This window comes from Cricetulus griseus, chromosome 4 (assembly GCF_003668045.3).
Source record: "Cricetulus griseus strain 17A/GY chromosome 4, alternate assembly CriGri-PICRH-1.0, whole genome shotgun sequence".
Classification (NCBI taxonomy): Eukaryota; Metazoa; Chordata; class Mammalia; order Rodentia; family Cricetidae; genus Cricetulus; species Cricetulus griseus.
In genome coordinates this window covers 132,278,448-132,350,536 of record NC_048597.1, presented here as the reverse complement: position 1 = coordinate 132,350,536, position 72,089 = coordinate 132,278,448, and the positions used below count along the sequence as shown (strand labels likewise).

The 72,089-nt window shown below is 36.1% G+C and overlaps 1 protein-coding gene across 1 annotated transcript; it reads left to right on the top strand.

Moving 5' to 3' along the window:
• Positions 1-11,850: 11,850 nt before the first annotated feature.
• On the top strand, positions 11,851-51,132 carry LOC100763896 (vomeronasal type-2 receptor 116). The gene is made up of 7 exons (XM_027411622.1): positions 11,851-12,059; positions 28,673-28,964; positions 29,333-30,139; positions 30,848-31,075; positions 32,110-32,233; positions 48,764-48,766; positions 50,210-51,132. The coding sequence occupies exons 1-7, from the start codon at positions 11,851-11,853 to the stop codon at positions 51,130-51,132; spliced, it is 2,586 nt and encodes an 861-aa protein (XP_027267423.1).
• The last annotated feature ends 20,957 nt before the right edge of the window (positions 51,133-72,089 follow it).

Sequence of the window (72,089 nt, the reverse complement as noted above, 5' to 3'; positions counted from 1 at the left end):
GACAAGAAGACCAAAGAGGAAACAAGCAAGGCAACAAAATAACCACTCAACAAAGCCAAACTCAGAAATCAGCATCTAGAGCTATAATTATCTCAAAACTAGATGTTTAATGGCCAGTGCAAAAATTTAATCAACAACAAACAGGGAAATATGGTACCACCCGAACCTAGCTATACTAGCAACACCTGAATATTACAACAATACAGCTATATCACACACACACACACACACACACACACACACACACGCACACGCACACGCACACGCACGCACGCACACGCACACACACGCGCACACACACACACACACACACACACACAAACACACACAGACACACACACCCTTAAAATCAACTTTATAAAGATAGTAGAGGTCCATAAGGGGAAACAAAAAATATCTTAAAGTAATTGAGGAAAAGACAAAAAAAGAGAATGAAATCAATAAATCCCATAAAGAATACCAAGAAATCCAAACAACAAACAAACAAACAAGTGAGGGAACTGTTCTGGATCTAAAAAAACAAAATAGAATCAATAAAGGAAACACAAACTGGGAATTTTAAAAATAGAAAATCTGTGTCAGCAATCAGAAACTACATTCACTAGCATGCCCAACAGAATATAAGAGATGGAAGAGAGAATCTCAGATGTTTAGGGCCTGATAGAAGAAATAGAGTCATCAGTCAAAGAACTGTTAATGCCAACATTTCTCCAAGGAGCATTTCAAATTAATTTTTATGATCTCACAATTACATTGATGCCCAAACCTCATAAAGATTCAAATTTACAGAACAATTTCCACTATGAACATAGATACAAAAACATTCAACAAAATACTTGCAAACTGAATTCAAGAAAATATTATAAAGAGCATCATCATGATCAAGTAGGGTTCATTCCTGCTATTCAGACATGGTTCAATATATGAAAATCATTAAATGTAGTCCACTATATAAAAACTTGAGGAAAAAAAGACCATGTAAGAGATGCAGAAAAAGCTTGTGAAAATTCCAACACCCATACATGATAAAGTCCCAGAGTGAGGAGGGATACATGTGACATATCTCAACATAATAATGGGAGTTTACAACAAATCCATTGACAAGGTCAAATTGGATGGAGAGAAACCCAAAGCAACTCCACTAAAATCAGGAGCAAGACAAGGTTGTCTACTCTCTCCTCACTTATTAAATAAAGTATTTGAAGTCCTAGCTAAATCAATATGAAAACTTAAGGAGATCAATGGAGCACAAATTGTGAAGAACTCAAAGTAATTTTATTTCCATATGATGTGATATTATATATAAGTCATCCTAAGAATAGCACTGGGGAGCTCTGAGGGCTCATAAACATTTTCAGCAAAGTAATAGTAACAAGATTAACTCAAACATCAATAACATTCTTACATAGAAATGACAATACACTCAAATAATAAAAATTATCTTGGGGTAACTTTTATCAGGTTGTTGTATTATTAAAAACATGAAGTCTTTGGAGCTGACCTTGGTATTGCATGCCTTTAAACCCTGTACTCAAGAGGCAGAGGCTTTTTGTTCAAGACTAGTGCTGTGTACAGAGTCAGTTCTATGATGATCAGAGCTATAAAGACAAATGCTATATGCAAAAGAACCCCACAGAATGAATTTTTTAAAAAATTTATGAAGATATTAAAAGACAAAAGGTTCCCCATGCTCAAGGAGTGATAGGATAAACATAGTGATTATACATCCCCTACCAAAAACAAACTCAAGATTCAATGCAATCCCCACCAACATGCAAAGACAATTCTTCACAGACCTTGATGGGACAATTCTCAATTTCATATGGAAAAACAAAAACATAGGATAGCCAAAATAGTACTGAACAATAAAAGAAATACTGGAAGTTTCACCATTCCTTATTGTAAGACTTAGTACACAGCTATAGTTACATAAATCTCTTTTGTATTGGCATAAAAATAGACAAGTTGATCAATGGAATGGAATTTAATGTCTGTACATAAATCCACACATGTATAGACACCTGATATTTAATGAAAAAGACAGGAAAACACACTATCAAGAAAGTCTTCAAAAATGCCACTGGTCAAACTGGATGTCTGCATGTAGAAGAATGCAAATAGATCCAAGCTTCATCACCTGCACAAACCCCAAATAGATCAAAGACCTCAACATAAAACCAACTACAGAATTTGATAGAAAGGGAAGTGAGGAATAGCCTTGAATTCACTGGCACAGAGGACAACTTTCTGAGCAGAGACACAGAGAGTCAGACATTAAATTTATCAATTAGTAAATGGGACCTCATGAAACTAAAAAAGTTTTGTAAGGCAAAGGAAACAGTCATTCAGACAAAGTAGCAGTGTACATAATTGTACAAAATTTTTACCAACTCCATATCTGATAAAGAGCTAAATTCAAAATATATAATGAACTCAAAAAAATAGATATAGGAAATCAAATGATCCAATTAAAATTGGGGTACAGATCTAAACAAAGAATTCCCAATAAAGAAATCCAAATGACTGAGAAACATGTGAAGAACTGTTCAACTATTTTAACCATCAGGAAAATGCAAATTAAAACCTACTATGGCATTTAGTCTTACACCTATCAGAATGGCTACTACAATAACAGAATTGACTGTTCATGCTGGCAAGGATATAGAGTAAATGAAAATCTTCAGGGTTCCCTAAATTCTGAGATAAGGGATTTGAGGGAGACTTTGTATTTGGACTGGGTGTTCCAAGGTATCTCACTCTCTGTGTTTGGCTCTGGGTCTGCTTATCTATTATAATCTGCTGCAGTAGGCAGCTTCTCTGATGATTGCTGAACAAGGCACTGATCTAAGAGTATAGCATATTATAGCCAGGCATTGGTTATGCACCTTCAATCCCAGAGGTGGTATGCAGAGACAGGCCAATATCTTTGTGTTTGAGGACAGTTTGCGATACATAGAGAGTACCAAGATAGGCTTCAAAGCTGCACAGAGAACACCTGTCTCGAAAAACCAAAAAAGTACAGCAGAATATCATTATGAGTCATGTTCTCACTAAGTTTTTTAAGACTAGTAGTATTTGGTTTTATCCTAGTTCTCTGCACTGTGTAGTTTCTGATTCTTGGTTACCTATGTAGTATTGGAGTAGGCCTTAAATTATCGGACATTCATTGGTTATTCCCATAAGCTTTATATCACCATTATTTTGCAGGCAGGATATTACTGTAGATCAAAAATTTGTTTGAATGTGTTGGTGTATGTTTTTTGTTTGGCAGCCTGTAAAATACCTTCCCATACCAAAGATACTAGAATGTGGGAATGAAGATTTTATATAGGCATCATCTCATTCTCTCCATGTTCAATGAACTGTGTGGATATAGTGTTCGGCAGCAGGGTCCTTCTATCAGTTGTGCAGAGCAATCTATTATCTTGGAAACAGCATGAGTTGTTTGGGGATTTTCTTTTTTTCCCACTTTTTATTTCAATTAGAAACAAGATTGTTTTACATGTCAATCCCAGTCCCCTCTCTCTCCCCTCCTTCCATGCCCCCACTAACACCTTTCCTATCCCATACCCTTTCTGCTACCCAGGGAGGGTGAGGCCTTCCATGGAGGATCTTCAGAGTCTGTCATATCTTTTGGGATAGGGCATATGCCCTCCCCTGTGTGTCTAGGCTGAGGGAATATCCCTATATGTGGAGAGGGCTCTCAAAGTCCATTCCTATGCTAGTGATAAGTACTCATCTATTATAAGAGGCCCCATAGATTCCAAGGCCTCCTCACTGACATCCACTCTCCTGGGTTCGATCTTGGCAACCAATCACCTTTTATTTTTGTAAACAACTCAGGAACTCACCCTCCTGACTTCCCCTCAGTTCCATCTTTAACTGGCTTGTGTGCCCTTCTCTTTTCTCCTTCTTCAATTCTGTCTCAAGCATTCAAAGCTTTTGCATGGCAAGATAAGAAGTGGTCATCACATAGACATTGCCTTTCTAAAGTAGCATAATGTCCTCCAAGAAGTTGATCTTGGGATATATGTATACCTCTAGCCTTAGCCCACTGTTCAATAGTCTTACCTTCTTCTCTGAACTAGGTTATCTATTGTGATCCATGCTCTAAAACAGCTTTAACCATATCTTTCCATTCTTTAGCGATAACTATAATTGTGGGACATATAGAAATGGCTCTGCTTCATCTCTACTTAATATCAGAGAGATTTTTGCCCGCAGTTGTTCCAAGGTGAAGCAACAGGATATCTGGACTAAGATGTGAATGCAACAGGATACTTGGCATAGGATGTGGTCACTGCATGTTCTGCCTGAACAATGGAATACTTAACTCAGGAGATAGTTACTTGATGTTTGGTGTGTTAACAATGTAATTATGCTTGCTTGTTCTTTGTATCTTGATAAATAAGCCATTTGTCTCCCCCCATGCTTTTGAGGAGAGTATAAAAAAAACTGCATAATACCATTGGTAGTTCAGTATTCACTGAATAACTTCCTTACTGTATTCTGTGACACAGGATACACATCTATTACAAACTGACCATGTGTTTAACAAATGGTGACTGTATGCCATATGAAACTACTATTTCCTTGAATTTCCCAAAATCTAACATTGTCAGAGGCGTGCAATTACCTTTTATAGAACCTCTATCATTTGGTACTTCCTGTAAGATTACTGAATATATTAAGGTTGGTTTACTTAAGGCCTTTGACTGCTCCTCTTTAACCTTATAACACAAGGCTGAACTTTTTTCTCCATTAAATTCCTCTATCTAGATTTGAATATCTTTATTATCTGCTTTAATAAGTTTTTCTAAGGCCTGCATCATGGCATTCAAATCAACCAACATTTTTGAGATAAACCAAGAATTATCAAAGTGACAACAAAGATTATCAAAATGATAATTAACAGTATGTCAATCCCAGTTAATTTGATTATGTTTTCATTCAATTGTTCCAATTTTAAACCATCCATTGTTTAATTATATGCAGAACTAACACTCTCCATTTTAACAGTATTTCCCATTTTGTAATGAGGGGGGAAACTGTCTCTTTTAACTAATTCCTTTCTCTATGAATTCCTAATTGCTTTACCAAATATGCAAACAGTGTCAGTGAACTGTGAGGCACAATACCTCTGATCAGAGAACTAGTGTAGCCGTGAGCTGAGAGTAGCTGCCCAAGGAGTGGGCTTATAAGCAAATCCTTAAACCCGTGTGTGTGTGTGTGTGTGTGTGTGTGTGTGTGTGTGTGTGTGTGTGTGTGTGTGTGTGAGAGAGAGAGAGAGAGAGAGAGAGAGAGAGAGAGAGAGAGAGAGAGAGAGAACCCTGTCTGAATACACCACATGGAATTGTGTGGAAAAACAAAATAAAACCTAGAGAGCTGGGCAGGCACTTTGGAGAGATCCTTACCTGGAGCTCAGGCCTGGGCCTGGGCCTGGGCCTGGGCCAGTGGCTTCAAAGCCACAGGCAAGTATTTTTTCTCTTTTATAAACTTGTATCTTTACATTGGGTGCCCAATTATAACACAAATAATAAAAAGCTAGAGCCAGACATTAGTATTCAAGCTGAAAATCAGAAAACAAAGCAGCCAATAGCTGCTTTGTAGCTCCTTCAGTAGCTCTTTCCTCTACTAAGGCTGAAATAGAGATCCTGTCTTCCCTGTGACTAGAAACTAAATGTCACATGAGACCATTTGCTTCTTCCTTGTATACCTCTCTAGTGCTGTGTTTAAATTTGTGAGTTCTGTTACTCTTTTAGGCTGTTTCACTCTCATGCAGACCTGGGTGGCTTTGAACTCAGAGAAACCCATCTGTCTCTGTCTCCTGAGTCCAGCAATTAAAGCTGTGTACCCCCACCACTGGGCTTCTATGCCTTGGCTAGCTTTATATTTTGATCTCTAGGCAAGCTTTAATAGATCATAAAAAATCAGCAAAATTCATTTGGCAGCTATCTTTGATTCTATCTTAAGTTTCTGAACCATTTATCTTCCAGATCCTGGCATCTAGGTAGAGCTGAGCATGTGTTCCCTCTCCTGGCATAGGCCTTAAATTTGACCAATCATTGGTAGACCATTTGTACAAGGTCTAAGCTACCACTGCCACAAAATATCTTGAAGGTGGAACAGGTTTTGGGTCATAGGTTTTATGACTGGGCTATTGTCTCAGTCCCAACACTGGAGTCCAGCCTAGTTATAGATGACTGGTTCAGGCTCCATACCTTCCATTACTTAGAGTCCTCTCTAGTGTTATAACAAATATATCGACGATGAATATATGGGGGAATAAATAAGAAAAAATTCTTTTTAATTTTGTAAAACATTCAATATTTTGTGACACCACAAACATAGGAAGTGTAAGTATTGTATAATAAAAACCTTTGACACACTGAGTAAAGTAATAGAAGATAGCATTGAAAGAGTGAGATACCTTCCATGTTCATAGATCTATAGGAGTATGGTTAAAATGACAATTCTACCAAAAGTAATTTTCATGCAGAGCAATTCTTGAACAAAACTTTAAAATAATCTTAAGCTTGTCAGAATAAACAGTCAGTGATTGGATTTAAAACACACTGCATGAGATGGAACCTATGCTTGACACTGCTTCAGTGGCCAAGAACCAGAGACTAAATAGGCCTAGGATAAATACAAATCATACTGATCTCATAAGGGAACATAACAATAAATGACTCATAATGGCTATACCCATACACCAGTGCAATCACTTGATTTTTGAGTAAATATGAAAATAACACAGTGGAGAATAGACAATATCTTCAACAAATAATGCTGTTCAAAGTAGATGGATTTATGTAGAGGAATGACAATATATCCAGATTTTTCACTCTGAAAAAATTAACTGCAAATGATTAAAAGACCTCAATTAAGATCAAATACTCTGAATCTCACCGAAAATAAATAGATGAATAAGCTTGAACTCATTGGCATGGTATAGGACTTTCTTAACAGGAAACAAAGAACACAAGAATTAATACCAACAATTAATAAATAGTAATGCATGAAGCCAAAATGTTTCCATACAACAATGATGCAAAGAGGCAGTCTTCAAATTAACAAGGGGGAACTTTCACCCATTATATTTTTTATGCTATACACAAAGAAATATAATAAATAAATATAAAAGCCTAACTGTAAAGGAAAAATAATCCAATTAAATTTTGGATTAAAATAAAACAAAATTTTCAAAATATTAAACAGCTGCATATGAACATGTTGGAAGTATTCAAATCCTTTAGCCAAAAGGTAAAAGAAAAGTAAAACAAATACTTTGAACTTTCCTTTTACCAAAGTCAGAATACAGACAATTAATTTAGAAAAAAGAAGTTACAGTATATACTGATGAGGATTTGGGGAAATAGATGAAAACTTTTATTTATTGCTAGTAGCGGTACTAATTGTTACAGCCACTGTGGAAATTAGTATGGACACTACATACTAATGTCTCACACATAAGAAAATTGAGCTATTACAAAATGGGAAATTCATCTTAACTAGCTGGTGTTCATGCCACTAAAGTGCAAAAGTAGTCATAAATGTCAACCAATTACTAACTCTCAGTACTTTAGAGACATAACTGCTAGAAATGCCCACTGGTGGAATTAGTGGAACAATGTTATAGAAGTTCCTTAACACTTTGTACAATTGAATTTGTGGCCCTCCTTTGAGATGGAATGCATAGTTGAAATTGTTAATGGAGCTAAGAGTCTGAAACTATATATGTAGGATGTGGACCAGTGAACCCCAACTATAACTACTATTGTTTTGCTAAAGGAGCATAATAATAAAATAACTCAATAAAAATACCTGTAGATCAATATCCTGCTCAGCCCTCATCAGAGAAGCTGTTTCTTGAAATAGATGGTAATTAACATAGAAACCAACAAATGGATAGTATTCAGAGTGAGAGACTTTGTGGCATTTAGCTCTAAATAGGATATCTCTGCCAAAGTTTCCCCTCGAGTTTTGGGTATCTATTAAGAAGATGAGGTGCAACGCTGTTGGAGCTAGATATTCTTTGTAACTTCAAGGAAATAACATATAGGGGTAATGCACATGTGAACTGTTTAGAGCCCTCTCTAGTGTCATAACTTTGAAAACACATAGAAAGCCTGCACAAGTTTAAACCAGAAAAATAACATTAGTGAGAAGGGGAAGTTATCACAAAATACCACCTCTAACCAAGAAGGTAATTGCAAGTTATACTTTCGGCAATAGGAAAACCCATTACCTCAAAAGGAATATAGCAGCATATCAACCATACTCTAGGCAAATACTATGACCTGGAGTTGTTCATCAAAAAAATAGACTCCATATTTTGTGTTATTATTCTCTTTTATTTTTATTAAGGCATATTTAAAATCAAAATGGTAGGTTTTTTTCTTATTGTTTGGGATTTTATGTTTTACTTTTTCATTTTTGTAAGAAAGAGCATAAAGTTATTTGTGTAGGAAGATTAGGATGATTTGGAAGAATTTGGAGAGTGAAAAGTATATAATCAAAACATTCCATGAAAATTGGTTATAAATAATTCAAAAAATGAATAGAATGGTGTCATTTGGAAATAATGATATAATTGAGCTCAAAAAATTATGTGAAAAATGTTAAACTAATGGAAATAAGAATTCTATAATATGTATATTTCAGAAAACAAGACTAGCAAAAAAGTTTGAGAAGTAGAATCACAGAAAGAGAGAAGGCTTAGACAATAAGCTTTAGAATGTGAAGTTGAATTGATAACACAGTAAATATTTTACTGAGCTAGCAAATAAGAAATCCTAGTCATTGGTCAGCAGCATTCTATCTAATAAGACTCTGTGTGTTATTTGGGGGCCCGAAAGTGGCAGCAGAACCCAGGCAGCTGGCGGAAAGAGTTATCATTACATTTACCAATACAATATATTACCATGTGTATTACTAACTATGTAAAATATATTAAACAGTTTCTATGATATACTTATATTCCTGTGTCATTAATAATGGGTTAATGGTTTAATACAATATTTAACTGTAATTGATGGTATGCTTTTTACAATCAGTGTAGTCAGGGTTCTCCAGAGTTTATCTTAGCTGGTTTCTGTATTTGCTAGAATCCCAAAGACATAGAATACAATGTCAATGAAGATATGGATAAGAGAGCCAGAAGCAGGCAAAGAATGAAATCTTCCTTGTCCAATTGTTCTAATATAGGCTTCCAGCAGAAGGTGTGGCCCAGATTAAAGGTGAAGATTCCCTTACCATAAGATCTGGATTAATGATGTGTGTCATCCCATAAGTTTGCCCTCCAATTCTGGATTGCAATTCATTTTCAGATATAGTCAAGTTGACAAACAAGAATTGCCATCACACTCAGGTTTAAAAGTATTCAATTGCAAAATCTACATAGCTAAAAATTTTGTGCATATATTTTCATTTTATTGACCTTTATTAGCCGGGCTTATTTTATTTTTTATTTTTAATAAATTCTATTACTGTCTGTTTAGCTCTTTATTAATTTTTTTCTAATTTTTATTTTAATTAGAAACAGTTCCCTCTCCCTCCCATCCTCCCCTGCCCCTGACTAATCCTCTATCCCATCCCATTTCTGCTTCCCAGGGAGGGTGAATCCTTCCATGGGGGATGTTAAAAGTCTGTAATATCATTTGGAGCAGGGCCTAGGACCTCCCCAATGTGTCTAGGAAGGGAGAGTATCCCTTTATCTGGAATGAGCTGCCGATGTCCATTCGTATGCTAGGGATAAATATTGATCCACTACCAGAGGCCCCATAGGTTGTTGAGGCCTCCTCATTGACACCCACTTTCAGGGGGGTCTAGATCAGTCCTATTATTCTATCCTAGAACCTTCATCCATTAGATGATGGAAGCAGAAGCAGATGCCCATAGCTAAACACTGAATTGAACTCCTGGAGTCCAGCTGCAGAGAGGGAGGAGTGATGAGCAAAGGGGTCAAGATCAGGGTGGTGAAAACCACAGAAACAGCTGACCTGAACAAAGGGGGAGCTCATGGACCCCAGACTGATAGCTGGGAAACCAGCATAGGACTGATCTTTATTAAATCTTTATTAAACCAATTATAGTGACACATCTTCTGTAACATACCTTGGTCATATTCTATTATAAATTTTTTTCAGAAACTGATTTTCACAATGACTATACTAATTTGTACCTACACCAATAGTAAATAAGGGTTCATATCCTTCCCAGTATTTTTTGTCACATTTCTTGATGATAGCTCTTCTGAGTAAGGTGAGGTAGTATCTCAAAATAGTTTTGATTTTCATTTCCATGGTGGGTGGGTAATTATAATAACCATTTTAAAATAGTTAATAATCACATTGTAAATTCTTGTTCTTTCTCTTCCAAGCCAGCACGTGACTGAGGAAAAGACCTTCAAAAAACAATTAGACTCTTTTTCTCAAAGCTAACTATACCTCTTTAAGAAAGGGAAGGATTTAGAATTTTTCTTAAATGTGTGTGGATGTGAGGGCCTTTGCGTTTTTGAGGATATTTGATATCATTAAGGTTGGCAATAACTCAAATATAATTGTTCAATTTGAGTGGGACCTATGACTTGGTACATCTAGCTAATCCTTTCACTGTTATACATCTTCAGCCAATCCAAGGTCAACATCAGTTGTCTCATAGAAAAAAAGGAAGCTTGTGGCTCCATGAGTTTTATTTGATCATTATATTTATATAGATTTAACTGAAGAGTCAAATTGAACCTCTAATTAATGTAAGCAGGACTTGAGTCAGTACTATTATGTTGGACTATCATAAATAAGATTATAGACTTGATTAATTATATAAACAAGAAGCAGAAAAGATTATGAATCACACAATGGATCTTTTTAGGCCACACCAGATCAGTTTGATATAAACACTTAAATGGCATAGGAAAATGGACTAGCCAAGGACATGATATTAGCACAACAGAGTAGAGTCTCTGTGATGACAGTTGGAAAATACTGCATTTCCATTCATAATGACTTCTGATGGCAGCATTAGATGAGCTCTTTAAGACTGATCATTTTTCACAGTCAGAATTATAAATTGAGGAGTAAAGGACCCCTTTTCCATTTTAATGGTAAATTTATTTAGATAGTGAAAACAGAAAATAACCTTATTCCTGATCTCCCTAATTATAACCCTAGGACTCAGGATTATAGTTGAGTAGAGTGTAATTCCATGCATCTGATGACTAGTTCCTTGATTAATTCAAAGAGTTATAACTAAAAAAATTCCTGGATCTCATCAGAGTATCTCAGTGACTCTCAGTCTAGGAAAGTAGGGCAATGTTAAATGAATTGTAACTAGGGAGGAGAAGTGAGAAATGGAAATGAAATGAACTGTATCTATGTAATTAAACTTGGTTTTGTCACATTATTTTGGATTACATGGATGTTTTCTTAGGGCCTCATATTCATTTCTAATATGTTTTCATCATCTCAGTACCTTCAACATGAAAAACTTCTTGGTTTGAACTTGTGGCCAAATCCACCCCAGATGTCAATCCCTGAGGTCTTGCTGTCTGTTGTCTAGTCTTACATCATATGCATGCAGCTGCCGACAGAGATGCACAAACATTTTTTTGGCTTGATTTTCAGTTAAATGCAGAGCATCAGATGCAGAGCCTAAGGCAAGAGCTCTCTAGGGCCCTATAGGAAGCTTCTCCAAAAGAATTTGATGTGTTTAGGTTAACAAATACATTGACCCACAAAGGTACAAACTCATTTGCACAAAAACACACAAACCGAGTATATAGCTGCTGGACACTATGGCTTCTATAGCTTGCAATCTTATGAATTGGAAGGCACTTATATTAACAGTATGTTCTCTTGGAGTTTTATCCCTTGGATTCTGCAGATTCCCAATCTGGTTTGTGCTTTTGGGAACTCTGAGTGCTATTTCAGAATCAAAGACTTTAGTCATGATGGAAATGTGATGATTGGTGCATTTTTCCCTCTGTATTATTATTATACAAACAAGAAAATTCCCCATAAAAATCTGCCAAACCATTATGAGGATTTGTACTTACAGTAAGTGCCTTTTAGTTTCCAGAATTCAGTACCTTGGGGCTGTATGGATTCAATTATCATTCTTCTCTCTAGTTTCTACTATGACAATCACTCTTTGCCATTATTGAGTTCTTTTTAAAATTAAAATTCTTTCTTTCTTTCTTTCTTTCTTTCTTTCTTTCTTTCTTCCTTCCTTTCTTCTTCTTCTCTTCTTCTTCTTCTTCTTCTTCTTCTTCTTCTTCTTCTTCTTCTTCTTCTTCTTCTTCTTCTTCTTCTTCCTCCTCCTCCCCCCTCCTCCTCTTCTTCCTCCTCCTCCTCCTCCTCCTCCTCCTCCTTCTTTTTCATTTCTATGATTCTCACTTGGGGTAAGTAAGACATTTGGCTTTGTTCATTTTAATATGCACTTTAAATAACTGAGCTTTCTTGCAACTTTTGTGTCAGGTCTACAGCACTCAACTTTATGGATATTTTAAATGTTAGTTCCTCAGAAGGATTATTAATCAAGAATTGTTATTGTACTTCATGGCATTGTAGAAATTGAGCTATGCTCTTATGGTGAGAGATGATACACTGAAAGCAGCAACTACTGAATTTCATATATGATGTTAGAATGACAATTCTTGCTTATATTAGATGTTGCTAATTCTGCTGCAGGAGTGTCAGAATTAGATTTTTGGGCTATTTTTATGATACATAGATTTCAGATTTTTGTACATCTATCTATCATCTATTATCTATCTATCTATGTATCTATGTATCTATCCATCTATTATCTACTTATCTATTTTTGTGTGTTTGTCTGTTAATTTTCCTGTTGCTCAGGAACACTTTTCATGATTATTGATTTTATCTATCAATTTCCAATATGCCTTTCATAGTTAAAAATGTGTTCACGAAGACACATTGTGTTGGTAGACAGTACAGTTTCTTAACTGTTTTCAACCCTGCAAATTTAAGGATAGTTTCAGACATGTCCATTTGATATACTTAGTCCAACATAAGAAAAATAATCCTATCTGTTTCATTCTAAAGGAAATAAGATGTGTTTTACCTCATGAAGATATCACCATTGCAAACAGAATATATTGAATAAGGATACATTAGGGAATAGCATAGCTTGCACATCACTTTGAATACAACACCAAAAAATTAAATTATATAATCAAGACATGTAGGAATTCAACTAATGGAAAACACAAAATAAAATAAGAGAAAAATATATGACTGAAAGTATATTGCCATCAGTATAACATTACTCCGAGTTTGCTCAAAATTTGGTGAGGTATGAAGTAACTAGATTAGAGGGGATAAGAAAAAATGTGATGTGTTAACTATTGGAGATTAAAAATATCCTGACATATATTTTGAAAATGACATAGTAAGCATGATCGAGGCAATTCAAAACAGGATACTTACAATATTTTATTGTCTAGAAGCCTCAAAAACCATATTTTATATCAATAAGATTACTATTTTGTCTCATATGTTTTAGCTGATACAGTAACTGTTATGGTAGATAGAGACCCTTCTGCTTTATAAAAGATAATGCTGTCTGAACTCCTGTTCTCTTTTGCTTTCTAATTTCTCCAGTAAAGAAATAATGTGCATTATTACATATTATGTATTTCTCTTTGTACTGATATTAGCCATTGTGATTGTATATGTTAAAGTCTTAGAGTAATTCTTTGTTTTGGGGTTATTTTTGCAGACTTAGAATAGTTTTGATTTTTCAATTCTCTAATGACTAAGGATGTTGAACATTTTTTTAAGCATTTGTCACCAATTTGTGTTCATCTTTTAAGAACTGCCTGCTTAATTTTTTGCCCTATTTTTAATTGGATTTTTTGTTTTTCTTCTGTTCCTTTTTAAACTACTTTACATATTTTAGATATTAAGTACCTATTTGATGTATAGTTGGTAAAAGTCCCATTTGTAGAATTTTACTTTGCCTGAATGATGGTGTACTTCTCCATACAGAAAAATTCTAATTTCAATAGATCTCACTAATTGATTTGTTATTATTGCTTGTGGTTTTGGCATCCTGCTTAGAAAGTCTTTTCCTGACCAAAATTATTAGAGACTATCTTCCAGTTCATCTTCTATCAGATTCAGGTTATCAGGCCTTATGTTAAGGACATTAATACTTTTGGAGTTGAATTTTCTGCATGGTGATAAACATAGGTTTATTTTCATTCTTCTACACTCATTCATCCAGTTTGACTGGCACCATTTGTTAAAGGTGGCGTTTTCTCCATTGTATACTTTGAACTTCTTTCTCAAAAGTCAGGTGTTCATAGATGTATCGACTTATATATTATAAGTCTTCAATTTGATTTCATTAATCTTCGTATCTGTATTTATGCCAATTACAGGCTGTTTTTATTACAATAGCTCTGTAATACATCATGATATAGTGATGTGATAGCTCCCATAGTTCTTTAATTACTAAGGATTCTTTTAGCTGTCCTGGATATTTTGTGGTTCAATGTGAAGCTGAAAATTGTCCTTAAAATTTCTGTAAAGATGAGTGTAAGAAGTTTGATGGGAATTGTGTTGAATCTGAAGATTCCTTTGTAGGATAGCAGTCTTTACTGTACTAATCCTACTATTCCATGAGCATTGGAAATCTTTCCATCTTCTAATGTCTTCATCAATTTCTTTCTTCAATTTCATGTTTTTTATCAAAAATTTCTTTCATTTTCTTTTCTAGAGTTATCCCATGGTATTTTATGTTTTGAATCTATTATAAAATGGAACATTTTCCTGATTTCTATGTCAATATGTTTGTCAATTGCATAATAGGAACACATCGGATAATTATGTGTACTGATTTTGTGTCCTACCTTTTGAATATATTAGACATAGAATTTTCCTGGTAGATTCTTTTGTAATTCTTTTATTAGTTCAAATTAGGAACAAGCTTGCTTCACATATCAATCCATTCTCCCTCTCCCTCCTCCTGGTAGATTTTTAAAGGTCTTTTATATATAAAATCATACTATCTAAAAATAAAGATACTTTGACTTCTTCCTTATCTGTTACTATCACTTTGATCATCATCACTCATCTTACTGCTCTACCTAAGATTTCAAGTAATATATTGAGTGAGTGTTAACATCTTTCTCTTATTCCACATTGTAACTGAAAATCATTGAAATTTCTCCTAGTTTAGGATGTAGGTTGAGTTCTTGCGGTATAATGCGCATATTATATTAAACTATGTTCTTTAGATCCTTTGTTCCACCAGAACTTCTATCCTGACGGAACGCTGAATTATATCAAAGGCATTTTCTTGGCTGAAGAGATGACTCAGCCGTTAAAGGCTAGGCTCATAACCAAAAACATCAAAAGCATTTTCTCATCTAATGAGATCAGCAGGTGGTCTTTGTCTTTCTGTCTGTTTAGGCAGTAAGTTACATTTACTAATGTGTGTGTGTGTGTGTGTGTGTGTGTGTGTGTGTGTGTGTGTGTGTGTGTGTGTTGAAATATCTTTGCATCTCCTCAATAAAGCCTATCATATCAAGGTGGATCATTGTTTTGATGTGTCCTTGGATTTGGTTTGCAAATATTTTATTGAGAATTTTTAAATGTATATTCATTAATGACAGCTTTCCGAAATTTTTCTTGTTGCTTCTTAGTGTGGTTTACGTGTCATGGCAGTTGTGTCTCCATGAAAAGAATTAGGCAATGTTCTTTCCATTTATACTTTATGGAATAATATCAGGAGTACTGCTGTTAATTTCTCTGAATCTCTAAAAGATTTTTTTTCTGAATCTTCATTGTCCTCATCTTTTTAGGTTTTTGTTGCTGGGGGAGTTTAAATTACTGCTTATATTTCAACCAGAGGATATGATTCTATTTAAGTTGCTCACCTTATTTTCATGTAACTTTTGGTGGGTCATTCTTATCTAGGTATTTAACCATTTCATTTTTGTTTTCAAGTTTGGTGTATCACAGAAGTTAAAATATGTCCTTAGGATTCTCTGGATATCCTTGGTGTTTGTTATGATGTCTCCCATTCATCTTTAATTTTATTAATTTGGAAAGTTTCTCTATATCTTCTAGTTAGTTTGGATAAGGTTTATCAATCTCACTGATTTTCTCAAATAAGCACCTCTTCATTTTATTGATTCTTGGTATTTTTCCTTAGTTTCTATTCTGTTAATTTCAGACCTCAGTTGGTATTTTTTCTTTCTTTCTTTTTCTTTCTTTTTTTGTTTGTTTGTTTGTTTGTTTTTCAAGGCCATGTTTCTCTGTGGCTTTGGAGGCTTTCCTGGAACTAGCTCTTGTAGACCAGGCTGGTCTTGAACTCACAAAGATCCACTTGCCTCTGCCTCCTGAGTGCTGAGATTAAAGGTGTGCACCACCACCACCCAGCTTTCAGTTAGTATTTCTTGCTTTGTATGCCTTTTCCATGTTAGTGCTTGTTTTTGTTCTACACCATTGAAGGATGGCATTAAGCTATTTGTAGGAAATATCTACAAGTTTTTATTTAGGAACTTAGTGCTGTGAAATTCCTTCTTAGAACACTCACTGTATCCCACATGTTTGAGTATGCTGTTGTCTTTTGTAAATTTCATTCCATTATAAAAATGTTTCTAATTTCCTTTTTGATTTCTATCATGACCAATTACTCACTGAGTAGTGAGTTTTTCAGTGTCTCTGAGTGTTCAGAATTTCTGTTGTTCCTGTTGTGGATCTAGTGTTCACTTCTCCAGCTTTAATCAATGATTATCAGATAGGCTGTACAGAATATTATTTTAATTTAATTATACTTTTTGAGACTTGCTTTTTTTCCAAGTATGTGATATGTTTTGAGAAAAGTTCTATTAAATGCCAAGAATAAACTGTGTTCTTATTTTTGGATAAGATGTTCTGGAAATACTTTCTAGGTCTTTTGAATTTTATCATATTTTAACTACATATTGTCCCTGTTTAGTTTTAATTTATTTTAACTTAATGTTTCTAAATTACTTTTGTTTTGGTCATCTACTACTAGACATCAGGCCTGCACTTAAGAATATGTTTTACCCAGTAAGACAATCTACAATAGAACTAAATTTTTATTTGCAAGTGGCTATAATCAGAGATATCCTCTGGCTCATGAATAGTATCTAGTGTTCACTTCTCCTGTCAGCATTAGGACTTCATCTGGATCAGATCTTGCAGGCCCAGTGAATGCTACCTCAGTCACTGAGTTCATATTCCATTAGTCTTACTTGTTAAAAAGGCTTTGTTTCCTTCATGTAGTTTATTCTTCCTGGCTCTTTTGCTCTTTCCATATCCTCTTCTCAAATTTCATTGTATCATGAGAGGAATAATTTGAATCAAGGATGAGTGTTGCAAGGTGTTACTGCTGGAACTTAAGAAAAGTGATGCATAAGAGAAAGATGCCATCTAACAGGGTTCAAGAGGAGGCTTATTATTTTTAATTAGGGAAAGGAATCATAAAAAGGGGAAAGGGGAGGGGGATAACAGTCTGGAGACAGGAGCAGCAGAAGAGAGGAGAGAGGAAAGAGGAGGAGAGAGATAAAAGAGCTGAGGAGAGAGAAGGAAAGTGTGAGAGAGAAACAGACAGAGGAAGAGAAAGTAAGAGATAGAGAAGGATGCGAGGTGGGGAGGGCCCTTTTAAAGGGGGCATAGTGACTATGCACAGGTGGTACACTTAGTGGCTGCAGCTGAGGGAATATCCTGTCGGAACCCCAAGTACAGGGCCACTACAGATGCCTGAATATTAACACTTACTCTCTGTCTATTGACTAGCTGTGAGTCACTGTATTTGTTCTTGTCTTCTTCAGAAAGGATCTTTTCAGATGATAGCTAAGCAAGGCATGGATTTATGAGTATGTCACAATGTCATTAGGAGTCATTTTATTGTGGTGTTCCTTTAGCAGACAGCACTATTTGATTTTCACACAGGTCTCTGGCCTATCTATTATGAGGTCCTTGGCCACCAAAGCAATGCCCAGTATCAATTGTATCTCATGGACTGGGTTACAAATCCAATCAGATATTTGTTGGTTATCCCTACTAGCTTTGTGCCACTATGACAACAGCACATATGGCAGAGAGGTTACCCTTGTAGATTGAAGGGTTGGAGACAGAGATGGTGCTTACCTTTCTCCTTTGATAACTTGTATAGTACCTTCTGGTACTAGAAACTATAATCTGTGGGTGGAGAGTGGCGCTAGGTAAAAATCAACTTTACTTTCCTGTGTTCAATGTTCAATGAGTTGCTGTGGTTTGAATAAGAATTCCTCTGTAGGCTCACATATGTGAATGCTTAGTAATCAGATAGTGGAACTCTTTGATAGGATTGGAGGGTTTAGAAGATATGGTCTTGTTAGAGGAATAATCTCACTGGAACTGAGCTTTGAGAATTCAAAAGTCCATACCAGTCCCAGTCTTTCCTCCCATGCACTCTCTTCCTGTGGATAAGGATGTAGTCTTCAACTACACTGTTATTTTCCCCACCATGATAATAGACTAAGCCTCAGAAACTGTAAGCAAGCACCCAAATAAATCTATTTTCTTATAAGAGTATCTGTGGTCATGATGCCTTTTCACAACAATAGAATATTGGCCAAGACAGTTTTGTAGCTGGTGTCTTTAGCAATAGTGCTTTTCCTTCCATTCAGAAGAAGTATCAACTGTATTAATTAATGATATCCTGGGTTGTTTGGAAGTTCTCACAAAAGCCTTTAACCAAGAACTTGATTAGATATAAGCCATTTCTAGTACTGAATGGTTAGATTCTTAGTGGGGGTTCATCCTGGTGGATTCCTGGGAATTTCCCCAGTGACAGTATTCTCCCCAAGAAAATAGATATCAAACAACCAAATAATCCAAAAAAACGGGATACAGAGCTAGAATTCTCAACAGAGGAATCTCAAACAACAGAAAGGTGCTCAAGGAATTGCTCGACATCCTTATCCTTCAGGGAAATGCAAATTAAAACAACTCTGAAATACTTTCTCACACATGTCGAATGGCTAAGATAAAAAATACTAATGAAAGCTTATGCTGCAGAAGTTGTGGAGTAAGGGGAACAATCCTAATTATTGGTAGGAGTTCAAATGTATACATCTCTTTTTGAAAGCAATATGGTGGTTACTCAGAAAAATCGGGAATCAATCTACATCAAGAGCCAGCAATACCTCTCTTTGTCATATACTCAAAGATTTCACAATCATACCACAAGGACATTTGCTCAACTATTTTCATAGTAGCATTATTATTAATAACTAGAACCTGAAAACAACCTAGATGACCATCAACCAAAAAAGGATAAAGGAAATGGGGTACCTTTACCCAATGGAGTACTACTCAGTGGAAAAAACAACATCTTGAAATTTGCAGGCAAATAATGGAATGCAATAAACCATCCAGACAGAAAGACAAACATGGTATGTACTCACTCATAAGTGGATGTTAGACATAAAACAAAGAATAACCCTCTTACAGACCACAACCCCAGAGAAACCAGTCACAAGAATGACTCTAGGAGAGACATACATGGATTCCCCAGGGTAGGGAAAATAGACAAGTTTTCCTGAGTAAATTGGCAGCGTGGACAGGGAGGTAGGCATGGTAGGGTAGTGAGGAAGAGAGTAGGAGAGTGGAGAGGAAAACATGAGGAACTGGGGAGGTCAAGTTGGGAGATGGACAAAGAGGAAGAGCAAAGAATGAGATTCCTTGATGGAGGAAGCCCTTTTAGGTTTAACAAGAAACCTTGTACTAGGGAATTCTTAAAGGAAGAAATTAGTTAAAAGAGAAAGATTTTCCCACATTAAAAAAATGGGAACCACTATTACAATAGAGAAAGTTTTGTCTCTATATGATTGTGCTCTGCTTGATTTAAAAATGGAACAATTGAATTAAGGGATAATCAAACTAAATGGGATTGCTATACTGGTAAAAATCATTTTGATAATCTTTCTTGTTGGTTTGATAATTGTTGGTTTATCTCTAAAAGGTGGGTTGATATGAATGCTAAGATACAGGCCTTAGAAAAACTTGTTAAAGGAAATCTTAGAGATATTCAAATCCACAAATAGGAATTTAATAGAGAACAAAGACAGTATTGCATTATAAGATTAAAGAGGAACAGCCTAAGGTTTTCAGACAACCAACATTAATATATCCAGTAACCTTACATGAATGGCCAATTGAAAATGGGTGTATAATAGGTAACTGGACTCCTGTGTCAATGTTAGATGTGAAGAAATTCAAGGAAGCAATGTTTTCACATGGCATGCATTCCTCATTTGTGAAACAGTTGTTAAACTCATGGTAATAGAACTATCCCTAAAGACTGCATACTCTTGGTCAATGATGTCTCAGACCTGGGTCGATAATTTTGATGTAATACCTGATTCAAAGAAGAGGCTACCACTATTGGAAAATGGTATAAAACTAGAGGGATGGAATTCTACCAAGATCAACTTCTTGGATAAAGAGATTATGCTACTATAGAAAGGCAAACTTTATATGATGGCCATACTCTGGCTTTATGCCTTGTAGTAGCTTTGAATGCTTGGGACAGAATTCGAGAAGTAGGAAAGAAAAATCAGTCATTTACAATAGTTACACAGGACCAAAAAGAAGTTTTCATAATTTTCTTACAAAGGTTGACTTCAGAAGTAAATAGAATGGTAGAGATTTAAAAGCTAGAAAAATAAAAATAGAATCTCTGGGTTATGAAAATGCTAATTCTGAATGCAAATATATAATTGGGCCTTTAAAGCCAAGGTCATTACTTTTCAAGGAATGGATCTGAGATCCAGTAAACATTGAATGTCATTAAAATGAAGATGCATGGGTATGAGAGGTGATTTTGAGAGGTTTGGAGAAAAATAGAAATATCAAATGTTTTAATTGTATCAAACAAAGTCACTTTAAAAGGGTTTATAAACAGGGTACTTGTAGAAACAATGTTTTTTTCTAAGTGTAACACAAACAGAATGACCCTCCCTTCTGAATTATTCAGAAGGTATGTCAATATCAGGCATTGTTCTAGTGAATGTAGATCTATGAGAGAAATTCAAGGCAGACAGACCCCTTGCTATAGGGAAATTCTTCAGGTTGCCTTTTGTAGTCCCCTATGCCAAATCAAGCTTAGTCCTTTCCTGACATTGTGGAAATTCATTTCCAGAGCAATTAAGGAACTTAATGTGTATTTAAGAGAACATAATCTTCTGGATAATATAAGTGCTATAGAAAAAGGGAACAAAAATTCAGGGAAAAGCACAAAGCAAGTATATTGGCAAACATCTATAAATAAGCAAAGACTTCAATTAAAAATATGAATAGAATAAATGGCTTTGTCATTGAAGGGCTGGTAGACACAGGTGTAGATGTAACAGTAATTTTGCCAGAATCTTTGCATCCAAATTGGCCTCTTCAGGGGGTAAATGTTCATCTTCCAGGAATTGGAATTTTATCTCAGGTGAAACAGAGCATGAGATAGGTTGAATGTATAGGGCCAGAAGGACAGAGAGGAAGATTAAAGGTTTATGTTGCTAGCATAGCAATGAATTTGTAGGGATGTGATTTGTTACAGAAATAGAACACAATGGTTAACACTCTCCCAATCTTTAAAAATGCAATAATTTAACGTATGTTTCCAGAACAAATACTGAAATTTATTACAAAGAACAGTCATCAACCTTTCAGATTGTGCAACAACAGGATACAATAGCTTCTGATCTCCCAAAGACACCAATATCCTTGGGTTTAATATGGTTGACAGAAAAACCTGCATGAATTGTATAATGGCCTTTAGCAAAAGAGACACTGAAGGCTTTAGAAGAACTTATACAGGAGCAAGTAAATGCTCAGCATCTTGAGGAAACCACCACCCCAAGGAATTCTCCTTTATTTCTTACTTAAAAGAAATCTGAAAGTGGAGAATGATAACAGATCTCAGAATTGTTAATTAGATAATAAGGGCTCTTTATAGTCTGGAATTCCTTTCCTTCCCTAATGCCTAAAGGATGGCCTCTCAGAGTTGCCCTGAGAATTAGCATTTTCAAAAGCCAGAGATTCAATTTTCATTTTTCTAGCTTTTGAATCTCTACCATTCTATTTACTTCTGAAGTCAATCTTGGTAAGAAAATCATGAAAACTTCCTTTGGGTCCTGTGTAACTATTGTAAATGACTGGATTTTCTTTGCTACATCTCGAATTCTGTTCCAAGCATTCAAAGATGCTGCAAGGCATAAAGCCAGGGTATGGTCATCATATAAAGATTGCCTTCTATAGTAGCATAATCTCCTTATGTAAGAAGATGATCTTGGGAGATTCCCATTCCTCTAGCTTTATATCACTTTTCAATAGTGTTAGCCTCTTCTTTGAGCCAGGTACCACATCATAATTGTTTATTTAGCATACCATTACAAGAAAAAGCCAGAGAAAAAATTGCCTTCACGGTGCCTACTTTTAATAATTCTTAGCTTTCAAACAGATAGCAGTGGAAGGTCCTCCCGCAGGGAATGTTAAATAGCCACACTCTGTGCCAATATTTTGTAAGGCAATCATTGGAAATAATGCATAAGAAATTTCCTGAATCTATAGCTTACAGTTACATGGATGTCATTTTATTAAATGAATCAAATGTAGATAATATATAATGTTTGAAGAACTAAATTTTGCCTTGTTGGGGATTGCAAATTGCTCCTGAAAAAATACAAAGAGGAGATTCTATTAACTATTTAGGCTATAAAACAAGTTTACAAAAATTAGACCCCAAAAGGTGAAATGAGGAGAGATAATTTCCAAATAATAACTTTCAAATATTGCATCAAGACAGTTCCATCTATGGGCCAACTGATTAATTTAAACTAACTAAGCCTTATATGGAGAGAAGGACTTACATAGTCACAGAAAATTGTCAGCTAAAGCTGAGAGAGAATTGGCTTTAGTGGAAGAGAAATTACAGATTGCACGTTTGGAGCATGTGGATCCAAAGCTTAACTGCATTTTGGTCACATTACCCTCTAAGCATTTCCCTAAAAGAATTTTAATGCAGAGGGAAGATGTTATCATAAAATGGATGTTTTTATGACATAAAATGAGGAAAACTCAAAAATGTATATGGAAAATCTCTGAATTGATTCTAAAAGGAAAAGTGAGACTTTTGTCAACAATAATAGATCAAGAAGAAAATATAGTATGTTTTACTAATGATAAAATTATCAAAGGATGCACAGAAAGTGAACCATGGAAAGGACCATGCAAAATTTGAGAGATATTAACAACAAATATCCATAAAGCAAGAGAATTCAACTTTTAAAGAAAACTAACTGGATCCTTCCTTGCATTGTAGAGGAAACACTACTATCTAGAGGGCTTCCAATCCATAGTGATTCAAACGAATCAGGCAAGGTAGGTTACAAATCAGAAAACTGGAGTAAAGTGGATTAGTTACTGATTCATAATATGAAGAAAGAATAGTTTTGAATATTGTAACCACTGAATTTATAACTGATGATACAGAATTGACATTATTATTTAGTTATAAAACATAATCAGGACTATGAATCATCTCATATATACATACATACATACATACATACATACATACATACATACATATCATGTCAAATACCACATGGTTCTGCCAGGCTTTATAACACAAGGTAATGATGAACCTTTTCAACTATTGATTAGAAAAATTGTCCCAAGAAGAAAGAATAAGTTGGCCTACTGGTATATCACATTTCCAAAAGGATAAAATTTCATAAATCTTCCCAAATAGTTGTGCCTACTATTCTCTACAGACATGCAATGCAAATGATCCTTTTGTAGTCCCAGTCCAATTAAAGACTAAAGCTGGCTTTGTATTTGGAATGTGGCTCTCTCCTTTAAACCCAAGCATGCTAATTAGAATACAAAATCACTATCTCATGTCAGAAGAGCCAACTGATATGAAACAGAAGAAAAACAAAATTTAGGTGACTACTGCCGGTAATCCCATACTCCTTGAGTTTTATTTTGATTAATTGAATTGAATCTTTTCTTGATGTACATTATTTAAGATTATGTAATGTGTGTGTGTGTGTGTGTGTGTGTGTGTGTGTGTGTGTGTGTGTGTGTATCTATGATGTTTTTGTCATGATATTAATGGTCATATACAGTACTAATTCCCGAAAAAGGCTTCATCTACCATTCTGTACATGATTTCTGGTTTGAATCTCTATCAGTTTTCTGTAGTGAACCATGACCTAGCAGTGACCTTTGAAATCTCCAAAATGAAGATGGGGCCCCAAAATGACAATTCTACCAGGATTATGCCAATACCATGAAGCTGAGAAACACCAACTAAAGATCTACTTTGGACTACATACTGCTCAGAACAATTTCCACTTGACTAACTGAGATGATCCAGCTTCACACACACTTCTCAGAAAAATTTTGAGGTAGCTAGCTGACATGATCCAGCCACACATACTACTTGAGACAAGATCTGCACCTTCCCATTATGCAGAGATTGTAGAAAAATAATACAGTTAGGTCTCCCAAGACTTGACAATGAGACCAAATTTTTCTTTTCAGGATCCCCTAAAAATGCCACTGCCCACAGTCAACATGATGCTCACATTTCAAAGAAGTGTGGTGTGTGGTTTCTGATTTTTCATTGTGCTGTGGATATTTGTGATTTTTAGGAGGTTGGTCACAAGTTGTGGTAGGTTACAGTCAGGAAGAAAGTTGAACAAGGGGAATAGATTCAGAGTTCTTGTTTTGAAAAAAAGAGGGGGCACAGATATTATAGAATAATAGGGTAGATTATTTAATCTATTCTGAAAAGAAAAAAGGAGTGCATAGGTATGATAAGATTAAAAAGGTAGATTATTGAATCTACTTTTAAGATGCAACTACTAGTTTTAAATATTTTACATTGGCTTTGACTTTTGTATATTGTATACAAGTTATATATATTGATACAAGTTTGAGATTAATTTACTAAAATATACTGCACATAAATATTTAGAATTATATTTATATAAATATATATATATATATATATATATATTTCTAATCTTGTTCCAGGTAAATATACTATATTTATATATAAATATACTATATATACTATATATACTATAAATATACTATATCTGTATCTATACTATACAGATCATTTAACAATGTAATGAAAAATTCTAGCCCTTGAAAGTTAGTTTTGCTAAATATATAGGATAAAAATAGATACAGGTTAGTAATTATTCAAATAATATAATCAAACTTGTCACATTAGTTATGTTTTCAAGGTTAAACAGATATATTTTATGAAGACAAGTTGTCTTCAAACACTTCAGGGATCTATAGAATATGGTATTTAAGATGTTTTAGTAACATTGTTTTTTTGTGACAATGAGACATGTCTGCTCCTGGTACCAATCTACATTGGAGAATATGATGGGCATCAAAGAAACTCCACATGGAGTTGCTTCCTTTGTGTCAAAAGTAAGCCAGTTGGCAAGACAGTGCTCCTACCTCAACTGCTGAGAGTATGCTGTCCAAATTCATCAAGCAGGACATAAAAGGAGTGACCAGAAAATATTGCCAAGACAAGGCCAAACAGTCCTTAAAAAATCCTGGTTCTCAAAAAATTCTGTCAGATATTCTAGGCCTTTAGGCCAAAGATGAATGCTCCAACATTGCAGAAGAACTTGGGTGACTGTCCGGGTAGCCATTTGTTTTTGACATTTCTCATATTTTTTTTTATTTGCTTGCTCATACTTACTGCTTACTCAGTTAATATTACTTCTTCTCTGGTGTCTGAGGGAGTTGAAGACTAGACAGTTATTGTTTTCCTTGTTTACCAGACTCAGAAAAGAAGCTCAATAAAGTGGTGTAAAGTTAAAAAGTTTGAGAGACATTAAAAGATATTTTGATAATGCAAATTTGAATAGAAAGCAAATTAGTTATGACCTTTTGGACCTACCAAGATAGGCTAGATAATGGAGTATTTTCTCTGTGTTTGTCAATAAAAATGGACTAGACTTGGTTTATGTACTTATTGCCTTATATATTGTACATTGTTATTGTACTTATTGTATCTAGTTTTTCTTATATTAGTGTTATATCCTTCTTTTTACTTTAGTCAAAAAAAGGGAGAATGTGGTGATATTTTGTTTATGAGCTAATAAAGCTTGCCTGAATATCAAAATATAAAGCTAGCCACACTTGTCCGTTACAGGCCAGGCAGTGGTGGCACAAGCACCTTTAATCCCAGCAGCCACATTCGTTAAACATAGAAGCTGTGTGGTTGGTGGTGCATGCCTTTAATCCAACTACTAGAGAAGAATATAAGGTGGGAAAGTGACAGAAGCTGCTTCTCTTTTAGATCTTAAGATTTTGTAGAGGTAGGAGCTCTCTAGAGGTTGCTGATTTGTTTTCTGATCTTCAGTTTCAACTCCAATATCTGTCTCTGGAATTTTTTTTTCATGCTACATAGTAGCTATGAATGTGGTGGAGTAAATTTCTCTTTAGTAGGATAAACATCTTTTGGGTATATATCCAAGAATACTATGGCATTGGATCTTGAGGTACATCCATTCTCCACTTCCTGAGGAAACCCACACATTCATACTGCTTGTACAACTATGCAGTAAGTAGCACCAGGAATGGCTGAGGGTTTCTATTACACTACATCCTTGCCATCTTAAGATGCTATTTGTTTTATTTGTCTTGTTTGGTTAATATGATGGGTACAGGTTGAAAATACAAAGTAGGTTTGACTTGTAATATAGAGCGAACATTCCTTAAGTGCTTCTCATCCATGAGAGTTTCCTGTTGAAAATCAACTGTTCAGATTTCTACCCAATTTAAGACAATTATTTGTTTCCTTGATGATTTCAAGTTCTTTATTTTGGATATAAGCCCTGTATCAACTACACATAGTAAAAAATTCTCCCATTCTGTACTCTCCCAATATGTTTGAATGATGTTTTCCTTTGCCATATGGAAGTTTCTCCATTTCATGGGGTCCTGTTGTTACTGTTGATTTGAGTGCCTGTGCTACCAATGTTAAGGCTGTGCCAAAAAGATTTCAATTGTATTCACCACATTCTATTCTATCAAATTCTTGATTTCTATGCTATATCTTGCTTTCTATTAAAGCCATTGATCCATTTGGAATTCAGTTTTGTGAAGATTTATATACATGAATGTATATGCATTCTTCTACAGGAAGTCATCCAATTTGACCAGAAGCATTTGTTGAAGGTACATCATTGTCAAATATCAGGAATTCACAGGAGTGTGCATGTAGGTCAGGGCCTTCAAATTGATTCCATTAATCAATGGTTCTGTTTTATGGCAATACTATTTTGTCTTTATTAGAACTCTGAAGTACAAGTACAAGAAGCACTCTGTAACTCTTCTTGATATCAGGAATGGTGATACTTTCAGAAGTTCTTATATGATTCAGACATTCAGAAATGTCTGAGAAAGTCTTTTATTGTTGTTGCTTTTATTTTGTGTATGTTTGTGAGTGTCTGTGTATGTACATGTATGTGTGTACGCGTGTTTCCAGAAGAAGCTGAAAATTTTCCTTTCAATTTCTATGAAGAACTGTGTTGGAATTTTGATGGGGATTACAGTAAATCTGTACATTGCTATTGTTTTCATTTTTTACTCTATTTATCCTATCAATCCATGAACATAGGAGATCTTTCCTTCTTCTGACATCTTACATTATTTTTCTTCAATCTCCAAAATGATTAATTATATGGGTCTTTTACTTTCTGGTTTAGGAATACCCTAAACCAGATACTTTACACTATTAAATATATTGTAGAAGATATTACCATAGTTTCTTTCCCATTCAATATGTCACTTCCACATCTGGAGGCTAGTATTTTGTGCTTTAATTTTGTATCCTGATATTCTGAAGAAGTTGTTTATCAATTGTTAAGAGTTTCATTGTGGCATTTTAGAGTCATTCATATATGTGATCATATCATCAGCAAATATTGATACATTGAATTCTATCCTCCCTATTTTTATCTCAATTATCTCCTTAAGTAGTCAGAACTAAAATGTATATACAAATATTAAATGCATTGAAATATTATATTTAATGTATATATTATATACATGTATATATACAATAACTATTGATGAAAAATGAGGCCATGAATTTGAAGGAGAATGTGGAAGGGTAATTAGAAGAATTTAGTGTTGGGAAAGGCAAGGAAGAGAGGTTATAAATAAAACAAAATTTCAAAAGTAAGCAAAAACAGAGTTACCTTAGAAAACATAATTGCTAAATTAAAAAATGTTGGCTTTTTATAGTTGTAAAGGCTGAAGAACAATGATCCAGGTATCAGATCATTTCTATATTTGAGGGTTTATTTCTTGCTTTCAGGCCAGAATCTTTAGTATATTCTCAGAAGAAAGATGGATCAAACATGCTAACTTTTGGTTTTCACTAATCAGTGTTATAATTATAGGGCCATAATTAATCCTAACTATAAAATATCCCTTCTAATTCCACAAATTCAATGGAAAATTTAAAGTATTGATTTTGTAGAAACAATAGCATTTGAATTATAAAATGTATTGCACTAAAGGAGCAGATGTATGTTGTCTAAGTCTTCGTCCTATATATTTTTATATCCTTTGTACAGGTATAAGTTTAAGAACTACCAGTTTGTATTGGCTCTGGTATTTGCCATTGAGGAGATCAACAGGAACCCTCATCTTTTACCTAACACATCTCTTGGATTTGATCTTCATAATATCCCTTTCAGTGAAAAGAATACTCTTATGAATGCTTTTATTTGGCTCACAGGGGTGAATGGTGACATAGTGAATTACAATTGTAAACTTGAGCAAAAGTCAGCAGCTGCACTTACAGGAACATCATTTGCAATATCAGCCCATATGGGGACCCTGCTTCAACTCTACAAAATACCACAGGTGAGAGGGTGCTGTTACAGAATAGGAAAGTAGCTATACTTTGGTGTTCTTTTGAATGTCTACAGAGATAAAATGGGATAATTTGAACCACTAATCTGACAAGGAATACATATATAGATATTTGGTGAGGAATCAATATTTTTCTACTTGGAATAGAATGGAAAACAGAGTAGAGGACATAAATTGTTTTTGAGCTTAGGAGACTTGACATAATTTTTTTTGAAAACCTCACAGCAAGAGAGTGTTTTCTTAAAAAATATAATGTGCAGATTAGCATCTTAACAAGTCCCAACCATTGCTTCAAAAGTAAAAGTGTATTTGATGCCAATGTTACTATCCTTTTTTTCAAAATTCTGCTTTCTCCTTAGCTTACCTTTGGGCCTTTTGACTCTATCCTGGGCGATCGAGCACAGTTTACATCTCTCTACCAGATGGCTCCCAAGGACACATATCTGCCACGTGGCATTGTCTCTTTGATGCTTCATTTCAAATGGAGCTGGGTAGGACTGCTCCTCACAGATGACCACAGAGGAATGCAGATTTTATCTGACTTGAAAGAAGAGATGAAGAAAAATAGAGTCTGTGTGGCTTTTGTGGAATTGATTTCAGGTACCTGGAATTCATTTTCCCACAAATTCTGGAAAAGTCTGGGAAAGATTGAAGACTCATCTGCAAATGTGATTATCATTTTTGGAGACACTGATTCTCTTCAAGGTTTAATGAAAAATATAGGGCAGAAATTAACAACATGGAAAGTCTGGATTATGAACTCACAATGGGATGTTACCAATCACAATGATTATTTTATGTTAGATTCTTTCCATGGGAGTCTCACTTTTTCACACCACTATGAGGAGATGGTGGATTTTTCAAATTTTATACAAACGGTTCACCCTTCCAAATACCCAGAAGATACATATCTTCCTAAATTGTGGCATTTGTTTTTCAAATGCCCATTTTCTAAAATTAATTGTAAATTGCTGGATAATTGTCAACCCAATGCTTCCTTGGATTTATTGCCCAAACAAAATTTTGACACAGCTATGAGCGAAGAGAGTTATTATATATATAATGCTGTGTATTCTGTGGCCCACAGTCTTCACAAGTTAATTCTTAAGCACATTCAACTTCAACAATCTGAAAATGGAGAGGAAAATATATTCCTCCCTTGGCAGGTAACTAACCTCTCTTTACTATGTTTTAAAATCAGTATTGCAACATTGAGATGCTTTTCGAAATTACTAAACCTGAAATCTGTATGAGGTGGTACATTTCTCCAAATGGCAGAGGAGTTTTGTTTTTGTTTCTCTGGAGCCCAATACTTATCTAAGTTCCTTTATCCTGAATAATGCCAGCTACAAGAAGAAATGTATTAAGGTAGTATCAAGTTCATTTTACAAATTGTCTCACAGTCCCCATAGTAATAGTTTCAATTAGAAAAATTTAAACTTCCTTCATACATTGTTACAGTAGAATTTTAAAAAGTAGATGCTGAAATATCACATTATTATTAAGCACTGAAGCAATGGTTATTATAGAAAAGATTATTTAATTAACATTTTTTTTGCCTTTTTACCTTAACATTAGAACTGAACTTTAGATGCTTTTAACAAATAATTAGGGATGTCCAGGTTTGAGATTTGCTTCATCTTTGACTGCTAATGTGTGCTTGATTTAAATTTTTTCTCCTGAAATGGATGTACATTTTATGATTATAGTACTAGTTCTTATCACAATTTATTAAACATTACCAAGTTAAATTGCCTATAATAAAATTGCATTTTACTTCAGGAACAAATAATACAGAGAAACTTTCTATTACTTTTGTTCTATTTTAACTTTCAGAGACCGACTGTAATAATAAGTTCATGTATCTCTTCTAGCTCCACCCATTCCTACAGAATAACTATATGAATAATCATGTGGGAAGCCATATGGTAATGGATATGAATTCTAAGTTAGATTCTAAGTATGATATTATCAACTTTTGGAATTTTCCAAAAGGGATGGGACTAAAGGTGAAAGTAGGATCATTTTCTCCATATGCTCCACATGGTCAAGAATTGTCTTTATCTAATCATTTGATACAATGGCCTGCAAGATTTACAGAGGTAGGTTGTTTTTTATCGCAATTGTTTGAAATTATTAAAGAAAAGAAAACAGGTTTATGTATTTAAAAGTTTCTCACTCAGATCCAATCAGTATACAACTACAAATTTAGAATACCATAATAACCTATACCTCCAGATTCTGATAAATAGAATTTTTGGTTTTCAATGTTTCCTAATTTTGACTCATTTCCTGTCATAAATATATGTTTAAGTAAAAATTATGTCATTGCTTTAAAACATTAGATATGATTTTTATTTTGATGCATATTTGTGAAATAGCAGGACAAAATTTCTTGGAATTTAATTCTCTAGCACAGTTATAAGATATAATAGGCATGTGTGTATATCTTAGTTACTTATCTTGATGCTGAAAATGAATTTGTTAACAAAGATAATTGAAAGAATTTCTTTGGCTATCATATTGAGAGAATAGTTTCATTAAGTTGAATAAAGCACAATTATAGGAGTAGCAACCCACTGCTCCTATTATATCTACATTCAGAAATTATAAGTGGTGAATTCTACTACTCACTTCCTTTCTCCTTTTCATTCACAATGAAATCATCAATGCAATAATGTAAACCATTTTAAGAGTGGCTCTTTATAATACATGTAGACTCAACTGGAAAGTCATCAGATGAGTGTGCAAATATTTGTTTCATAGTACTTATCAATATTTCTAAGTTGACAGGATTAGCAATACTTGTAGAAATAAAAGCTTATTACCTAGATAGTCCATATAGGTAGAGACAGATAAATCTGGAATCATACATGGAGATGCTACAATCATCTAAGTTCTTCCTAATTAACCATTTCCCTGATAGTTTACAACCTGCCATCAAATTCATGGCCTTTGGGCCAAGTTATAACCCTATGGACTTGTGTTGACCACAACCTTCCAAAACTGGTATTACCTTAACCATTATCATCATTCAGAAGTATAAAATCTAAGAATTAATAATTTAATACTTAAAAACTTTATATTTATCCTTAGAACTCTGATCATTTGCTAAAACATCTTCCATTTACTTCAGATTCCCAAGTCTGTATGCTATAAGCTCTGCGAACCTGGATTCAGAAGAACTGTCATACAGGGTAAAGCTGCCTGTTGCTTTGATTGTATTTCCTGTCCAGACAATGAGATTTCCAATGATACAGGTAAATGAAAGTCTAAGAAATATTTAAAGTCTCCATTCAATTTGAAAAATCAAAGCAAATGAAAAAAAGATCTATAAGAGAACCGCAGAGAAAAAACTTTTCCACTTATGGAAATTTTAATAGTATATGCAATTATATTTCTTTAAATAAGAAAAGAATGAAATTAAAATTTATACTTGAACAGGGCATTGGTGGCGCATGGCTTTAGTCCCAGCATTTTGGGGGCAGAGGCAGGTGGATCTCTTTGAGTTTGAGGCCAGCCTGGACTATAGAGCAAATCGCAGGACAGGCTCCAAAGCAATACAGAGAAACTGTCTCAAAAAATAAAAAAAAATTCATACTTGATTTATATTATTGATCCATTACAAAGTTTTCTGACAAAAAGAAAAGTAAACAGTTTCCACATCTAAATATTTTAATTAATTTCTTCAAACTACATTTTAATCACATCTAAGACTCATTTAAGGTTTGAGTTTATTGCGTATTTTTAAGGAAACTTCCTACCAGTTCTTTTTTATTTTTACACACAACAATGACTGGAAAATTTTGATTGAATTTCCTAGTACATAACATTTTAGTATTTGCACACCTGATAAAAAGTAGGAATTCTTTATTATTGTCCTGCTTCATTACAATAAGAAACAATATTACAAAGTAAATTCAAGAAAATGTAATGTGTTTACCAGGATATGACATTCAGAAAACTAAGAAATGCTATGGTCTATAGAATTCCATTTCGAGAGTGGGTAATAAGTATATTTAAAATTACTTCCATTGTGAAGAAAATATTTAGAAGTTGGTATTTCCATATCTAGTAGTGATATTGAAACTATAAATTATGGAATTCCAATATTATGATTAAAACCAGGTATATGCTTGTAAATTTTCAAACTATAAAAACATGATGCTCATTAATGCATCAATTATCACAAATGCTTATAGCTTATAAATACTAATGTAATGTTTATTATATATAAAATAAGTACATTTTAAATTAACAACTTGTTATTAATTTAACTTGTTATATTAGAATATAAACAGTTCGTTGAATACTGGTAGAGTCTATGTAACTTTAATGATGACAACAGAGAAGTCATTAGTTTCAAGTCAGTTTGTGCAAAATAGACTAAAATGTTTTAAAGTTACTTCAGGAACTATAAAAATGGGGCAATGTAACTATAACCATAAAATGACAATGAGCATTGAGACATTGAATAAGGTCCCCCCAGAATAATGGATAAAGAAAATTTGGTACTTGTACACATTGGAGTATTACTCAAGTGATAAAAAGAAAAAAACATGACATCATGAAATGTATAGGCAAATGGATGGAACTAGAAAAAATCATCCTAAGTGAGGTATCCCAGACCCCAAAAGACAAACATGGTATGTCTTATCACTCACAATTTGATATTGAATGTAAAGCAAATAATAACCAAGCTACAATTCACATCCCCAGCTAAGCTAGGTAACAATGCGGACCCTAAGATATTCCCATGGATTACCCTGAGAAGGGGAAATAAATGAGATCTCCTGGGTAAATTGGGGGGGGTTGGAAGTTGAGGAGAGAGGATGGTATGGGAACTTGAGGGATCAAATTTGATGAGTGTGGGGTGGGAAGGAGCAGGAGAGTAATGAAATAGGCCAATTTAGGTTGAGGAAGAAGCCTGGTACCAGAGAAACTCCCAGGAATCCAAAAAGGATAACCCCTGCTAAGACTCCTAGCTATAGTCAAAAGGGTGTCTGAATTGGACTTCTCCTATAGTCAGATTGGTGACAACTCTCTTGGTCACCAGGGAGATTTCATTTAGAAACTGATGGAAGCAGATGAAGAGATCTACAGCCAAGCACTTGGCAGAGCTCTGGGAGTCCAGTTGAAGAGAGGGAAGAGGGATTGAATGAGCAAGACAGGTCAAGATCATGACAGGTGAACTCACAGAAACAGATGAACTGAGCTAGTGTGAGCTCACAAGCTATGGCCCATCAGCTAGGGCCATAGTTGGGACCATCCTATGTGAGTGACAGACAGTTGTATTGCTCAGTCTGTTTGTGGAGACCCTAGCAGTGGTATCAGACTTGTTCCTGGCATATGAGTTCAAGTTTTGGAATCTATTCCCCATGCTAGGATCCCTTGACCTGCCTTGACGAAGAGGGAGGAGTTGTGTCCTTCCTTATCTTGATATGCAATGCTTTCTTGGCTGCCATGGGAGACCTAGCACTTTATGAATGGAGGAAGAGTATATGGGGTAGGGGTAAACAGGAGGTTGGGGGAGGGAACAAGAAAGAGGAGGAAGGGCAAACTTTGCTTAGTATGCAAAGTAAATAAAAAAATTATAAAAGTGTATCCTCCGAATGGAGAAATAATATATCATTGATTAGAAATCTATATATGAGTTCTTGAGAGAAATTACACTGTATATTTATCTACTGAATGTATTGTATAACATGATATTACCTTGAAAAAAAGCATAATATATATGAAACACTATTGAAAGAGACATTACTAGCATCCTAACCTCTGTGCGTACTTCAAATAAAACACACATATCTGAATATTCACAGCTGGCATCTAAAAATGAGGTTTTATTTTTGAGGACTCAGTTTTTAACTTATCCTGTAAAATTTTTCGAGCTCCGTACATTTGCCTGAAAATTTATACTTAAGGGTCAAAGTATTATGTAAGTATACCTATAGGCTGTTTCCATTTCCTGACTCTTGTGAATAGAGTAGCAAGGAACACTAATCAGCAAACAATCCTATAATTTCATATAGAAGTTTTGAGCAATGTACAAAAGTGGTACAGCTGGATCACATGACAGATCTTTTAGGTCTTTGGGAAAACCTCCAGAGTGATTTTCATACTGATTTCATGACATTGTACTCTTAATAACATGGAGTAACCGTTCCCCTTCTCCCACATTCACACCAACTTGTCTCCTTTTATGAATACATATTTAATTAAAAATGTTGTGTCTCTCGTTCCTTCCCTCCTCCAATCCTTTGCATGTACTCCTTCACTCCCTCTCAGATACTTTTGGTTTAATTATATGTGTTTATTAGGTAATATATACATATATTTGTATGTAATATATGTACATAATATATATATGTATATAATACACATGCCCACAACGTTATGTAAAATTATATATGTAAACATATATAAATATATATGATTATTCACACACAAATGCATGTTAGTAGGTCTATTTTTTCTCAGTGTTCAAGAACTGTATTGGTAAGCATTTTGTTGAGGTATCATGACTGAAGATTCCATATCAATTTTCAGGGTAAGGAACTCATTGCAGACTCCTTGATTATCTTTTCTTTTACTCTTTTTGCCTCTGTTCTATAATTTTCTATGAAGCTGATGTGCAGTAGATGTATCCGGTGAGTATTACACCCCTCCCCAAGTAGTTGTTCTCTTCAATTGGGAAAAACTACCCAAAAACAGTTTTTTAAAATATCCGTATATGCTAAATTTCTTTGTTGTCTGTTGCAAATTTTCCCCTTTCATTCCTGATTTTGACAGTTTGGATCATCTTGTTCTTTTATTTATTTGTTTGTTTGTTTATTTATGTATTTATTCATTTTAGTTACCTGAGCCAAGTGGCTGTCTATCTTGTTCATCTACTCAAACTGCTTGCTCTTAGTTTCAGAAATTCTTTTTAGTATATTCCTTATTTCTTTTTCACTAACTTAAATTCTGATTTATATTATTTACCACTTACTGGCTTTTGTTTGTTTTGTTATTTTTCTTTTTTTTACAAATTATTGAGTTCTATCATTAAATCATTTAGGTGTGTTTTTTTCTGCTCTTTGAATGTAGGCATGTAGAAATTCACATTTCTTTCATGAAATTACTACTCATGTACACTACAATTTTGGTTGTGTTATGCTTTATATGCATTTAATGTGTAATTATTTGTTTTTAAGATTTATTAATCAATTTCAAGTTTGATCCACTTATTCTGTGATGAATATTTTTATTATAGTTCATGCATTTATGAGATACTTGTTTGCTGCTGGTTTTGTTTGTTAGATTGTTAATGTAGTTGCTCTTTTGTTTTCTTGTGGTTGTTCACAAAATGATGATGTTGGATACATTCGATTATTTCACTTTTCCTAAATTCACTGAGAATTGTTTTAAACCACAAGAAGTGATGTATTTCAGGGAAGCTATTCTGTGTTGTTAAGTTGAATGTGTATTATTTGTTTTTTCATTGCTTTATTCTGTAAATATCTATTTGTTCTTCTGAAGATCTTCTATTTATTTTTTGCACAGGTTATCTATGAAGTAAATGGCATATTAGAATGACTTACAATTATTGAATTGGTATTAGTGTGTCTTTAATTACGCTAATGCAATATATATGAAATTTGGTACTCCAGTATTTGGTGTAAATATGTTTAATGCGCAATGTTTTCTTCGTTAGATTTATCATTGATTAGAATGAAGTACCATTCTTTAACTATTCTGATTACTCTTAGTTTGAGGTATCTCCTGTCAGATATTTGGCTAGCAACCTTGTTACAGTAGATTTTAATACTATTTTCTATCATTTCACTTTAAGCTACTGTCTATCTTTAATTCTAAGATATGTTTCTTGTAGACAACTGAAAGATGTATTTTGTTCTTTATTCTATTCAGCCAAAACCTTTGACTATTAACTGTATAATTGGACCTATTAGTATTCCAAATTATTACTAAAATGTGTTTGTTAATTGTAGACTATTTTCTTGCCATTATTGTTGGTTTTGGCTTCTGCCTTTTAGCCATGCATTGTGTTTCATTAATTATTCATTTTTTTGTTTCTAATTTCTCTGGGCTATGTTTAGTCCTTCAATCTAAAGTACTGATTAGAATATTTGGTTTAGGGTTGGTTTGTTAGACAAGTATTCAGATTATATCATGGAAAGTTTTTCTTTCTTTTTCAACTATGATGTTTTAATTGAGTCACAATTAGATGTCCTAATCTTTTAGAACTTAATTTGTTGCTTCAGGTTTTCTGGACTTCACTGTTTCCATTGAAAACAAATCAGTTATTCTAAAAGTTATTTCTTTACATGGTTTTTGTTTTGTTTAGTTTTGTTTTATTGTTCTCTGACAACATTCAGTGCCCTTTTGTTATTATGAATTTTGGTTTTAAGTATGATATGCCACGAAGATTTTTCTTTTCTTGTCTACTTGGGGGTACTGTTGCTTCTTATACATGCATGGGATGTATTTCCTTAGTTTGGGAAATGTCATTGAAGTTCTGGTCTATGCTACTGACCCAAAATTCTTCAGTCAACTATGGATATAGTTCAATGATTTTTATTTGTGTGCTTTTTAACAGGTTTTGTATATTATTTTCTTTTAAACACATCTATAATCTTTGCTTGTTTGACTGAAAACACTAATTTTTTATTTGAAGACTGGTGTTTTATATTTCACTTTATCCATTTTAGTTAGAATACTTTCCCTTGATATTATTAATTTGGGTATTTAGTTGTTCCAGTCAATCTCCATCAAAGCTTACATGTTCATCTATATTTATGTCTCTTTATTTTTTTATTAGTTCAAATTAGGAACAAGCTTGCTTCACATGTCAATCCCGTCTCCCTCTCCCTCCCCTTAACCTGCAACTGCCCATAACCCCATCTCCCATCCACATGCCAGGGAGTTTAAGACTCTCCATGTGGGCTCCCCAAAGTCCACCACATCATAATGGGCCCGGGCTAGGCCCTTCCCCATATGTCCAGGCTGATAGAGCATCCCTTCAGGTGGGATGAACTCTCAAAGTCCCTTCTCACACCAAGGAAAAATACTGATCCATTACTACAGGCCCCATAGGGTGCAGAGGCCTCCTTATTGACATCCATGTTCAGGGGTATGGGTCAGTCCCATGCTGGCCTCCCAGACAATAGTCTGGCATCCACGTGTTCCCTTGTTCAGGCCAGCTGTTTCTATGGGTTTCATCAGGCTGGTCCTGACACATTTGATCTTCATTCCTCCCTGTCTACAACTGCATTCTAGAGTTCAGTTCAGTGTATAACTATGGGCGTCTGCCTCTGATTCCATCAGCCATGGGATGAGAGCACTAGGATGGCATATAAAGCAGTTATGAGTCTCATTAAAGGGCATATAAGGTAGCATCTCCACCATTGCCTAGACTATCATTTGGTGTTATCCTTGTAGATCACTGGAAATATCCCTAGTTACACATCTCTTCTGAGATCTATAATGGCTCCATCTGTTATGGTATCTATCATCCTATTCTCCTCTATTCTTCCCCCAATTCAACATTCTGCTGCTTCATTTCCTCCTATCCCCTAATCTTCTCCTCCTCTCATTCTTCAATATCCCTCTCCCTAACTCTCATGCTCCCAATGAGCTCATGATATCCTTCCCCTTCCCATTCTCCAGGGTCATGCATTTTTCTGTTTGTGTCCTTCTTGTTTCCTAGTTCCTTTCGTGATGAGGATTGTAGGCTGGTTATCCTTTGCTCTATGTCTAAAATTCATATGAGTGAGAACATACTCTATTTGTCTTTTTGTGATTGTGCTACAATACTCAGGATGGTGTCCTCTAGTTCCATCCATTTGTCTGGAAATTTCAAGATTACATTGTTTTTTGTTTTTTGTTTTTTTCCGCTGAGTAGTACTCCATTGTGTAAATGTACCATATTTTCTGTATCCATTCTTCAGTTTAGGGGCATTTAGGTTGCTTCCAGTTTCTGACTATTACAAACAATGCTGCTGTGAATATGGTGGAACATATGTTCTTATTGATGAATGTTCATTATTTGGGTATATGCCCAAGAGAGGAATTTATGGATCTTGAGGTAGACTGATTCCGTTTTTGCTGAGCAACCACCATACTGATTTCAAAGTGGTCTTACAAGTTTGCCCTCACACCAGCAATGGAGGAGTGTTTATTTTCTCCCCTTCCTCTCCAGCATGGACTGTCATTGGTGTTTTTGATTTTAGCCATTCTGACTGGGAGTAAGATGGTATCTCAGAGTTGTTTTGAGTTGCATTTCTCTGATGGCTAAGGATTTTGAGCACTTTCTTAAGTGTCTTCCATCCATTTTAGATTCCTTTCTGAGAATTCTTTATTTAGCTCTGTACCCCACTTTTTAATTTCATTGATTGGTATTTTTGTTGGCTAACTTCTTGAGTTCATTGTATATTTTGGAAATCAGCCCTCTGTCAGATGTGGGGTTGGTGAAAAATCTTTTCCCATTTTGCGAGTTGTTGATTTGTCTTACTGACTGTGTCCTTTGACTTACAAAAGCTTCTCAGTTTCAGGAGGTCCCATTTATTAATTGTGGATCTCAATGTCTGTGCTATTGGAGTTATGCTAAGGAAGTTTTCTTCTGTATCAATTTTTTTCAAATGTATCTCCCACTTTCTCACCTAGAAGTTTCAGTGTGGCAGGATTTATGTTGAGATCTTTGATCCATTTGAACTTAAGTTTTGTGTATGGTGATAGATATGGATCTATCTGCAATCCTCTGCACATCTGAATCCAATTGAGCCAGCACCGTTTGTTAAACATGTTTTCCTTTTTCTATTGTATACATTTAGCTTCTTTGTCAAAAATCAGCACTTCATAGATGTGTGGTATAATATCAGGATTTTCAATTCCATTCCATTGGTCTATCTGTCTATTTTTGTGCCAATACCAATCTGTTTTCAGGACAATGGCTCTATAATAGAGCTTGAATTCAGGGATGGTGATGCCTCGAGAAGATCCTTGTACAGGGTTTTTTAGGCTATCCTGCATTTTTTTCCATATAACATTGAGTATTGTTCTCTCAAGATCTGTGAAGAATTGTGTGAGATTGTGAAGGGGATTTTGATGAATCTGTAGAATGCTTTTAGCATGATTGCCATTTTTAATATGTTGATTCTACCTATCCAACAGCATGGAAAATCTTTCCATTTTCTTGTATCTTCTTTACTTTATTTCTTTAAAGACTCAAAATTCTTATTGTACAGGTCTTTCACTTTTTTGGTTAGCATTACCCCAAGATATTTGATCTTGTTTGTGGATATTGCAAAGGGTGATGTTTCTCTGATTTCTTGCTCATTGTATTTATCACCTGCATATAGTAGGGCTACTGCATTTTTTTGAGTTAATTTTGTATCCTGCCTCTTTGCTGAATGTGTTTACCAGCTGCAGGAGATCTCTGGTAGTGTTTTTCAGATCACTTAACTAGACTATCCTATCTTCTGCAAATAGTGAAAGATTGACAACTTCCTTTCCAATTTGTATCCCTTGATCTCCTTTTCTTATCTTATTGCTCTAGGTAGACCTTCAAGGACAATATTGAAGAGATATGGAGAGAGTGGACAGCCTTTTCTTGTTCCTTATTTTAGAGGAATTGCTTTGAGTTTCTCTCCATTTAGTTTGATGTTGGCTGTTGGTTTGCAGTATATTGCTTTTATCATATTTAGATATGTTCCTGTTATTCCTGTTCTCCCCAAGATCTTTATCACTAAGGTATGTTGGATTTTGTCAAAGATTTTATCAACATCTAGTGAGATGATCATGTGGTTTTTCTTTTTCAGTTTGTTTATTGGTAGATTACATTGACTTATTTTCCTATGTTGAACCATCCTTGCAACCCTGTGATGAAGCCTACTTGATCATGGTGGATGGTTTTTATGATGTGTTCTTGAATTCGATTGGCCAATATTTTGTTGAATATTTTTGCATAGATGTTCATGAGGGATATTAGACTGTAGTTGACTCTTTTAGTTGTATCTTTGTGTGGCTTGGGTATCAAAGTAATTGTAGCCTCATAAGAAGAGTTTGGCAATGTCCCTTCTGCTTCTAATATGTGGAACAATTTGAGGAGTACTGGTATTATTAGCTCTTGTTTGAATATTTGGGAGAATTCTAGAGTGAAGCCATCTGGCCCTGGGCTGTTTTTTAGTTGGGAGACTTTTGATTACTGCTTCATTTTCATTGAAGGGTATAGGTCAATTTAACCTGGTTATCTGTTCTTGATTTAATTTTGGTAAGTGATATCTATCCATGAACTTGTCCATTTCTTTTAGATTCTAATTTTGTGGCATACAGGTTTTCAAAGTATGACCTGATGATTCTCTGGATTTCCTCAGTGTCTGTTGTTATGTTCCCCTTTTCATTTCTGATTTTGTTAATTAGTGTGCTCACTCTCTGCCTTTTGGTTGTTTTGGATAGAGGTTTGTCTATATTGCTTACCTTCACAAAGAACCAACTCTTTGTTTCATTGATTCTTTGTAATGTTTTCCTAGTTTCTACTTTATTGATTTCAGCCCCCAGTTTGATTATTTCCTGGCTTCTACTCCTCTGTGGTGAGTTTGTTTCTTTTGTTCTAAAGCTTTCAGTTGTTCTGTCTATTCTCTACTGTGACTATTAAAGAGCACTGCTTTCAAAGTGTCCCATTAGTTTGGGTAAGTTGTGTCTTCTTTCTCATTGAATTCTAGGAAGTCTTTAATTTCTTTTTTTTTCTTCCTTGACACAGGAATGGTGCAATTGTGTGTTATTCAATTTCCATTAGTTTGTAGGTTTTCTTCAATTTTTGTTGCCGTTGAATTCTAACTTTAAAGCATGGTGGTCTGACACAGGAGGTTATTTCAATTTTTTGTATCTGTGGGGTTTTGCTATGTTGCTCAGTAGGTGGTCAACTTTAGAGAAGATTCCATGTGGCTCTGAGAAGAAGTTATATTTTTTGTGTTTGGATGTAATGTTCTATAGATATCTGTTAATCCCAATTGGTTCATAACTTGTTTCTTTGTTAAGTTTCTGTCTGGTGGTCGTCTTGTCGTGAAAGTAGAGTGTTGAAGTCTCCTAGTATAAGTTTGGGTTTTTATGAATGGTTTGAGCTTTAGTAATGTTTCTTTTACAAATGTGGTGCCTTCGTATTTGAGGCATAGATGTTCAGGATTGAGACTTCATTTTGATGGACTTCTCCTGTGATGAGTATGAAATGCCCTTCTTCATCTCTTTTGATTGATTTTAGTTTAAAGTCTAATTTGTTAGTTATTAGTATTGCTATACCAGCTTGTTTCTTGGGTCCATTTGATTGGAAAATAATTTCCCCACCCTTTACTTTAAGGTAATTCCTGTTTTGAAGTTGAAATGTGTTTCTTTTAAACAGCAGAAGTATGGATTCTGTCTTCATATCAATTCTGTTACCCTATATCTTTTTATAGGCAGGTTAAGACCATTGACATGGAGGGTTATTAATATCTATTGATTGTTGGTTCTTGTTTGTTTTGGATTTATTTTTGGTGGTGTCATTGTGTGTGGATTTTCCCCTCATTTTTCTTTTTGTGTTTGCAAAGTTGGATTACCTATTGCCTATGTATTTGTGTGTGTAGTTATCCTCCTTGTGTTGGAGTTTTCCTTCCAAAATTTTCAGTAGTGCTAGATTTGTGGATATGTATTGTTTAAATTTGTTTTTGTCATAGAATATCTTTTTTTCTCCATCTATAGTGATTGAAAGTTTTGCTGGGTTCAGTAGTCTTGGTTGGCATAGATGTTGCCTTAGTGTTTGTAGGACATCTATTTGGACATTCTGGCTTTCATTTTTTACATTGAGAAGTCAGGTGTATTACTGATAGGTCTGCCTTTATACATGGCATGTTTCAGTTGCTACTCTTAATATTTTCTCTCTATTTTGTAAGTTTTTTATTTTGATTATTATGTGGCAAGGGGACTTCTTTTGTGGTTCAGTCTATTTGGTGTTCTGTAAGCTTCTTGTACTTTCATAGGCATATCCTTCTGTAGGTTGGAGTAGTTTTCTTCTAGGATTTTGTTGAATATGTTTTCTGTACTTTGAGATGTGTTTCTTCACCTTCTTCTATACCTATTTTGTTAGGTTCAGCCTTTTCACAGTGTCCCATATTTCCTGGATAGTTTGTGTTAGGGATTTGTTGGACTTGAGATTTTCTTTGGTAGATGACTATATCCTCCAGCAAGTGTTCAACAACTGAGATTCTCTCTTCCAACTCTTGTATTCTATTGGTTATACTCACATCTTTAGTTCCTGATCGTTTATGTAGCCTTTCTATTTCCAACATTCCCTCATTCTGTTTTTTCTTTATTGTTTCTATTTCGACTTTCATGCCTTAAACTGTTTCTAGTGCTTCCTTCACTTGTTTGGTTGTTTTTTCTTGGGTTTCTTTAGATTTTTTTGTTTTTTCTTCGATTTCTTTAAGAGATTTTCTTCTTTCCTCATTAAGGATTTCGAACATAAAGCAGATTTTAAGGTCTGTCTCTTCTTCTTCCTCTGTGTTGTCCTGTTCAAACCTTGCTATTATGGAGTCCCTAGATTCTAGTGCTGTCTTATTGGTCTTTCTGTTGTTGACTGTGTTCTTATTCTGTCTTCTTCCCATCTCTTCTTCCAGTGGGTGCGGGTAGGGTCTCTCTATTTCTTCTTGTCACCCTGTGTTGTATGTGGGCCAAGACTTCAATGTCAGCAGCTCTGGATGGTCTTGCCTCTCCTGGTATTCTCCTCACTTAGCAGGGGTCGTGGCGATAGAGGGAGCAGGAAGAGTGAGGTGTTCTGGACTCAGGGAGATCCTCCCTATATGGGCAGGACCTCTCTAAGCCAGGCCCAGGCCCAGAGAGATCCAGTGGGTGATGGCAGGATGTGGGCAGGAGTCAGGCAGGAGCAGAGGGTACCTTATGTCTCTTTTAAAAATTAATTAAAAATTTTGAATTATTTTTTCTATCATTGGTTGTCTTTGTTACTTAATTCAGCTATACTTTTGTTGTCTTGATTGTTATTTGGGCTTTTATTTTCTTCAAGTTATTCTCAATATATTACTTGAGCTATTGATTGTTCCTTAAATGTATAGTGTTATTTGGTGAACATTATGATTGGTCTTTTAAAATGTGTCCTGGAATTTGCCTAAGTAAATCAAATTATAAAACATTTCTATATGATTCATAGATTATGGAAGAGAAATACTATTTTGACTTAAATATTGATTGTAATTTTGTGTTAAAACTTAGGTACCAGGTTTGTTTTTGTTGGTTATGTGTCTGATGTGGACCGAACAGCAGTGTACCTGGGATGTAAACTGGTTTTCTATCCTGTACCAAGCTTGAAGATTGGACTGACTTAAATGATACTCCTAAGCTTAATGTAGAGCACTGGGTCTGGGACCCAGTCTTCATCTGAAGAATGGTTTAGTAATAACTAAGTCAAGTCACCTGGCTAGGCAAAGACAGAGAGTGTGCAGGTCTGACTTGATCAGAGGGAAGATAATGACATAAAGAGATATGATAAAGTCAGGCAGAGAATGATTGTGAAGGCATTCAGAATGTGTTTTCTGGATGGACTTGCAGACTGTAAATGAGAACTGAATGTGGTCCATGGGGTCCATCTGAAGTTTTGGATGAATGAAAGTAGCTTAGCAATAAGCAGTTCAATTTATTAGGATTGGACTGAGCACAGGATGTGATGGCTTAACTGGATCTGGATGACATTCATAGTGGGAGGTGAAAAGTTCTAGCAGATAGACTAAATGTGAAGAATCACAGGATCTTTAGCTTTTTCTTAATTTTTTCCTCAGTGAAACTATCATTCAGTGACATGACTTTAATTACTAAAAATTGTGACCATTCTGTGTTTCCATTGCTGTCACTATTCAGCTTTATTTTGATGTGATCTGTTATAATGTTAGAGTATATTTTTTGAGATTTTATTTGTATCAAATATTTGGTCAATAACAGACAAAACTCCTTGGGATGCTTGAAAGGAAAAAAGATTAATTTTATCTCCTTGGATAAAGTATTATGAAGATATGTTTTATATCCATTTGATTTATTATGTTATTTAGCCCCGATGATTATTTATTTTGCTTTTATCCTGTTTCTGTGTATTGTTAAGTATGCACTACTAAACTTATCCACTATATCCGTGACCTGGCTATTCTATGAATTTACATCTTACACTATTTATTATATGAAATTGGTTACACTTCATTTTGGTACATATATATTTAGAATCATATTATCTAGGTGGTGAATTTTCCTTTTAATGAAAAATATCTGACCCTACTTATCTCTTTGTGTTAGTTTAGGTATAAAATTTATTTTGTTACTATTAGAATAAGTATCCCTGCCTTTTTCTTGGTTCTACTTGCTATAAATACATTTTAAATACCTTTCCCCATGGAGAAGTACATATATTTGATGCTAAATTTCATTTCTTCTAGACTGCAAAAGAAAAAAGTATAGATCCTGTTTTATGCCTCAATGTGTTAGTGTATATCTCATTATTGGGGAAGTTAAGTCATTAAGACTAGCACTTATCATTTAACAATGTATGTGGATTTCTGACATTTTGATGATTTCTGGACCCTTTGAACTTCTCTTTTAATTAGGTGCCCTGGAAATACTTATGCCCCATACCATCTTAGGTGTATTTATCTTTGTCATTAGGCTGAAGTATTGGTTCTGTAAATGTTGGTAGAGCCAGATGAATTGTCATAAACTTCTTAGTCTGTCTTTCTTTCCAAAACAAAGCTCCAGCAGGGTTCATGTCCCAAGGAGGGGGTGGGGGATCAGAGAGGGAAGAATGGGAACACACATTGATTTGTGATTATATACACTCTCTGTATCTGTGTCTCTGTTTCTGTCTGTGAGTGGGTAAGAGAGAGAGTGATAGAGAGAAGACTGCTTTTGTTTATCTTCTTAATAATGAACCCATTATGTGCAGCAAGATATGTAAAATATGGGTGTTAGGTAAACAATTTCCAAGAACCTTCAAGATTATATAGCTATGTTCCCCCAAGACTTCTTCCCGCTTTTTACTTCCAAGTCCAGGAAGCAAATGTTAGTTATAGGCCATAAATTCTAGACTCAGAAAGCACCATCTTTCCAGGCAGGTCATACAGGAAACAGTTGGCCACTGAGGTAAGCAAGTGACTAAATATTTTTATAGTAAATAAAATATTCTGGCTGGCAGTTGTTTGTGATTACAAGGTACCAGACACTGAGTCTCAAGAAACAAATCTAAAAGAGTTACTTTCATTCTTCAAGAGGCCTGATGTAGTGCTGCACCATGTAACATAATAATCAGTAAGATTTGCAGTTTTAATTATAAGTATACCATATCCATGTTCCTTCAATCTTATGCTGTCTATTTTAGACACAAATATATACTTTAATCATTGCTCTGTGTAATCAGTTTTTCTCAATTTTCTGCTAACCAATATTCCAGTAAGCACATATTACCACCTGGAAGAAATTTCCGAGGATCAGTACTTCTCAAAATATAATCAGCAGGACACCTTAATATTCTTTAGTGGGTTCAGATTAAGTAACCTATATTTCAGCAGTTGATGCAGTCATAAAGTCATGTTAAGAGTAAAAGAAGCATAGGAACTTTTATTTTTTTCAAGAGTATTTTCCCATTGGTTTCATATTTTCACATATTCTCCAGGAGAATTGTTGTCCATTTCCCCATAACATCCTCTCATTATTCTCCTGTGCCCAAATCATGAAGGAAAAATGAGTTGCAGCAGCAATAAAACCAAAAAAGGAGAGACCCAGAAACAGACATTTTTCCATGGAATTATAGGAGACAAAGCAGAATCTTCTTGCAGTGTCTTTGTAATACAGTAAGGAGTTCAACAGAACTCTACCACATAGTGAGCCATCAGCTCTATACACCTGTGCTGATCACAATGGTTGCATGGCTCCCACAACTGTATCCAATAGAATATTATTTTAATTAAATTTTAATAGATATTTTTGTTATGAATAGTATTCTGAGTTGGCAATTCTCTTTTGGAAAATGAAATACATCATTTTGGGACTTGACTTCAAAGGGTATTATTGAATAATTATGGTATTCTGATTTGCCTGAATTTTTAAGTGCCTTGACACCAGATGTTGATACCATTTTCCTTTGTTATTAATATTTTAATTTCTTGAGAAGTTTAATTTATGGTATTATCTATTTGATTTCTGTATGCCTTTGGTATCTCTTTGGTTTGGGGATGTATTTTGTCATTTACTAACAATTTTCTTTCTTCACTATAATTTTCTTCTCTTTCTACTATTGACATAATCCAACATTCAGAATCATTCCCATTTCTGCATTTTGTTTCTTATCTATTTTCAGTGCTTTCAGTATTATTTACATGTTTGCTGCTGTTATCAGACATCCATTCCTAGGCAACTTAAAGAAGTAAGGCTTTATTTGTTGTTAAGATGCCAACCAATAAGAGAAACATATATTCACAACATAGAGAAAGACACATCATAGTGAAGTTCCCATACATGTGTTGGCCTAACATTGAGTGAAATCCATTCCACACCATGGAGTTTTACATTCACTTGCTAGAACATTTGGAACTTCCATCACTCTTTTGCATAAAACCTTTCTTCTTTCCCTATCCTTTCTCATGCTTATATAGTTTTAGGAGTCTCTTAGAACCTTTGACCACCAATTCAAAGGGAAGGTTTCTTTTTATCAGTGGGCATATTTTGTCTATCTAGCCTCTTAGGAGAGTCATAGTCATTCCATGTGGAACACACATATTTAATCTATTCTAATAAAACTCAAATTTGAAAATATATTACTAAGTTTAATCAACAAAAATAAAATTGAGAAGTCTAATGCTGATATCATATTTCTGAAATACATAAATTTTATGCAATCAAATATTGTATAAATAAACCAATGTGCATATATTTGGAACTAAAATTATTTCACATACCTTAAGTATCAGATATTACAAAATTCTTTTGTGAATACCTAAAATATCTCAAGATTTTTCTAACTATAAGTAAAATAGATATTTTCTACTTTTAAAAGTATTTTTAGCTTTATTTACTCATTGAGAATTTTGATCAGTATATTCTATCATATTTTTGCCATCTTCCAACTCCTCCAATGTCCTTCCCATTTCAGCCCACTAAACCTCATGTTATTTTTATGTCTTAAAACAGGTAGAAGGAGACAGAGAATCTTATTTGTGCTGACTAATTATCTGAGTATAGGGCCCACCTTGAAGTTTGTTTGATAAACCCAGGTTCGTCCTATTGAAAATGAAAACTGGTTATTCATCTTCTAGTAGCATCTAGTAGAATCATTTTCTAACAGCTTCTGGATTTAGAGTGGTGCTTTACAATTGCTTCCCACCCCATTCTGCAAGGTTGTCTGGCATGAGCTTGTAAAGGTTTATGCATACTGTTACAGTCTCTGTGACTTTATAAATGCACCTGCCCTATTTTGTGTTGTAAAATGCTGTTTTCTTAAACAGTCTACTACTTCCAGGCGTTGGTGGCACACGCCTTTAATCCCAGCACTAGGGAGGCAGAGGCAGGCAGATCTCTGTGAGGCCAACCTGGTGTCCAGAGGGAGTTCCGGGATAGGCTCCAAAGCTACACAGAGAAACCCTGTCTCGAAAAACCAAAACAAACAAACAAACAAACAAACAGTCTACTACCCGTGGTTTGCAAAAGTGAATATAATTAGCCCCCATAAGCTCATAGGGAGTGGAATTATATGGAGGTGTGCTTTGTTTGAGCAGGTATGGCCTTGTTGGGGGAAGTGGGGCACTATGGGGGTGCACATTGAGGTTTCCTGTGCTCAAGAGACCATTCAGTGTCACAGTGAAATTCCTGTTGCCCTCTGATCTTGAGGTAGCAAGCACGACATCTGCCTGCATGCTTCCATGTTCCCCACCATAATTATAATGGGCTGAACTTCCAAATATTAAGAGAGTCACTCTAAATTAAATGTTTTCCTTTATAACATTTGTCATGGTCATGGCATCTCTTGACAGCAATAAAAACTCTAAGACATTCCAGCTTTAGAAACATTTCTTTAGCTTTTCCATATAGATCATCAAGACTTGAGAGAGGGATGGGATAATGACATTTCATTCAGTAATAAACAATGCAAAGTCTTTAATTATTTATATGCTCAGTTATTATCTACTGCAAGAGAAATTTCTAGGATGGAGTAATAAACTGATCTATGAGTATGGTGATTCAACACTAGGATTCCTTCTGTTGCTATAATCATTCAGCAGATTGATAATATAGGTTTGTTCCTTGGGCTCATAGTCAATGTAGCCAATTTCCTGGAAACATTAGTAATATCAGATATGGGTTCTATTTAATGAAACAGATGTTAAATATGATAAAAATGCAACTGGTTACTCTCCTGACACTATTGCATAAGTGCACACATCTTGAAAGTAGGCTGTTGTTACAGTTCACATAAATGAAGCCAAATGAGAGAGATGATTACTTTCCTTCTCTGGTTGTGTATATAGAATGTTCTATGAATATGAATGCTAACCAGAAGTAGTGAAGCTCCCAGTTAAGTACCTTCTACATTTTTCCAAGTTCTATGTCACAAGTACGTGGTATCTTTAGTAATAGTCTTGTAATCAAAATGTAGACAATAACCACAGTTTAAAATAAGAGTTTTAATAGTAAATAATGTAAGACATCAAAAATATACGAATATGCAATACTCAAGCTCCATTAGATAATGCTCAAATTTGCAGAAGGCAATGAATTTTATGAAAATTGGTAAACTGTGACCCTTATTTGAAATCAGCATTATAATAACTACTTTTAAAGGAAATTCTTTTGTTGTACATGTGAAATCATGTGCAATTCAGGTTGGGGATGGATTTTTATAAGGAAGGGATATTTGAATTAATTTAAGTTGATGAAAAGTAATTTAGCAATGAAGTGACTTTAAAACAAAAATTATCTAAAAACACAAGGTAAACATGGAAGTAACACAGATAAAATACATTTGACTTAGTTAATTTGTGGTTCCATGAAGAACATAAGGCATATAAATTTGAAATTTCTCACTATAGAGTATTTATTTATGTGTGAAAGAACCAAGAAAGTCATTTAGATAACAGTCAAATCAACGGATGCTGAAAGGTACCTTAGCATACAAAGAAACATCTGAACACATACTCCTGATCACTTTAATTTCTTCTCAGATATGGATCATTGTGTGAAGTGTCCAGAAAGCCATTATGCAAACACAGAGAGGAACCACTGCCTCCAGAAAACTGTGACATTTTTACATTTTGAAGATCCCTTGGGCATGGCACTCAGTAGCACAGCCTTGTGCTTCTCTGCAATTACAGCTACTGTTCTTGGCATCTTTGTGAAGCATAGAGACACTCCCATTGTAAAGGCCAATAATCGGGCCCTCAGTTACATTCTACTCATCACACTCATCATATGTTTCCTCTCTTCCTTGCTCTTCATTGGGCAGCCCAACACAGCCACCTGTATCCTGCAGCAGACAACATTTGGAATTGTGTTCACTGTGGCTCTCTCCACTGTGTTGGCCAAAGCTCTTACTGTAGTTATTGCTTTCAAGGTTACTTTTCCAGGGAAATGGATGAGGTGGTTAATGATATCAAGGGCCACTAACTACATCATTCCTATCTTCACTCTGCTCCAAATTATTCTTTGTGGAATCTGGCTTGGAACCTCTCCTCCCTTTGTTGATCAAGATTCTCATGCTCAACATGGACACATCATAATTTTATGCAACAAGGGCTCAGCCATTGCCTTCCACTGTGTCCTGGGGTACCTCTGTTCCTTGGCCATTGGGAGCTATATCATGGCCTTCTTGTCCAGGAACCTTCCTGACAAATTCAATGAAGCCAAGTTCTTGACATTCAGCATGCTTGTGTTCTTCAGTGTGTGGGTTACTTTCCTTCCTGTCTACCACAGCACCAAGGGAACCATTATGGTGGCTATGGAAATCTTCTCTATTTTGTCCTCCAGTGCAGCACTCCTAGGCTTCATATTTGCCCCCAAATGCTATATAATTTTCTTAAAGCCAGATAAGAATGTGCTTCATGGCATCAGAGACAATTCACACCGTGGAAGAAATTATCTAAACTAATCTTAATGGAACAATATAATTTGCCACATATTTCTAATTCAAATGCAAGGACTGAAGCCAGCCCCCTGACATTCTAACTACTAGTTACAAAGTTATAACATGATATTTGATTCCATAAGCTTTTCTTCCTTCCTCTAATTATTTTAAAGCCCGCTTTACTACTGTAGGGTTCAGAATTTCAAGTTTTATTCAGATAGAATTTCAATGTGTAGACTGTCCTGTATATCACTGTAGAAGCAGAACTAGCCTTGAATGCATAGACTCTTCCTGCATCTGCCTCTCTGGTTCAGTGGTTAAAAGCCTGTCCTACCACATCTGCCTAAGATTGGTTTTTTTTCTGTCCTCTTCTATGTTGATTATTAATATTCTAGTTACTTGTTTAATCTGTGTTTTCCATCTGTACATATTTAGTCATAATTTATTATGCAAATATTTTCTTACTTTGCAAAAGTGATTCTGACAAACATTTTATACTGTCTTTAATGATTTCTGATGTGAACTTTAAAGGTGATATATGTAGATTACAAATACTTTTATATCATTTCTTGTATTCATTTTTTTTGTTTTGTTTTTCAAGTCAGGGTTTCTCTGTGTAGCTTTGGAGCCTATCCTGGCACTCGCTCTGGAGACCAGGCTGGTCTCAAACTCAGAGAGGTCTGCCTGTCTCTGCTTCCTGAGTGCTGGGATTAAATGCATGCACCACCAATGCCTGGCTTCTTGTATTCATTTTAATATATCACATTTGTAAACATCTGACAATGTGTTTCTGAACCCCTCAAGACTCTTCGTTAATTTATCATGAATTCACTTTTATGTGTTTACTCTGAAGAAAACAATATTTTAGTATGCAATATATATTCTAAATTTTGTTCTTTAGTATCCAGCTGAATCAAATCTGAAAACAGTATTTATTAATCTTTTTTCTCTTAATGAAATTACATATTTTTATATAATATATCCAGACAAAAGTTTCCCTTTCCTCTACTCATCCCAGTATCTCCACACCCCACTCCTATCCAGACCTACTGCATTTCTGTCTCTCATTAGAAAACAAGCACTATTCTAAAGAATAATAATAAAATATGATAAATAAAAAGTATATTGGAATATGACAAAACAAAATAAATACATAAAAAGCCCATGAAAAGTCACAATAAACAGATAGACATACAGAGAACCATTCATTTTACAGAGATTCCATAGAAACACAAAACCAGAAGACATAACATATATATATATATATATATATATATATATATATATTATATATCCAGTACACACCACACACACAGAGAGAGAGAGAGAGAGAGAGAGAGAGAGAGAGAGAGTTAATTAAAACAAAAGAAAATAGAAGAAAAAGGTTTACACCTATGTAAAGAGTACCTCCAAGGTACCATCGAGTTTACATTCTTGTATCCATCTACTGCTATGCAGCTGGGTTCCACATGAGAGTGGATTGCTTCATAAGTGATCTTTCTAATAGAAAAGGAGTTTTAATTAGAAAGAAATTATCAATTGGAGGTTTCTTTTGGGTTACAGTTGGAAGCATGTGTCTACTTCTCTATTCAGTTCAAGGACCCTATATAGTATGGTTCTATGCAGGCCCTAGAGATATTTCCTTAGTTTCCATGAGTTCATATACGTGTTGTTTCTGTTGTGCTTAGAGGACTTATTTCCTTGTTTTCCTTCATCCATAAAGGCTATTTACAGGGCTTGCTCTTCTAGGGTTTCTGGGATCTATTGGAGACATGTTATTGTAGATATTATTGATTGTATTCTCACAAGAGTATCTAGGCATATTTGTTTGAGAGGTAGTAATTCTGGGTGCTGATGTCTGGTCTTGCCTTTGTTGGGTAGGTGCCTCACTCCTTCTAAGAAGAAAGTACACTAGTGTATGATCTACAAGGATGACACCAACTGGCAATCTAAGCAATAATACAAAGGCTACCTTAATTGCACTTCCCTGATAATAAGATTGATGACTTCCTCATATGCCATTCTAGAGCCTTCATTCAGTAGCTGATGGAAGCAGAGGCAGACATGCACAGCTAAACACTAAACTGAACTCCTGGAATCCAGCTGCAGAGAGGAAGGAATGATGAACAATGATTGAACAATGGTGTCAAGACTGGGCTGGTGAAACCCAAAGAAACAGCTGACCTGAACAAGAGGGATCTCATGGACCCCAGAATGATAGCTGAGAGACAGTATGGGACTGATCCAGACCCCTTGAATGCTGGTGTCAATGAGGCCTGGGCAATGTATGGGACCTTGAGTAGCAGATCAGTATTTATCCCTGTCATACAAATGGACTTTGGGAGCCCACTCCACATGGAGGGATGCTCTCTCAGCTTGGACACATGGGGGAGGGGCCTAGGCCTGCCCCAAATAATATGACAGATTTTGGTGATCCCCCATGGAGGGCCTTACTCTCCCTGGGGAGTGGAGGGGGGATGGGTAGGAATTTGTGGGGCTGGTGGGGGATGGGGAAGGAGGGGAGGGTGAGGGAGCTGGGATTGACATGTGAAGCAAGCTTGTTTCTAATTTAAATAGAAAAATTTTAAAAAAGAAGAAAGTTCACATCAGTAAATCACCACCAAAAAAAGTAGGAGAAATATCATGCTAGTGAATTAACAGCACATCTGAAAGCTGTAGAACAAAAATAAGGAAACTCATCCAGGAGGAATAGGTGCCAGGAAATTATCAAATTGAGTGTTGAATTCAATAAAATAGAAACAAAGAGAACAAGAAAAAAATCAATGAAACCAATAGTTGGTTCTTCCAGAAAATCAATAAGACAGACAAACTCTTATCCAAATTAACCAAAGGGCAGAGAGTGAATATCCAAGTAACAAAATCAGAAACAAAAAGGAGGATATAACAAGAGATACTGAGGAAATCCAGAGAAACATCTGGTCATACTTCAAAAACCTATATTCCACCAATTGGAAATTTAGTAGAAGTGGACAATTTTCTGGATAGGTATGACATATCAAAACTAAATCAAGATTAGATAAACATTTTAAATAGACTTACAGGGAATAGAGGCAGTCATTAAAATTCTCACAAATGAAGAAGAAAAAGAAGAAGAAGAAGGAGGAGGAGGAGGAGGAGGAGGAGGAGGAGAAGGAAGAAGAAGAAGAAGAAGAAGAAGAAGAAGAAGAAGAAGAAGAAGAAGAAGAAGAAGAAGAAGAAGAAGAAGAAGAGAAAAAAAAAAGCCCAGGACCGGATGGCTTCAGTGTAGAATTCTACCAGAATTACAAACAAGATTTAATGCCAATACTCCTCAAAATTTCCAAGTAATAGAAACAAAAGGAACATTGCCAAATTCCTTTTAAGAGGCTACAGTTACACTGACACCCAAACCACCCAAAGATCCTCCAAAGAAACAGAAGTACAGACCACTCTCACTCATGAATATTGATGCAAAAATTCTCAATAAAAAAAATACTGGTAAACTGAATCCAAGAACATATCACAGGGATGGTTTAACACATGGAAATCAGTGAATGCACTAAATCATATAAACAAACTGAAAAGAACTCACATGGTGATCTCAGTAGATGGTGAAAAGCCTACAAAAATCCAACACCTCTTCATGATAAAATTTTTGGAGATCATGTGTACAGGGACCATTTCTAATCACAATAAAAGTAACTTAGAGCAAACAGAAAACCAACAATACATTAAATGGAAAGAAACTCTAAGTGGTTCCACTAAAATCAGGAACAAGACAAGGCTGTATATTCTCTCCATATCTATTCAGTGTACTACTTGAAGTTTTAGCTAGAAAAACAAAAGGAGATCTGTAGGGAGACACCCTAGCCCCGCCCAATAGTCCTGGGTCAGGTACCAGGTGGACCCGGGACTCGCCCATAAGGGCGTGGTGAAGGAAAGCCGGGGTGATGTAAGGGAGCTTCTTAAGGGGCTGCACGTGGGGACCTGGGCCCCTTTTGTTCTGGCCACGCTTGCTGGGTTCTATAACCTAGCTCTGGCCTGTGTTTTGCCTTGGTGTCTTCTTGAATAAAGAGACTTTAATCATACAGAGATCAAGCATTTATAATTTGGAAAGGAAGAAGTCAAACTTTAAGCCAGGCAGTGGTGGCACACTCGTGTAATCCCAGACTTGGGAGGCAGAGGCAGGCAGATCTATGTGAGTTTGAGGCCAGTCTGGTCTACAGAGCAAGTGCCAGGACAGGCTCCAGAACTACCAAGAGGAACCATAGCTCAAAATAGCAAATAAATAAATAAATAAATTTAAACTTTCAGTATGTAGATAATAGGATATTATATGCATTGACCCAAAAAATTTTTACTGGTGAACTCAGACAACTAATAAATACCTTCAGTGATACTTCATAATACAAGATGAATGCAAATAAATCAGTAGTACTTCTATATATATATATGATAAACTGGCTGAAAAATAAATAAGAGAAACATCACCCTTCACAATAACCACAAACAATATAAAATATCTTGGGGTAATGCTAACCAAAGAAGTGAAAGACTTTTATGACATGAACCTTAGAGCTTTGAAGAAACAAATTAAAGAAGATATCAGAAAATGGAAAGTTATCCCATGTCCATGGATAGATAGGATCAACATAGTGAAAATTGCAATCTTACCAAAGGCAATCTATGGATTCAATGCAGTCTCCATCAAAATCCCAACACAATTTTTTCATAGACCTCAAAAGAACAATACACAACTTCATATGAAAAGACAAAATTCCCAGGATAGCCAAAACAATCCTGTACAATAACGTAACTTCCAGAGGCATCAGCATTCTGTACTTCAAGCTCTAAACAGAGCTATAATATTAAAAAAAAACATTTTTGCATTGGCACAAAAATGGACAGCTGGACTAATAGAATCAAATCAAAGACACTGATATTAATCTATGAACACATGATTTTTGACAAAGAATCTAAAATTATACAATGGAAAAAGAAACCATCTTCAACAAAATGTGCTGGCATATATGGGTGTTGATATGTAGAAAATTGCAAATAGAGCCATATCAATCTATGCACAAAATTTACTTTCAAATGGATCGAAAACCTCAAAATAAATCCAGTCACACTGACCCTCAGAGAGGAGAAAGTGGGAAATAGCCTTGAATGCATTGGTAAAGAAGACCACTTCCTAAATATAGCACTAGCAGCAATATGCTAAGAGCAAAATGAGACCTCCTGAACCTGAGAAGGTTTCTGCAAGGCAAAGTACAGAGTAACAAGACAAAACAGCAGCTACATAATTGCAAAAAGATATTTACCACCCCCAAATCTGACAGAGGGCTAATCTCCAAAATCTACAAAGAACTCAAGAAACTAGACATCAAAATATGAAGTAATCCAATATAAAATGTGGTACAGATCTAAAGAGAGAATTCTCAACAGAGGAAACATAATTGGATGACACACACAAGAATAATTGCTCAGCACTCTTAGTCATCTTGGTATTGCTGATTAAAGCAACTCTGAGATACCATCTTTCACCCATCATAATGGCTAAGGTCAAAAACACTAATGACAACTTATGCTGGAGATGATATAGAGTAAGAACACTCCTCCCTTGTTCTTGCAAGTGCAAACTTGTACAGCTCCTTTGGAAATCAGTATAGAGCATTCTCAGAAAATTGGGAATCCATGTACCTCAAGATCAAGCAATGCCACTCTTAGGCTTATACCCAATGATGCACATTCATACCACAAGCACATCTGCTCAACTATGTTTATAGCAGAATTATTCATAGTAGCAAGAATCTGGAAAAAACCTAGGTTCCCACCAACTGAATAATGGATAAAGAAAATGTGGTACATTTACACAATGGAGTACTATTCAGCAGTAAAAACAATGACATCTTGAATTTTTCAGGGATTTAGAAAAGAACACTGTGAGAGACGAAACCCAGCCCCAATTAAACATATATGGTATGTACTCATGCATAAGTGGATATTATTCAAAAAGCAAAGGATAAACAGGCTATAGTCCACAACCACAGAGAAGCTGGGAAAGAAGGAAGATGTGCAGAGAGATAACATACATGGATAGCTGTAGGAAGAGGAAGTAGAACAGATCTCCTGAATACATTGAGAGCATGGGAGATGGGGAGGTGGGAAGGAGAAGAGGGAGGGTAGAAGGGGAAGTTGAAGAAAAATATGAAGGACCAAGATGGTCAAGTTAGGGGAAAGACAGAGAGAGAGTGCAAGGAAGACAGAACCAGTATGGGGTTGTTGAGAAATCTGGCTCCATGGACATTCCCAGGAATCTACAGGCATAACTCCAGATAAAACTCTAAGCAATTTTGCAGAGATTGCCAAAAGCAGTCTTCTCCTGTAGTCAGATTGGTGACTACCTTAATTGGCATCATAGAGCCTTCATCTGGTGTCTGATAGAAGCAGATGCAGAGTTCCAGTGCTAAGCACTGGGCCAAGTGCCTGTATTCCAGTCAAAAAGATGGAGGAGAGATAATAGGAGCAAAGGGGTCAAAACCATGATGGGGAAATCCACAGAACGAGCTGAGAGCTTGTGGGAACTCACTGACTCCACACTAACATCTGGGTAACCTGCATAGGATTGAACTTGGTCCACTGAATGTGGGTAACAGATGTAGGCTTGGACATTTTATGGGGACACTGGCAGTAGAACAAGTATTTGTTTCTAGTATATGAACTGGCTTTTCAGAGCACATTTCCTATGGAGAAATACCATGGTCAGCTCACACACAGTGGGAAGGGTCTTGTCCCTTCCTAAGCCTGGTGATGTGATGAATTTTGTTGACTCCCCATGGGAGGCCTCAGCTTCTTTGATGAGTAGATGTGGATAGCATGGGGGGTAGTGTTGGGAGTGAGAAGAGGGGAGCTAGAGGGAACTGGAATTAGTATGTAAAATATAATGATTGTTTTAAATAATAAAAGAGAATCAAGACATGAATACATCATAAGGACTGTAGACCCAAGCCAGGAGTGGACCTTGAGAGCTAGTCCAGACAAGCAATAGGAAATTGACCTCAAAATGACCTGAGAAAGAGGAAGGTTTCTCAGATCTTACCAGGGCTCCTGATGTCCTTCCCAATTCAGCTTATTAATATTCAAGCCCTTCCCTAATTAGCCTCTCATACTCTGCTGAATAAATTTGTCTGGAGGGAAAATTTGTTCAAGGAAAACAACAATTCATAGTCATCCATCAGAATAACAAATTCCCCACCTCCCAGAATATCTATGTCTTATCTACTTTGAGTGGTGCTTCTTGGGGACAGGGCAGTAATTAATTATCTCTCAGACCTTGTCATCCTGTGATTGAGCTACTCACACCAGCACAGCAGATTGCACTTCTTTTTGTGATGGACTGTCTAGTGGCAGCCTGAGGACAAGTGACTAGAAAACAAAATAATGATTGTGGGAGAACCTATTGATCTCATGCTATATATGTCTCATATGTAAACTTCACCACAAAGAAAGTCTGGAAAGAAACTCCTACCAAGTGATGGTGAGTTGAAGCTGTAACATGCTTTAAACTGGAAAACCTGGAAGGAATGATGTGTGTAATTTGTTCTGATAGCCCCTTATTAAAATGCTACTGTTAGTAAATGTCTGCCATAAGCCATTTAATAGACTTGTTTCCATGTCAGGACTGCTGGATATACCTATGTGCAGGCCATGTTGTATATAGTGCAGTGGTAATGACTAGTAAAAGCCAGACTAATAGCAAAAAGGGATATGTTACTTGGGCCATTTGTTCAGATCACAGCAAAAGCCCAATATGTGGAAAAAGACAAGGACTCCATTAGATTAGTTAAAGCAGCATTAGCTCTTAATGGTACACACTGTGCCCATCCCACTGGTATTTACACCTGATAACCAGGAGAAATTTACAAACCAGTATAAGAGACCTTCTATAACTTCTTTGAGTTTTGCTAGGGAAAGCTCTGACAGGATCCATGAGTACTGGTGCCACTGCAGTAATTATCCAAGTTCAACATAAGACAGTGAAACGGTTGTGAAGCTTGGGTTATCTAGGGGCCTCTGGAAATAGGACCATGGTCTATCCATGGTGCATGAGCTAGCTTGTTGGAGCTCACGACATATGAGGGGTTGCTACCCTCAGCCTTACTCAGGGGTCTGGGGCTTGGTCCTGCCAAAATTTAATGGGCCAAACTTTGTTGACTCCTCATGGGAGCCCTTACCGTTTGGAAGGTGTAGAAGAGGGAGGAAGGCAAAATGGGTGGGAGGGAGAAATTTGGCTAGAACATTAAAGGAAATTAAAAAAATAAAAAATTATATTAAAAAGAAATTATTAAAAATGGATTTAAATTTATTGTGTAAACCATAGATTAAATTTAGGAAACATTAATGACATTCAATAAGAGACAAGTCCAGCTCTGCTTGAAGTGAGTGTGGGTTCTGCTGGGGCCCAATTCCCCCCATCCACTCCTTGGAACTTCTGGATATGCTATGCATGTAGTGGACTTGACATGGCAGGACATACCACCCTGAGTCTGGCCATACATCATTCTTGACTCCCCATGCCCTCTGCCCTCTGCCCTTCTCTTTAGTCTTGGCCAGTCAAAGCACTCCTCTTCAGTGAGGATAACACCAGGAAAAGTCAGGCCATCCAGAGTTTCCATAATTGAAGTCATGGGCAATCTATCCCCAAGGAAAGACAAGAGGAGACTGAAAGACACCACTTGCACCCACTTGAAGAAGGGATGGGAAGCTGACAGTATAAGAATACAGTCAAGAACAGAAAGACCAATATGACACCACCAGAATCTAGGGACTTTACACAAGAAAGGACTGAACATACCAACACAGATGAAGCAGAAGAGAAGGACCTCAAAAACAACTTTATGAAGATGATAGAAAACTTCAAAGAGGAAACGAAAAAATCCCTTAAAGAAATGGAGGAAAGGACAAATCAAAAATTCAAGAAATAAACAAATCTCTTAAAGAATGCAAAGGAAGTCAAGAAAAAAATAACCAAAGAAGTGAAGGAAACAATTCAAACAGTTCAAGGCTTGAAAGATGAAATAGAAATAATAAAGAAAATACAGAATGAAGGAATGCTGGAAATAGAGAAGCTGTATAAATGGTCAGGAATGACAAATTTAAGTATTTAACCAAAAACCTAGATATTTTGGGACAAAATGAAAAGGTCAAACCTAAGAATAATAGGTGTAGAAGTAGGTAAAAATACCAAGGGTACAGAAAATATATTTAACAAAATCATAGAAGAAAACGTCCCCAACCTAAAGAAGGATATTCCTATGAAAGTAAAATAAGCTTACAAAACACCAAATAGACTGTACCACAAAAAGAAGTCCCCTTACCACATAATAATCAAAATACCAAACTTTCAGAATAAAGAAAAAATATTAAGAGCAGGGAAGGAAATAGGACAAGTAATACATAAAGCAGACCTAACAGAATTGCACCCAACTTCTGAATGGAAACTCTGAAAGCCAGAAAGTCCTGAAGAGATGTTGTACACATGCTAAGGGAACATGGATGCCAGTCCAGACTACTGTACCCAGAAAAGCTTTCAACCACTATAGATGGAGAAAACAAGATATTACATGACAAAACCAGATTTAAACAATACATATGCATAAATCCAGTCCTGGGACTGACATGTGAAGCAAGCTTGTTTCTGGTTTAAATAAACCCCCACACACACACCCACACACAAAATTCCTAAACTCTTTTCTTTATTTTTATTTTTAATTTCTATAATTGAAATTAGACCAATTTTACATTAGAAACAAGCTTCTTTCACATGTGAATAGCAGTTCCCTTTCCGTGCCCCCCACCCCCTATCCAAACTACTTTCTGCTCCCCTGGGAAGCTGAGGCCTTTCATGGGGGATCTTCAGAGTCTGTCTTATCATTTGGAGCAGGGCCTAGACCCTCCCCCATGTGTCTAGGCTGAGAGAGTATTCCACTATGTGGAGTGAACTCCTAAAATCCACTTGTGTACTAGGGACAAATACTGACCCACTATCAGAGTCCTCATAGATTGCCCAGACCTTCAAACTGACATCCTCATTCAGGGCCTCTGGAACTGTCCTATACTGGTTTCCCAGCTATTGGTCCGGGGTCCATGAGCAATCTCTTATTCAGGTCATCTGTTTCTGTGGGTTTTTCCAGCCTGGTCTTGACCCCTTTGCTCATTGCTCCTCCGTCTCTATAACTGAACAACTCAGTGTTCAGCTGTGGGTGTCTGCTTCTTCTTCCATCAGCTAATGGATGAAGGCTCTAGGATGGCATATAAGGTAGTCATCAATCTCATTGTCAGAGAAGGGCATTTAAGGTAGCCTCTCAACTATTGCATAGATTGCTAGTTGGGGTCAAACTTGAAGATCTCTGGACATTTCCCTAGTACCAGAATTCTCTTTAAGCTCATAATGGCTACATCTATTATAGAATCTCTTTTCTTGCTCTCTTCTATTCCTCCCCTGACTAGATCTTCCTGATCTCTTATGTCCTCCTCTCTCCTCCTCATCTCCCCCTCCCTTTCTTCTAGCTCCCTCTTCCCTGCCCCCATGCTCCCAATTATCTCAGAAGATCTTGTCCCTTTCCCCATTCTCCAGGGGACCATGTATGTCTCTCTTAGGGTCCTCCAAATATCAAATGCTATAATGTGTTTGTTGACTTACATGTATCTGTATATATTTTTCATGTATTAAATGTGCTTAGTATGCATATGGATGAAAATACTTGGAGAAATCCTTGTAGTGTAGTTTGAAATGCATTATAAAAGAGTCAGTTTGTCCAAATTGGATATGGATAACATTTTGGAAATCACAGTTTATATCATGCAATATTCAGTTCAGATTTGTTCAGCCGTGTGCTTTTAGCACTCAATTATTGCATTTTGCTTCATATTGATGATGTTGAAAGAAAAACACACATGATCATCTCATAAATAAATAAAGGGCTTTAGTCAAAATCCAACACCCCATCATGATGAAAGTTTTGGAGAGATTAGGGATACAATGAAATGCATAAACATAATAAATTCAGTGTGCAGCAAGCCAAGTAGCTAACATCATCTTAAATGCAGATAAATCAATGCAATTCCTGAAATTTGGGCACAAGAAAACATGTTCAGTATCTCTACACCTATTCAATTTAGCACCTGAAATCTTTCTAGAGCAGTAAGAAAACCAAAGGCAATAAAGTAGTCATAGTTTGGAAAGCAAGAAGTCAAAGAATTTTTCTTTACAGGTGACTTGGTAGTATACATAAGTGATCCTAAAATTTCTACCAGTCAATACCTACAGCTGATGAATTCTTTCTTCAATGTAGATTGATACAAAAGTAACTCAGAAAAATCGATAGCTTTCCTATATACAAATGGCAAGCATACTGAGAAAGAAATCATGGAAACAACATCTTTTACAGTAGTACCAAGTAATATAAAATACCTTATACCAGTAACTAAGTAACTGAAATACCTTTAATGATAAAAACTGTTAATGATCCATAGGATTAACATAGTAACCATGGCCCTAGCAAATGCAATCTATAGATTCAATGAACTCCCTTTTAAATTCCAACATAATTCTTGAGATAACTTGATATGACACATCTCTGCTACATATTAAAACACACATGCACATATATATACACACAATAAAACAAAATAAATGAACAGGAATCCTGAACACACACACACACACACACACACACACACACACACACACACACCGACACAAGGTCTCAGCATTCCCAATTTCAAGATGTACTACTAAGCTATAACTATAAAATCAGCATAGTATTTCCATGAAACCAGACATTTTGATTGATAAAATTGAATTGAAGACCCAAACATAAATGCACATACCTTTGGACACCTGAGTTTGGTAAATAAGCAGAAAAACATACAGGAAAAACAAAGAAAGCATCCCAAACAAATGGGGCAAATGAATCAGGATGTTGGCATGTAGAAGAATGCAAATAGATTGAAACTTATCACCCTTGGCAAAACTGAACTTGAAATGAATCAAAGATCTTAACATCAAACCAATTACCCTGAACAGGATAGAAAAAAAAAAGTGTGGAAACAGACATGACCAGATTGGCCCAGAACACTTTCTGAACAGAATACCATAAACATAGGCATTAGTAAAACAATAAATAAAGGGAGCCTTATGAAACTTTAAAAATTCTGAAAGACAAAGGACAACATCATTCAGACAAAGTGGCAAACTAAGAATAGGAAATGATTTTTAATAACTCCACATATGATAATGGAAAAATATAAAAACATATAATGGAGTCAAGAAACTAGATACAATTGATTTATTTGGTGTTTTGGTGACTAGCTTCTTGAGTTCTTCATATATTTTGGAAATCAAACCTATGTCAGATGTGGGGCTGGTGAAGATCTTTTCCCATTCTGTGGATTGTCATTTTGTCTTGTTGACTGTGTCCTTTGCCTTACAGAAGCTTCTCAATTTCAGGAGGTCCCATTTATTAATTGTTGATCTCAGTGTCTGTGCTACTGGTTTATGTTAAGAAGTGGACTCCTCTACCAATTCCTTCAAGGAGACTGAGAGACTTTGGAACAGTAAATCTTGAATTGCATGTCTTCATTAAAATTTTGTTCTAAGGGATCAGGGAGCTAAGTGGAAGAACAGTCAGACAGATTATAAGACATACAGGGAAAAGATGAATCCATGGAAACTGTCTTCCATACACATGACTGACACAAATATGAATTAACTCACACAGAGCACATAGCACATAATGCCAACAGTGTGGGCACATGTTCAAGCCAGGTGGGTTGAGAGAGGAAATATGACATAGGCTCCCATTCCTATCCTAATGAAAATGTGATCTGCAAAATGTGATCTGATACCTACTTGCAAAAGAAAGTTAGTCTTCTCCATAAGAGTATTATTGGGTTTACTAACAAAACTTAAGGGTAAACCCAATCCCCATTATTAGATGGCCAATCCAAGATGAACTTAAGCTTATTTTTGTGGATTATTTGTTTCACATCAGTTTCTTTGGGTGATGTTTTGTCTTACTGATCTTTAACTTGTACATTACAATTTTGTGCTTCTATGGTTTGTATGATGTGTCTGTGTATGTGTTTATCTTTCTTCTTATTTTTGTTTTATTTCATTCTCATTTGTTTTGTCTCTTTGTTTACTTTATAAACAAAGAGAGGGAAGGGCATGGAGTTTGTTGGGTGTGGAAGTTAGAGGAATCTGTGGGACTTAGGAAATGGGACCTGATGTTTAAAATATAAGATATGAAAAATATTTTAAGTAAAAATATGGCAAACACAATAATCTTCAATATTGTATGAACACACAATAATTCCAAGTTTTCTAGAATTCTAGTTTCCTGGTTAATCAAATAAAAGCTGGAAGATGACCACAAAAAGAAGTTCCTTCAAAACATAAAAAGCAAAACACCAAACCTACAGAATAAAGAGAAAATATTAAAAGCAGCAAAGGAAAATGCCCAAGTAACATATAAAGGCAAACCTATCAGAATTACACCCGGATTTTCAATGGAAAATTGGATATACAGTCATAGACCAGAGAAAATCTCAAGTCCAACAAATCCTTACCACAAAATATCCATAATATTTTACAGAAAACATATTCAACAAAATCCTTGAAGAAAACTTCCCCAACATAGAGAAGGATATGCCTATGAAAGTACAATGATTTTACAAAACACTAAGAACACTGGACCACAAAAAGAAGTCCCCTTGACACATAATAATCAAAACAAAAAACCTACAGAATAAAGAGAGAATATTAAGAGCAGGAAATTAAAAAGCCCAAGTAACATGAAAAGGCAGACCGATCAGAATCACAGCCAACTTCTCAATGGAAAATTTGAAAGCTAGAAGGTTCTGGATAGATGTCTTACAAATACTAAGGGAGGATGGATGCCAAACCAGACTACTGTACCCAGCAAATCTTTTAATCACTATACATGGAGAAAAGAAGATAGTGCATGAAAAAACCAGATTTGAACAATATATATCCACAAATCCAGAACTAGAGAAAGTTCTGGAAGGAAAACCCCAACCCAACGAAGATAACTGCACTCACAAAAACATAGGCAATAGAAAATCCAACTTTACAAAACATCAAACTGATGACTGAAGTCAATAAAGTTGAAACTAGGAAAACATTACAAAGAATCAAATAGTTGGTTCTTTGAGAAGATCAACAAGATAGACAAACCTCTAGCCAAACTAACCAAAAGGCAGACAGAGAGAGAGCATGCTAAATAACAAATTCAGAAACAAAAAGGGTGATATAACAACAGACACTGAGGAAATCTGGAAAATCATCAGGTCACACTTTGAAAACCTGTACTCCACAAAATTTAAAAATCCAAAGGAAATGGACAATTTTCTGGATAGATATTACTTACCAAAATTAAACCAAGAACAGATAAGCAGTTTAAATCAACCTATAACCCCTAATGAAATAGAAGCAGTCATGAAAAGCCTCCCAACCAAAAAAAAAAAAAAAAAAAAAAAAAAAAAAAAAAAAAAAAAAAAAAAAAAAAAGCCCAGGGCCAGATGGCTTCACTGCAGAATTCTACCAGAAATTCAAACAAGAGATAACATCAGTACTCCTCAAATTATTGCACACAATAGAATCAGAGAGGACATTGCCAAACTCTTTTTGCAAGACTGCAATCACTTTGATACCCAAGCCACACAAACATCCAACTAAAAAAGAGAACTACAGAACAATATACCTCATGAACATTGATGCAAAATACTCAACAAAATATTGGCAAATCAAATCCAAGAACACATCAGAAAAATCATCCACTATAATCAAGTAGGCTTCACCCTAGTGATGCAAGGATGGTTCAACATATGAAAATAAGTCAATGTAATCCACCATATAAACAAACTGAAAAAGAAAAATCATATGATCATCTCACTAGATGCTGAAAAAGCCTTTGACAAAATCCAACATCCCTTCATGATAAAGATCTTAGAGAGAACAGGAATAACAGAAACATATACAAACATGATAAAAGCAATATACACCAAACCACCAGCCAGCATCAAACTAAATGGAGAGAACGTCAAAGTGATTCTTCTAAAATCAGGAACAATACAGGGCTGTACACTCTCTCCATATCTCTTCAATATTGTACTTGAAGTTCTATCTAGAGCAAGAAGACAAGAAAAGGAGATACAAATTAGAAAGGAAGAATTCAAACTTTCACTATTTGCAGATGATATGATAGTCTTCATTAGTGACCTGAAAAAAATCTATCAGGGAACTCCTACAGCTGATAAACGCCTTCAGCCAATAGCAGGACACAAAATTAACTCCAAAAATCAGTAGCCCTACTATACAGAGATGATAAATCCAATGAGAATGAAATCAGAGAAACATCACACTTCACAATATCCACAAGCAGCATAATATATCTTGGGGTAACACTAACTATAAAAGTGAAAGACCTGTACAGGAAGAACTTTGAGTCTTTAAAGAAAGTAATTAAAGACAGAAATATGGAAGACAGAGTTTGCAGAGCAGTGTCAGGTCGCAGCTGAGAAAATAGTGCCCAAGGACTTCCTGTTTCTTATGAGATGCTCGCTGGTGAAGGGGAGTACAAGAATATAGATCAGCAGTTAAATTTTGAGATATCAGTGTACCAGAAAATGGAAAGATCTCCCATGCTCTTGGATAGGTAAAGTCAACATAAGAAAAATGGCAATCTTGCCAAAGGTAATCTAAAAATTCAACACAATCCCCATCAAAACCCATACAGTTCTTCACAGTCCTTCAAAAAACAATACTCAATTTTATATTGAAAAACAAAAAACCCAGGATAGTCAAAACAACTCTATACAATAAAGGAACTGCTGGAGGCATCATCGTCCCTGACTTCAAGCTCTATTATACAGCCATATTTCTGAAAACAACTTAATATTGACACAAAAATAAACAGATAGACCAATGGAATCGAATTGAAAACCCTGATATTAACCCACACACCAATGAACAACTTATTTTTGATGAAAATGTTAAATCTATACAATTGAAGAAAGATAGCATCTTCAACAAATGGTGCTGGCACAACTGGATTTGGGCATGCAGAAGATTGCAGATAGTTGTGGAGTATTTCTGTTATGGAATATTTTGGGATCCAGTCTCTAGCTCCTGTAAACAGGGGCACCAGAAAGCTCTGTTCACCATTGTATTGTTAATTGCCAGTAGGGCTACTATTGTTTACCATGGCCTCAGGGTAACATGCCTCCAAATTTGCATCTCTGTAGCTTAAGCCTTGACTAGGCCCATGATGGGCTGAGGACTCTGCCTACCTTACCAAGAGTTGTTTAGGTAACAGAATCACTTGATGTTAGTTATATGTATTAAAATAGATGCTTCCTGAGGTTGTCCCTGCCCTTGGAGGACTATTTAAAAGGACTTCTCAATAAACTGTGGCTGCTAGGCATCAGCTGGGAGCCCTCTTGAGATGATATGGTATCTCCTGTCTCATCATTAGACTCATTGGGTAATTAAACTTCCATAGTCCACACACCTCCACTCAGAATCGGACCCGGGACTGTACGGCTGGCTCTGTTCAGTCCTGAAGACATCGTTCTGGAACAATTGGCGCCAAAATGTGGGGCTGAGTACAGGGGACAGATGTGATGAACACCCAATTTTAGAAGAGAAGCCCCGGCGTGGAAAGAAGTGATCAAGTGTGGTGAGTGAACAACGCTAGATCAGGAGTAAAGTTGTATATAACTGCAAATATGGGACAAAGAAGTAGCAAGCAGGTGACAGTGCAGTCAGTTATCCAGATTTTGAAAAATAAAGAAACAGAAGTTGACCAGCAATGCATACAGGATTTTGTAGAATTTGTAAAGCAGATAATGGACTGAGTTTCCTGAACATGGGAATACAGATTTCAATTTATGGAATGAGGTCGGATTGAGAATCCGACGGCATTATTATGAACAGGGGCCTGAAAGTGTATCTACAGATACTCTTTGGTTATGGACAATTATAAGGGAGAGCTTAGAATTAGGCACCAAGCTACAGGTGATATCTACCTCAGAACCGGTTAGCAGTGTGATGAGGCCCTCCATCCCTACTAAAGAAAGACCAGGAAAAGAAGCATATGTAGAGAAAGGTGATTGGGAAAAGTATGAGGAGAGAGTTACTGAACACCAGGGCGAAGAGTCTTCACCTCTCTCATTTCTGATGAGGAATGCAGATGAGCAGAGACCTAAAGGCAAGATGTAGCAAGAATTAAGAGGCTTGGAAGACTTAGTGGATTCCCTCTCACAAAAGGTGAAAACCTTGCAGGTTTCCTCAGGTTAGGGAAAGGTGCATTTGTCTGCAACTGCAGCAAACACAGATCAGCCCAAGTTGCAAGCATCCCTCAAGCCAGGACAGGCAGCTGCAGCAGGGCAGATGTCTCCAGTGCAGGAGAGGCAGCTGACAGAGGAGAGGACGTACAAGGTTTCAGACATTCCCTATATTGGAGGTCACAGATGCTCTAGGGAATACAAGCAGAAAGCATGCGCCAATACAATTCAAGCAGCTCAAGGAACTAAAGATGGCCTGTGTCCAGTATGGACCGATGGCGAATTTTACCCAGATGCTGGTAGAGAATATGGCTGTAGAAGCTCTACCCCCAGGGGATTGGAAGCAGATAGCCAAAGCCTGCCTGTCTGGGGGAGATTATCTGTTATGGAAGACAGAGTTTGCAGAGCAGTGTCAGGTCGCAGCTGAGAAAATAGTGCCCAAGGACTTCCTGTTTCTTATGAGATGCTCGCTGGTGAAGGGGAGTACAAGAATATAGATCAGCAGTTAAATTTTGAGATATCAGTGTACACACATATTGGCACGGAGGCCAAAAGAGCTTAGAATAAACTTCCAGCTGCTGGGGTGCTCGCAGAGGATTTGACGAAAATCAGACAGGGCCAGACGAACTGTTTTAGAACTTTGTCTCTAGACTAATGCAAGTGTCATCTAGAATAATGGGAGATACAGAGGCTGGACTTTTGCTCATAAAGCAGCTGGCTTATGAGAATGCCAACACGGCATGCCAGGCAGCGCTAAAGCCTCACAGGAAGAAGGGTGACATAGTGAAGGGACCAGATTCCCTTTTGGCAGCCATAACGACCAAACATGTGCTTCTATGACCTTGTTCTAGATACTAGAAAGTCAGATGCCTGTCTTGTGACAAGGAACCAATCAGAAGTTAGCTGGTGGTGCTATGCTTTATGACTCTGGGTGTGCTTTACGGACAAGTGCACAGCAATAATGTAGAGAGCATAGCAACCACCCTGGGAGGGCCTATGGGCCATAACAACCAGTTGACCAATCAACACAGGGCAAGCCCTCCAAGCCTGGAGGCACACCAATCCTGAGCCTGTGCGTACCCCTAGACACTCCCCTTACACTGCCCTATAAGATCTCTCGGGAGCCCCTAGGAGTGTCTTTTTTAGCCATCCGCCATGGCGGGTGGGTGAAAGACCCGAGCTAACATGGGGTTAGCTTGTTAAATTACAATAAAGCCTCATGCAGTTTGCAGCAAGCTCTCGAATCCGCCTGGTGATTGGGGTGACCGAGAATGTGGCCTGGGACCCCGGATACTTGAGTTTTCGGGGGTCTAACAATAGATGAATTCATTAAGATTTGTGCAGATATCGGACAGGCTTACACTCAGAGACTGGCTATGGCGGCTGCCCTGCAAGGGACTTCAGTTAAGGATGTTGTTTCTGCAGAAAAAGCAAGATGTAGAAAAAAAGAAAGGCATGAAGCCTTCTGGAGTTTGCTTTGGATGTGGTCAAAAGGGACACCGAGTTAGGCAATGTCCTAACAGGGGAGATAATAGGGAACCGTGTCTATGCCCGAGGTGTATGTGGGGTAGGCACTGGGCATATGAATGTAGATCTAAGAGAGATGCCCAGGGAAATCCCCTGCAGGGAAACTACGATGGGGGCCTGCCTCAGGCCCCGAGACAAATCTATGGGGCAACTCATCTGAGGTTTCCTGCCCTAGAAGGTCTCTAGGTCCAGGACCGTTACAGAGCCACAGCAGGGAGCGCTGGACTAGACCTCTGTTTAGCCACAGACGCAGTTTTAACACCAGAGATGGGGATATCAGTGTTGCCCACTGGTGTTTATGGTCCTTTGCCGAGTGGGACTGTTGGATTGTTGCTAGGGAGGAGTAGCACAACGATGCAGGGAAGTTTTGTTGCTCCAGGAGTGATTGATGCTGATTTTGAAGGGGAGATAAAGGTTATGATTCATTCTCCTGATGGAGTTTCGGTGATAAGTTCAGGACAGAGGCTTGATCAGTTGATTTTGCTTCCCCAAGTGAAGACAAACAATCAGGTTAAGAGAGTTAAGAGAGGAGATTCTGGATTTGGTTCTTCTGATGCCTATTGGTTGCAGGCTATTGGTCCTCAGCACCCAGAGATTACTTTATATGTAAATGGAAGGGCCTTTTCAGGCCTTTTAGACACGGGCACAGACAGGTCAGTTATTACAGCCAGTCAATGGCCTTCCACATGGCCGAAAATGGCGACTATTACGCAGTTACAAGGAATTGGTCAGACACAGATCCTGAACAGAGTAGTGATGAGCTTTATTGGAGAGATGATGGAGGTCATAAAGGGACTTTTCAGCCGTTCATTATTCCTCATTTGTCTGTGAACTTGTGGGGCCGAGATGTTATGGCCCGGATGGGAGTGTACTTGTATAGCCCAAGTGCAATTGTTGCTAATCAGGTATCTCAGCAAGGATTGTCGCCCCATCAAGGAGGGAGCCAGGACAGTGAGAGGAATGTTGTTCCCGCCTTAGCCAGCAGGAGACATCCTAATGCAGGGTTAGGACATTTTTAGCTGAGGTCACTGAGAAGCCTACACTCCATGCAGATCCCATCATATGGAAAAGTGATGAGTCAGTATGGGTAGATCAGTGGCCCCTAACAAGAAAAAATACAGGCTGCTCAGCAGTTGGTGCAGGAACAGCTCGACAGTGGTCATATTGAAGCTTCAAATTCCCCATAGAATTCTCCTATTTTGGTGATTAGAAAGAAATCAGGGAAATGGGGGCTGATACAAGATTTGAGAAAAGTTAATGAAACCATGCAGTCGATGGGAGCACTACAGCCAGGATTACCCATTCCTGCATCTGTACAAAGGGTACTTATAAGGTTGTTGTGGACTTGAAAGATTGTTTTTATACTATTCCCCTGGCTCCTCAGGACTGTCATAGGTTTGCATGTAGCATTCCTTCAGTTAATTTTAAAGAGCCCATGAGGAGGTACCATTAGAAGGTTTTGTCCCAGGGCATGGCCAATAGTGCAATTTTATGCCAGAAGTTTGTGTCTCAGGCTATACAAGTGGTTAGGGACAGATTTCCACAGGTCTATATTGTTCACTACAGATGATATTTTGCTTGCCCATAAATGTGAAGAGTTTCTGCTTGAGAAATATGGACAGCTACAGCAAAGTCTCAAAAGAGCAGGCTTAGTGATTGCTCCAGAGAAGGTACAGAAACAGCCACCTTTTCAATATTTGGGTCATATGTTGTATCCTAAAGAGATTAGACCTCAGAAGTTAGAGATCAGAAAAGATAGCTTATGGTCCTTAAATGATTTTCAAAAATTAATAAGGAATATTCAATGGTTATGCCCTTTTTAAGAGAGCCTACTGGTGATTTGAAACCTCTGTGATATTTTAAAGGGAGATAGTGATCCAAATTCACCTAGAAAGCTAACAGAAAAAGCTAGATAAGGCCTGCTACAATTGGAGGAGGCGATTCAGCATCAACAAATATGTTATATTGACTATGCAAAGCCATGGGAGGCTTATGTGCTCCCCACAAGGCATATTCCGAATTCTGTTCTGTGGCAGGAGGGACCATTACTCTGGCTACACCTACCGGTCTCACCAGCCAAAGTTTTAGACCCTTATTTTGAA

Coding starts and splice junctions, on each gene's coding strand:
- LOC100763896 (XM_027411622.1), top strand. CDS start 11,851: ATGTTCTCTTGGAGTTTTATCCCTTGGATTCTGCAGATTCCCAATCTG. Junction 12,060..28,672: donor TATGAGGATTTGTACTTACA/GTAAGTGCCTTT, acceptor TCCTTTGTACAG/GTATAAGTTTAAGAACTACC. Junction 31,076..32,109: donor GGCCTGCAAGATTTACAGAG/GTAGGTTGTTTT, acceptor CATTTACTTCAG/ATTCCCAAGTCTGTATGCTA.